At 62.8% G+C, this 68,748-nt stretch overlaps 1 protein-coding gene across 9 annotated transcripts; it reads right to left on the reverse strand.

Annotated features, from left to right (window-relative positions):
* Positions 1–3,356: 3,356 nt before the first annotated feature.
* Osbpl5 (oxysterol binding protein like 5) lies at positions 3,357–59,686 on the reverse strand. 9 transcript variants are annotated; one of them, XM_046444898.2, is made up of 26 exons: positions 58,279–58,345; positions 55,624–55,812; positions 55,208–55,312; positions 31,344–31,500; positions 29,621–29,734; positions 29,229–29,311; positions 24,496–24,576; positions 24,157–24,258; positions 22,498–22,701; positions 21,536–21,620; positions 20,422–20,550; positions 19,386–19,560; positions 18,914–19,112; positions 16,248–16,432; positions 15,854–15,935; positions 14,984–15,082; positions 14,540–14,636; positions 13,194–13,292; positions 8,574–8,671; positions 8,140–8,229; positions 7,909–8,045; positions 7,314–7,499; positions 6,916–7,042; positions 6,053–6,185; positions 5,366–5,468; positions 3,357–4,509 (listed from the first exon to the last, which is right to left on the reverse strand). In XM_046444898.2, exons 4-26 carry the CDS (start codon positions 31,477–31,479, stop codon positions 4,374–4,376), a joined length of 2,880 nt encoding a protein of 959 aa, XP_046300854.1. In that variant the 5' UTR covers positions 31,480–31,500; positions 55,208–55,312; positions 55,624–55,812; positions 58,279–58,345; the 3' UTR covers positions 3,357–4,373. The 9 variants fall into 9 exon arrangements, with proteins under 9 accessions (XP_046300854.1, XP_046300857.1, XP_046300862.1 ...); XM_046444901.2 differs by lacking the exon at positions 55,624–55,812 and having other exon boundaries at positions 58,279–58,336; XM_046444906.2 differs by lacking the exons at positions 55,208–55,312; positions 55,624–55,812; positions 58,279–58,345 and adding an exon at positions 59,563–59,686 and having other exon boundaries at positions 5,366–5,440.
* Between the last annotated feature and the right edge of the window lie 9,062 nt (positions 59,687–68,748).

Consider the following 68,748-nt stretch of genomic DNA (forward strand, 5'->3'; position numbering starts at 1 on the left):
CGCCGTCACCCCATGGGTGCCTGGACGTGTTCCACCCTAGACCTCAAATCACCCACTTCTCCAGGGAGCCTTGTTCTTCCCAGTAGGAAACAGTATCGAGAGGCCGTACTCCGGAGGCCGGATCTGGGCTTTTAAATGTTTCCCACATTTTCTGTTGGTGGATCGTACCTGAACCTAGTGGTGGGGGTTGTCATGGTCGGGGGGTTCCTCCTCGCCTCCGGGGTGCGAGTGGGGCTGGGATCACTGCTCTGCAGGCTCACCTGCTGCCCTCGGGGTCACCTCCTGGGAATGGCCAAGGCCTTTCTCTGCACGCACGTGGGGCTGGAGACGCAGGCCAGGGCTCTGGTGCTCTCGGAAGCCCTCACCCAGCCATGTCCTCCGCTCCTGGACGGCTCCCTCCAGACCTTTCTTGTAGAAGGTTTTCCTGGGCATGGGTCTCACCTCTCAGCCTTCCTCGGGCCTCCTCGGTGTGTGGCTCCCTCTGCAACTCGGGAGAGTTGAGGTGGCCCCGGGCATCTCATCTCGCATCAGTAGGTCCAGATTTATGTTGCTTGTTGGAGAAATGAACACGGGACACGTGAGACTTGGTGGACTCACTGCTGGGGACAAGGCTGAAGCAGCTCTGGGGTAGCTGCTGCCCACCTGGCTAGTCGCTGGGTTGGTTCCTCTGCCCTCTGGCCGGCCAGCTCTGGGCCCTGCCCCTTAGCCACTTCCTGAGAAGAGGCCCCTGGACCGAGAGTACTTCTTTACCGGCCCTGGTGCCCACACATTTGGAGCAGTCCCTGCCCTCTGTTCTGGTGGCTGGAGAGGCCCCAGGCATCCCTGTGCGCAGCACTGGACAGATGCCACCTGGCTGGTCACACTGACCTAGCAGTTCACGGCTTCTCCCCATGCGTGGCCTGCCTGGGCCCTTTCTCGTCCAAGAGGATTAACTTGTTGCCCCCTTCCTAGGGAGTGGGAGGGGCACCCCGACCTTCACTCCTCTCCAGGTGCACCCCAAGTTCAGCCCTGGAGAGGGCACTGCTCCCCCAGTCCTACTCAGCAGGTGCAAAGGAAGCATCCCTGGGGTCTTCCTCCTGGGCCAGCACAAAGTCACCAGCAGAGGCAGGGGACCTGCTTCAGCTCAGGTGGCCCATCAGCAACCCTGCCCTGTCCCTCCTCTCCCCATTCCCGCAATATGCTCTGGGCTCCAGGCCGGGCAGCGTGCAGGGCGAGGGAGGAGCGGGTGCTGATAGGGTCGTGGAGATCAGGAACGGGTCCTCCTTCCTGGTGATGACGATTAAACAACACCCGAGAAATGCCAAGGCAAGCGTAGAAAGCAAGTTTTATTTAAGAAAAGACACAGGGACAGCAGGACACAGGACTTCTCTGGAGAGAAGGGGGCCCAGAGCTGGGTGCCCGGGGGAGTGGGGTGCATCTTCCTCTTTGTGGACCTCAGAACCCCCTCCTTCTCTTTCTTCTCCCTGTACCTGCCTAAGGGCAGGAAGGAGCAGGAACAGGGCGGGAGTGAGGTCCTGGAGGTCAGCTGTTAGCCACCCCTTGTCTTCCCTGGATGACCAGCCCTCACCTCTCAACCCCCAGCATTCAGGACCTACACTGACTGCCAGGCCTTCACCACCGACTCAGTTTGTTGGAAGGTGACATCTCCTGTCCCCTCAGGCAGGTGGGGCTGCAGGCAGGTTGGTGTGGGGGTCAGTACACTGGGCTCATTTGATAAGATTATTCTCTTAATCTCGTGTTCCCACCATCTGTCCCCTGACAGTGGGGGCCTCAGTCACACCCCAGAGTCCCGGGCCTCTGCCCGCTCAGGCTGCGGTGTCTACGCAGCCCCTTCTAGCCCTAGTTGCCAAGGCAGGCTTGGGCAGAGAGGGCTGGTCACTCAGGAAGGGAGTGGAGCTCATCCCGGACACCTGGGTCATTTACACTGGTGCAGGTTGGTCCCCCGTGCAGCTGGAGGCACTAACAGCCTCCTGGGAGCCCTTCCTGATGACCCCTAGCCAGGCGCGGATTTTACTGTTGCGCTTTTCCCTGGAGAAACCGACTTCACATTGGTCTTTAAAACCACAGGACAGATGCCACCTGGCTGGTCACACTGCTTCCCGTGAAAACCCCCTGAGACCCCGCTACTGAGACAGCAGCTCAACCCACATCTTGGAAACCCTGTGGGGGCCAATCCCTGAAAGGTACCGTGCCAGCTCTGGGTCCAAAGTGAGATTGCGGCCACCTCTGCCCTCACACACTTGGTCCTACTACACACAGGAACTGGCCTGTCACCCAGTGTTCTCCTGGTGCGCTGGCCTGTTCCGTGGCCTGTCAGCAGCAGAGTGGCTGTGTCTCTCTGTGATCTCACCACCATCGTGGGCGGTAAACCCCAAATCTTCACCAATTCTTTGTGGTTGGATCCCACGGTGCCTGAATCCCGCTTTGATGTATGATTATAATGCACTAATTAAAAAAATAATAAAAGAGAGGCCAGTGGAGGAGGAAGGGGTGAGGGAGGAGGAGGGAAGGAGACTGGTCACACTGTGGCATGCTCGTGCAACTCCTCACAGTGCATCCACTGTTCTCTGTAAGTGTGAGGCACCAATGAGAGCCATACAAGAATAAGGCACAAGTAGAGTCCCCCTTGGGCACAGGCCCCATGGCTGTCAGTGGGCCCAGGGTGCAGGAGGGATGGCGAGGGGGTCAGGACTTGTCTGCACCGGGAACAGGGGTCCAGGGCAGAACACTCCCACCAGAGGCACCTGCCTGAGCTCCTGTCTGTGGCCTGCTCTGGAGCACCGTCCTCTGGGGGCTCCTGGGGAGGCGGGGGTGGCTGCTTCTTCCTTGCCCCTGCTCTCTCCTGGGACACCAGGACTAAGGTAGAGAGGCACCCTTAGGTCCCCTCTCACGGTGCTGCCCATGACCTTCATCCCTCTGGTCTCTTGGGACCTCTGTGTGCAGCCCTTCCCTGGAGGTGGTGTGGGGTCAGGGTTGGGGCCCATTCTCTTTCAGGGTCCTCCAGCACAGGGCGGTCCCGCATCTCTGCCTTGGTGGTTAAGGACAGGGACGGTTGAACCAGAGCAGGGCTAGGGGCAGCGGTCAGCAGCCTGGCCAGGGCTCCCCTTTGTGAGGCCCCAGGGCACAAGCCCCACCAATGTCCCCTCCCTCATCTGCCCAGTCCTGGGCCTCCCTGAGTCCCCTCCTGTACCCTCAGCAGGCTCACTGGGTGGGTGCAGGACCCGGCCACCTCACCTGAATCCCTCCCTGTGATGTGAGCTCTGCACCCCACCCCAGACAGCCCCACGCTGGTTTTGAATCTCTTCCCAGAGGACCCCCTCACTTCCTGAAGCCCCCCCCCCAAGAAGAGAACCCGCAACATGTGTTCCATTTATTTCAAGGCATGGAGCATAGACAGGTCCCCGACTTGGGGAGAGGGGACGAGACAAGAACGAGGTACAAAACTTGGACATGAAGGGTCAGCTACAGCTGAGATGGCACCCACAGAGTAGTTTAAGGCTCCAGATGTAAATATGTGCAGATGCTCACACACGCACACGCGCACACGCACACAGAGCGCCATGGACACAGGAACTGGGGCCAGACGCCACAGGCTCACGGCTGCGCGGCCGCCTGACGTATTGCAGTTACACATTATTAAAGAAGTGTGAAGGAAGGGGAGACTGTGTGGGCCGGGCAGCCTGGCCAGAGCCTCCCTGGCCTCCGGCTCCCTCCTGCTCACTCTCTCCCTGGCCTCCGGCTCCCTCCTGCTCGCCCGCGGGCAGCTGGCTCCAGTGGGCTCATCTGGCTGTCGGTGGGGAGGGTCCAGTACCTACCTGTCCTGGCCTTCCACCAAACAGCACAGTGGCAGAACAACTGCCCCAAGTGTCCTTGCCCGGGGAGCCCCGGCCTGTCCCAGAGCCTCCTGGGGTCCCTCAGGGCAACCCAGCAACGAGAGCAGAGTCTCTGGAAGTGCGTCGGGCCCATGCGCCAGGGACTCCTGGGGTCTCCCCGCTTTCTCCTTGAAACCTCACTCACCGCTGCCAGCGGGTAGCTGTCCACAGCCGGGGCAGGCCCTCCCGCCCCGAATCCACTGGTGCCCTGTGGCAAGTGGGGCCTGGACTGGGAATGACGAGGTGCGTGTCACACAATGGAAGCTGCATTTGGCTTTAGCGTTAAGGCCGCCCTGGGCGGAGGGCCCTGCAGGAGAGGCCAGTGCCCCCAGAGGGCCTGCACACCTGGGCCACAGCCCCTGCTCCCTCCCTCCTGCCGTGGGCCTCTGCCACAGTGGCGAGCTGGCCAGGCCTTTCTGCCTCCGCGGGGCTGGCGTAAAGTGCTGGGTGCCTGGGAGGGAGGCTCAGGCGGGGGGGGGGGTCTGCTGCCCCGGGGGGCCCTTATTTGAGGATGTAGTTGATGAAGAGCTGACAAGCCAGGAAGACGCAGAGCAGGAACCAGGTGCGGGGGCTCTGCAGAAGGCCGGGGGCCGGCTGCCCAGCCTGCACCACGGAGCTCAGCATGGCCGACAGGTGCCTGCAACACAGGGAGGGAGGTGGGCTGGGGCCGGCGTGGCCGCCCTGTCTGACAGTTCCGGGGCCTCTAGCCTGCAAGACCTCACGGTCTCCCCGGACAGCGCCCTGGCCGGGTCTGTGTCGGGCCCTGTTGGTCCCGTCTCTGACAACACAGGAGCTGATGCCCTGGCGGACAGGCCTTACTCACGGCCCTGGGACACTCACTGTCCCATGTCCCACTTCTGAAATATTTCTGCCCTCTGTGTCCTGTCCCTGGTAGGTCTCAGGAGCCAGAGAGGAGCCACAAGGACAGCAGAGCCCAAACGCTCTCCGGGTGCCTGAGGGGCTCAGCCTCCTGCCTTACCCACTGTTCCAGGTGTTTTGCCATCAACTCCATTTTATAGAGGTGGGGGCTGAGGTGTGACAGCGCAGGGTCCCCAGCCAGGGAGTCCCTCAACCCAGACTGGAGCCCGGCATGATGTGGATACTGTTCTGCTCCACCTGTGGTGGCCCAGATGGTGCCCACCCACCAGGGACACAGAGTGTGGCTCTTGGGCCCTCCTTGCCTGCTCACCTGCCCAGCTGCACCTGAGGGTGCCAAGGAGGGGCTACTACCTATACTCCCTCCCCTGAGCTGCCATCTGCCTCCACAAACCGTGGGGTCCACCCTGGGGCTACTCAGATTTAGACCTCGGCCCTCAAAATCTCTGGCCCGGTTTCTGTCTAAACTGTGAACTCATCCCGTTCAGACCCACTGTCTGCAGGGCCCTCTCACTGGCTCCCAAGCCCAGCTCCCGCATGGAGCCGTGTGCCTCCGGCCTGTGCAGCCGGCCTCCCCCCCCCCCTTGCCCTGGCTGGGGGCCGGCCGCCTGGCCTACCTGTGCAGCTCCTCCTGGGCCTCCCGGATGGACAGCATGGCCTCCCGCAGTGCCTGCAGCTGCTGCGCCTCCCTCCTGCACCGAGGACATGGGCTGTCATCAGCTGCACACCCCAGGCACAGGCAGACACAGGAAGGAAGGGAGGAGCCAGGTGAGTGGGGATGTCCCGCCAGCCGGCTCGGGCCCTGCCCACAGTTGGAAATCCAGCAGGAGCAGGCAGGCAGGGGCTGGAGGGTGTTGGAGAACTCCTCAGGCTCAGCTGGCCTCTGACAAGCCTGGGAGACAAGTGGCCCAGGGCACAGCGGCAGGGACAAAGTTGGGGACACACAGCTCACCCCGTGACAGCCAGTGACCAGAGCCTGAGGGGGCAGGGCAGGGCGGGGCCAGAACACTGCCTGGCCTCCCCTTCATGGCCCTGGCCTCGGCCTGCTGCCCCTCCTTCCCTCAGTCCTGGCTACACCCCTCATTAGCCCCCGGGGCTGCCCACCCCTCGGACTCGGAGAGGGCAGAGTCTGCTGGGAGGGCTCCCAGGACAGGCACCGGCTTCCGGCTGGGGTTGGCCACACTCAGGGAAGGTTCTTCTCTGGCCTTTGTCAGGGAGCAGGGGACCTGAGCTGGGGCCAGTCCTCCTCCCCTGCCCTCCCAGCCAGCTCAGGCCGGGCGGGGGCCAGGCCACGGCAGGCTCACCGGGAGCAGAGTCGCAGTCCTCATCCGAGATCTCTGGGCAGGACTCGGGTGTGGAGCCGCTGCTCTCCGTCACCTGGCTGTGGCCAGACGGCTGGTCACTGGCCTTGCGGAGTCGCCGGTCTGGGCCAGACCTCTGCAGGAAAATGGAGCCAATGAAGCTGGGAGCCACCTACCACGCTCACACTGATCCCTCGAGGAGCCGTGGCCCGTGTGTGCCAGGGCCGGGCTGGAGGAGGTGGCACACAGAGAGCCAATCCCATGGCTTTGGAGTCGGACAGAGTGCTTCGGACCTTGCCACCATGACTGGGCAGCCACGGCCTCTCCCCTCTCAATGGTAACACAGAGCAGCTGACCCCTCTGCAGGGACACCAGCCGGTCAGCTGGCTCTGCACATGCTGGGCACATGGTGCACGTGGACCAGGCGCTACGTGGCAAAGGCATCCAGGAGGACTCCAGGTGTCCCCAAGACATGTCTGTACCAGGGCCCTGGTACCTTCCCTCCCGTCCTTCCAGCCCCCAGACATGCCCAGACGCCGGCTCCTCCTCCTGCCTGGGCAGTCCCTGGGCTGCCCTGAGCCTTTCCCTGGAACATGGAACGTGACAACGTGCTTCCTAACGTGGTGTGGACTTGGGTCAGGATGGGGCGGGAGCGGCAGCCCTGCACAGCCCCGGCAGATCCATTCACGTGGGGTCCCACACTGGGCAGGCAGGAGTCCAGGGTCCAGGTCGGGGGGCCCACTGTGCAGCAGTGCGTGGGAAGGGGGTGGAAGGTGGCGGAGGGAGCAGGCCCGGGGGGGGGGGAGATGTGGGCAGCCGCACAAGCACCTGAGGATGTGCCTGCACCGGGCCCTGGGGATGCCAACCTCACGCCCTGACTCCGGGCTGCCCAGGAAGGAGGTCTTGTGAGCCCCGGTCTCCCGTTGCAGGGTGTGCAGAATCCCGTCCTGCTCAAACTGGGTGACGTCCTTCAGGGGATTCCAGGGGCTGTGGCTGGGGGGCCAGAGGACATCTGTTGGCAGAGGCCCTCTGGGAGAGGGTTCTGTCCTGGCCCAGCCCTCAGCCTCCCCAGGGTGGACAGAGCCCCCAGAGGGCCGGTGGGCCCTGTGTGGCCCTCCCTCCCTGTCACTTGCCCCTCCAGGGGGAGGGTTGTCGGAGGGGGAGGAGCCAGGAGCCCCTGCAGCCTGGCACCAGGGTGAGGGTGGTCGGTTGGGCCAGCCCCGCGGCCAGGCCCCAGGCCCCAGGTCCCGCCTGCTGTGCTCACTTCTCGTATCGGTAGCGCCACTTGTGGGTGAGCGGGTCCAGGTGGAACAGCTGTGGGGTCCAGGGCGTGAGGCCCTGCTGGTGCTCGCGGGTGCGCTGCCGCTGGGCCTCCTCCAGCACACACTTCTCCTGGGTGGCCCTGTGCTGGTCTCCCTCGTGGATGGCCCTGGTGACGTGCTGCCAGAGCCTGTGGGGAGGGACCCGCCCTGAGCTGGGGGCCTGGGCAGCCCTGTCCCCTCAGCAGTGTGGGCGCAGGCCCTCTGTGCTGGGCGGAGCTCAGGGCGACCTCTGACAGCTCTAACGGCAGGTGCTGCTGCCCACAGGAGCCCACGCTGCGTCTCCCTGTGAGAAGCTTCTCCCAAGCCTGGCTCCACCTCCCACCTGCAGGGGCCTCCCTGTGGAGCTGACGGTCACCTGCCAGCCGTGATGGGGACCCCTCCCTCCAGCTGTCCCTGCCAGGACACATGGTCTGCCACAAGGGGTCTGCTCTGGGGTCTGCCTCCCTGCCAGGCCTCGAGGGGCACGAGGACCTGCCTGCCTGCCCGGCCACGCGAGGCTTTGGTCAGTGGGGTCCTGTGGGGCCAGGCGGGTCTCACCTCTCAGACTCCATCTCCATCTGCTCCTCAAACAGCACCGTGTGTCGCTTCAGGCTCTGCCTGCGGACCTCCCTGCTGGGGGTCCAGAAGAGCTCCGCGCTCCCGCTGCCCTCCTCCTGGATGAACACGTCTCGGTCCTGCCCCAGGTAGCCAGGCAGGGTCAGCGCTGCTGGCCTGGGCCGTGACCACCCCGAGACCCGGCCAGGCTTGCCCCGAGGGGCGTCCCCTCACCCAGTGTCCAGTGAGATGTGCCAGGACATTCTCTCCCGACCTGATCTTCCCCGAGATTTGGTTGATGCTGGTGCTGCCCCCAAAGAAAGGCTGCAGAGGCACAAGGGACAGGGGACACCTGGTGAGCAAGGGGGCCAGGCCAGAGGCACATCCTCCTGGGGGCACAGAGCAGTCACCTGTGATCATAGCTAGGCCAAGGCTGAGCCTGAGCCCCAGGACGCAGGGTCTGTCCTGGCTGACTGGCTCTGCTGTGTGATCTGCAGCGGGTCCCTTCCCCTCTCTGGGCCCTGTCTGTCCTGTGGTATGTAAAGAGCTGCTCCCCCCGTTCTCTGGTTTGGAAAGCTGTCCCTGGGTGCAAGGAGGGGCTCCCCAAAGCCTCACTCCCTTCACGGCCCCAGCTCTGGGCCATGACTCCCAAAGGCTTTGCCCTCTACCTTGAGCTTGAAGTCCAGCTGGGCTTGGAGGTCGTTCTTCTCACACGCGATGGTCACTGACCCTCCCAGCTCCAGGGTCATGGTACCGTATAGGATGCCTGAAAGGTAGCGGTGTCAGGGGGGAGACCAGCAGCACTGAGTCCCAGAAGGCCAGTGTTGGACCCCAGGAGGCCGAGAAGGGAGGATGGGTGGGCAGCGCCATCGTGGGGAGGCGCGCCTGTCTCTCAGGAACTGTCCTCGAGGAAGGGGACCCAAGACAGGTGTCTCGGACTCTGCGCCAACGCGGGTCCCTGAGGACAGGCATTTCCTGGCTCACAGCTGTGTCCCTGGACAGCACCTGGTGTGTTAAAACAATCAGCACATCTTTTTTGGAAGAAGGAGTCTTCCATTTCTGGCCACATGGAGAACTTACATCTAATTAAAGAAGTGCCACCACTGCCACTAAAAAAAAAAAAAAAAGGGTTTTTTATCCCCCTCCCCAACAAAAACACTCAGAAATGTGGGATAAAATACGTTTTACAAATGAAAACCAAATCAAGACCAGACCATTCGCAGCCAGGCACAGTGGCCACCTGTCAACCCAGCCACTCGGGAGGCTGAGGCAGGTAGGTCTCAAGTTCAAGGTCATTGTGAGCAACTTAATGAGAACCTGTCTCAGAACAAAAATAAGGTCTCGGGGTGCAGCATTCCATCCCCTGGACCACAAAACAAAGAGCAGAAATAGACCCCCACGTTGGCTTGTTAGAAAGCCCAGAGATGATGGCCTAGCCACTCACATGAAAAAGAGGTGGGCGTGGACAGTGACAGTGGGACAGCACCATGGAGGCAGTAATGCCACCGGTCGGGGCACTTAAAATGACTAAGGAAGTGTTTTACATTGTATGCATTTCGCTAAAATAAAAAAACCTTAAAAACCCAGACCTGACTTCCAGTGTGGTCTCTAGATATCACTTCCTACTGGGAGGAACGGGCTCCTTGGAGAATTGGCCCATGTGAGTTCTAGGGGGGACACGTCCAGGTGCCCATGGGAGAAGGAAAGGGCCCTTGCGGAACTCTAGCGTAGTGGGGGACCCAGGAGCCCACTCGGCCCCCTGCGGCCCTGGATGGGGCCTCGGGAGCACAAGAGGCAAAGCAGCTGGGTGTCCTGAAATGACCACCTTCGGGGGTGTCCCCCAAAGGGCACTTATTCTGAAAAGAGGAAAACCTGGCATTATCCTAAAGCACAACCGACCTTCTGGCTGACCCCCCGCAGCCCGAGGCCGCTTCTCGTAGGGAGGCTGCCGTGATCAAGTGAAAGGTGACAGGCATGGCCTCCCGCACAGCCTTGTGGACGAGCGGATCCACCAGGCGAATGGCAGACAGAGCCACCAGACACTGTGCGCCTGCCACATAGAGTCCCTGCCAGGGCCTTGCTGCTGAGTGGGCGCATCTACAGCGCCCCGGTGCCCAGGTCCTAGGAAGTGCTCGGAGCAGGACAGCGAGACACCCAGGCTGCCTGATAACCATCTCGCCCCTTCCACAGAGGCCTCGCCTGCGGGAGGGAGGTGGGGAGACAGGAAGCAGGCCCCAGGGAGCACAGAGCTGAGCCAACAACACCCGGGCGTGCGCACATGTGTGTTCACCAACGCTCCCACATCTCGACGTGTGTGCACACAGAATTCTCGTATCTGACAGCTGGGGAGCTGGACACCCATGTGGGTGACGGAGGGACCTGGTTTGTGTTGTTTTGGGGTGATGATGGTTAGAGGGGTCTCTCATCTTAGAGACACCCGATTACGTGACGTGAGGATTGGGGTAGCCCTCAGATCAGCTGGGGAGGGGGTGTGCAGATTCCAAGGACGTGAGGTTGGTGGCCTGCTGGGCTGTGGGTCTGTGGGGCCCCTGGACTTTCATATATGTTTGAGTTTCCATAAGGAAAAGAAGGGAAGGGGAGGGCAGGGTAGGAGGAGGAGGAGGGAGGGAGGGAGGGGGAGGGGGAGAGGGAGGAGGAGGGGGAGGGGGAGGAGGGGAGGAGGGGGAAGAGGAGGAGGAGGGGGAAAGAGGGGGAGGAGGGGGAGGAGAAGGAGGAGGGGGAGAAGAAGGAGGAGGGGGGAGGAGGGGGGAGGAGAAGGAGGAGGAGGAGGGGGAGGATGAGGGGAGGCAGAGGGGGAGGAGGAGGAGAGGAGGGGGAGGCGGAGGGAGAGGAGAAGGAGAGGGAGGAGGAGGAGGGGGAGGATGAGGGGGAGGGGAGGGGGAGGATGAGAAGAAGAGGGAGGAGGAGGAGGGGTAGGAGGAGGAGGAGAAGGAGAGGGAGGGGAGAAGGAGGGGAGGGGGAGGGGAGGAGGAGGGGGAGGATGGGGAGGAGGAGGGGTAGGATGAGGGGGAGGAGAGGAGGAGGAGAAGGAGGGGGAGGAGAAGGAGGGGGAGGATGAGGGGAGGGGAGGGGGAGGAGGAGAGGAGGGGGAGGAGGAGGAGGGGGAGGAGGAGGGGAGGGGGAGGGGGAGTGGAGGAGGAGGGGGAGGATGAAGGGAAGGGGGATGGGGAGGAGGAGAAGGAGAGGGAGGAGGGGGAGGGGGATAAGAGGGAGAGGAGAAGGAGGGAGAGGAGGAGGAGGGGGAGATTGAGGGGGAGGGGGAGGAGGAGAAGGAGAGGGAAGAGGATGAGGGGGAGGGGGAGGAGAGGGAGGGGAGGAGCAGGGGGAGGAGGGGGAGGAGGAGGAGGGGAGGAGGAGGAGGAGAGGAGGGGGAGGAGGAGGAGGGGGAGGAGGAGGAGGGGGAGGAGGAGGGGAAGGGGAGGAGGAGGGGGAGGAGGAGGAGAGGGAGGAGGGGGAGGAGAAGGGGGAGGAGGAGGAGGGGGAGGAGGAGGAGAGGGAGGAGGGGGAGGAGGAGAAGGGGGAGGAGGAGGAGGGGGAGGAGGAGGAGGGGGAGGAGGAGAAGGAGAGGGAGGAGGAGGAGGGGTAGGATGAGGGGGAGGGGAGGAGAAGGAGGAGAAGGAGGAGGAGGAGGGGAGGAGGAGGAGGGGGAGGAGGAGGGGGAGGAGGAGGAGGAGGAGGGGAGGAGGGGGAGGGGAGGAGAAGGAGGAGGGGGAGGGGGAGGGGGAGGGGGAGGAGGAGCAGCACTGCCGGCCTGGGCCTTGGGTCCCAGCTTCTCTATGGACAGTGGTCAGCGCCTGGCCAGAGCAGCAGGCAGAGTTGGCTCCCAGGCATTTCCACACAGCAGGCTCCCTCATAGGCGGCCCTCAGCAAAAGGGGTGCATGGAGGCCCCCCAGGCCCAGGAGGGTCAAGAACCATCTGCCTGGGCCTGAGCTCTAGGGGTTACAAGCAAACACAAAGCCCTGTGGGCTTGGAGGGTGAGTCTGGGCTTCTGACCACGCTCCCCGTGGCCCAGACAACCTACCACGGCCAGCCAGGGGCTCCTACCTGGGCCAGCGGGAGCCAGCCGGGAGCACGGGGTTCCCACCCTGGGCCTCGCTCCCCAGGGGCTGACCAGTCACCAGCTGCACAGTGTTGACTGAGCACCCTCAGGGCACCACTGGGGCAAACCCCCGGAACGCCACGGTTTCCAGACAGACAGACAGACAGCCGGTCTCAGCACTGGAGGACCCACAAGAGGACAAGGCCCACGGGACAGGAAAGAAGAACAGGCAGGTCAGAGGGAGCCAGCAGACTTCAGCGCAAAAAAACCAAGTCACGAAACCAGACAAAAGCACAAGGAGGTGCAGAGCCAGAGATGAAGGGACGTCAGGAAGAGGGTCCTCCAGGGGCACCCAGGTGGGACGCCGCAGAGACCCGGGGACACGGGGCACAGCCAGGGATGGCGGACCTACGTGCTGCTGGACTCCAGAAGGAGAGGGGACAGCTCAGACGTGTGGCAGGTTAGAAGAGCAATGGCTGAAATGTCCAGGCTTGCCCAACGCCCCACACAGACGAAACCCTCAGCTGCAGACGCAGAGCCACAGGCCACAAGGACCCGGGAGGAAAGGCTGGCACGCGGCCTGGAGGAGCAAGCTGGCCCAGAAGCCCGCGAGCTGTGGGGTGGCACCACGTGTCACGAGGGAAAGGGGAGGCGGGGTGTGAGGTCCGTGGGTGGGTCCATCGCGTCCGGGGAGGTGGCTGTGGTTGGGGCTGCTGTCACCGTAGCACCATGGGGGCCAAGACCCATGATGTGCTCCGCAGAGAGACCCCCGCGGACACCATGGACGCTGGTGAAGACGATGTGTCCCTATTGGCTGGTCAACTGCCACGGACCTCCCACACAAAAGCCGGGGGTTAACTCGGGGACCCGTGTGTCCAGGCATGGGTCTGTCCCTGCCTCTGCCTGGATTCCCTGTGAACCTGAACCACTGCTAAACACCATCCATTAAGTAAAAAAGGAAACAGACCTCGGCAGCAGGGCGATGGCGGAGACCAGACGGGCCCGAGAGCCAGAGAGTGAAGCAGATGGGAGGGGGACGGGCCCAGCACCCCGCAGGGCACCCAGAGGCCAAGGGGAGAGGGCCAGCGCTCCCCAAGTCACGGCCCGTGCCTACCAGCAATGGCTGGGGTGGGGGGACAGGAATGTCTTTAGCCAAATGGAAGGGCCCAGCACAGTGGTGTCCCTGGGGGCCAGGCTGGGACATCGGAGGGTGGCATGGCCTCTTACCTCTGCAGTGGGCATAGGGCATGGTGAGGGTGTAGTCCTCTGCTCGGTCCAGGAAGGTGAGCGTGGCCTTGCCGTCCAGCAGAGCCGACAGTGAGTTCCCTGCAGAGACAGGGCAGGGGGACCCGTAAGTGCAGACACTCTTGTGGCTCTGAGCTCCCTTTCAAAGGGTCTGAGAGTTCCCAGGCCCTCCAGCTGTGTGACTGTGGGTGAGTCGCTTAGCCTCTCTGATCCTCAGGTCCTGTAAAAGCCCTATTCAGGTCACACCCCCTGCCTGTCCTGAGAAGCCACTCAACTTGCTGCTTGTGAACAGTTTTCTTCAGCCATGGAACCAGCGGTTCTCGGGGAGGCTGTGGACCTGGGATTCTAGACACCCAGGAGAAAGGGTGCCCCCTCCAGCTCTGGGCCGGTAGCTGCGGCCACTGCTGAGCCAGGGGCCCAGGGTGGAAAAGGGAGAAGTGGAGTCTGCGGACAGGGGGCCCTGGTGAATGGGGTGCCAGCGGGTCAGCACAGGGCAGTGCTGCCCATGCACTGTGCCCCAGGTCCAGAGCAGCGGAGCCACGGATTGGCAGGATGTGGGGACACCTGTCCCAGGTGGTGGCTCACGGCCCCGAGGGCTGCCTTTTCAGCTTTATCTCATTTAAACGTATCTACTCACCCACAAGATTGACCTCTTCTATTTCTAATTTGTTCTGACTAGTGCACGTGACAGTAGCGTGCATGGGACACACTGTGCACTAACGGAGTGCCACTTCCCCGTCCTCTGGCTGTGCGTGGTGCCGTCACAGCAGTCGCGTGGTCACACAAGTATACAGGGTGACAATGTCTGTCTCTACCGTCTTCCCATCCCCCAGCCCCTGCCCTCCCACCCCCTGCACAATCCCCAGAGCCTTCGTCCTTCCCTGCCCACCCCCACATGGCCAGCATCTGGTCATCAGAGAACCTCTGGCCTTGGGTTTGGGGACTGCCTACTCCACCTACAGGACTGTCTATTCCATCTTATTTGTGCAGTGCTGGGAGTGGCGCACGGCCTCGTGCATGCCAGGCAAGTGCTACCCCGAGTCACACCTCCAGCTCCAATTTTACTCAAGTTGTGTGGCCACGTGTGGCCAGTGGCTACGGGGCTGGGCGCTCAGCCCTGGGCCTCGCCATCCATGCGGCTTCTCCCCTCGTCCTCGTGGCTTCCCTGCAAGAGTCGCCCCATCTCAGCTGGGGGCGGGCTCCTGGCCAGGTCTCAGCACTTTTGCCACATGTGGTCCCTGACCTTGAGGGTGTGCACGGCCACCATGTGAGACCTGGTCCTGCCCCATGTCCCTCGGGCCCAGGAGCCCCGGGGGAGCCCCGCTCACCGTAGAACTTGGACCTGGTGACGATGCTGCCGCTGATGCAGAACCCGTCCTTCCTGTTGCTGACGTGGAAGGCCGTCACGGGCGGGTGGTGGGACACCTGCAGGCAGAGGCAGCTCTGGACCGGCCCTGGAGGGGACCCAGGGCAGCCCGGGGGCTTTCTCGGGGTCCCGGGGAGGGGGCGTGAGTCACAGGGCCTAGGAGCAGACTCAAATCCCTGAGTCACCCCGAGTGTCCCATGGGACCAGGACGCTCGGTCCCCGACTCCCCAGGAGACACTTTGCTGTCACAGGCACGGGGCTCTGTCTGCACCTTCTCCGACAACCCGTGGGCAGCATCCGGCTCCAGAGCCCTTGGGATTGGTAGGAGGGGGGACACCGGGACCCGCACGCAGGGCCCACCCTGCACTCCCCAGCGCCCAGGCTCCCTGCCCAGAGGGGGCCTTGCCTGCTCTGCTATGTAGAAGGTGCAGCTGCGCGTCTGTGGGTGGATCCAGCAGCAGCGGAACATCTCGCCCAGCACGGGGTTGTAGGGCTTCTTGATTCCCTGCAGGACGAGGCCGTGTTGGGGAGAGGCTGGAGGGCTCCACGCAGGGCTGGCCACGCGGACCGGGGGACAGTGTGGGGGCTGCCCACGACTCTCAAAGGGGCCTGGCCTGCCGCCAGCAACAGGGAACAGCACCCCATGGTGCTGGGGGACACTCCTTCCTGTGTTGTGCATTCTGTGGGGACAGCCTCGGGGTGTCCTGTCCACTCCTCAGCTCAGCTCAGTGGGGGCCTCAGGACCCCGAATTGAGTCACTCCGCCTGGACCTGGGTGCAGAGCCTGAATAGCCCCCTCAAAGCTGAGCGTGGGGGGCACGGGGGGCAGGGAGACCCGGCTCCAAGCCAGCCTGCTGTGGGGGTCCGAGTTGGTCCCTTCCCCTCTCCGGGCCTCAGTGTCTCCATCTGTGCAATGAAAAGTGGAACTAGAGTCTCAGAGTCCAGCGTGTGACCTGGAGTGGCAGGGCGCAGCCACTGCACCAGGCAGCTCGGCCAGTCCTGGCTGCGGTTCTGAGATGATCCCGTGGCTAGAACTTCTGGACACACTGGGTCTGCTGGTACCAGTGCCCGGTGGCACCTCCAGCACCCGAGGCTAGCTCCCTGGGGTGGGAAGGGTCCAGTGTGGGTCCTTCAGGGGATGGGCACCGACTTGGGACTTGGTCTGAGCAGCACTGGGGCTCTCTGTGGGGACTCAGGCCCCGTCCTCCAACTTGGACCTCAGCCACGGGGGCAGCCGGACGTCCAGGCCGGGGGACCCGGGACTCAGTGAGGCTCACCTTGGGCTTCTTGTAGAAGCCTGACAGGTACCAGCGCAGCACCAGCTTCATGCGGCCGTAGGCGTTGTCCTCCCGGGCAGCCCTGCCATGGGGAGGCGGGGCTCTGAGTCTGCCCAGGGTCCCTGGCCACCCCCTCCCCTGACCACACAATCGGCCATCCCAACTCCGTCCACTGAGCTACCGCAGGCCACCTGGACCCTGATGCGCTGGACCCGCCACCATGCCAGGCAGCCCTGACCTGGGGAATCCCCCCTGGAAGTGACCAGAAGCACCGGCTCCACCCCACGCTGGGCCTCAGAGAGAACTGCTGGCCCTGGTAGCGTCCAGGGCGCCCTGTGGGCCCCTGCGCCTGGGCCCCTCCCGCCCCCTGGGCCACTCCCCTGCCGCAGCGCACCTGGAGAGCAGGTCTGCGTGGCAGTAGTGGTCGGAGAGTTTGCTGAGGAAGGAGCGGGGCTCCAGCACGAAGGTGGGCAGCACCACGCGGGACAGGTCCATGCCCGGCCGCAGTTGCCGCAGCAGCACCCATATGAGACCCTTGTTCTCCTCCGACACTGTCTCCACCTGGGGCTCCTCATCCAGCTGCAGCAAAGGGCCTGGGGTCAGCTCTGTGCGCCTCAGGGAGGGAGGGCGCGGGGTGGTGGGAGACACCGTCCCCGGCTGAGTAGGTGTGGGGGCTGCACCTGTCCACCACTGGTGTGGACGCCCAGCCTGGTCCTGCAGCCTCCAGAGCCCAGCCCTGAAGCCCTGACCCTTCCCTTCCCGACGCGGCCACCCTGCCTGGAGGGTACAGCTGCCCGCGAAGGCTGCTCTCGTCCCTCACCGCTGGGCCGCTGCCCCACCTGGCAGACCTGGGCCCTCCCCTGAGTCCAGGTGGGGCCTGGCCAGACGGGGCTGTTGGAACTTCGGTGACCGTCCCACACGAGGGAGGAGCTCACGGTCTGGCAGGGAGGCTTTGGCCCCTCGGACCCTCGGCTGCCCTGTGAGGCAGGTGCCCTTCCACTTACAAAAAGTATTTTAAAGTTACTGAGAAGTTCTGGCCCCTTTACGGAGGACGCTTGGCCCAGCGCAGAGCTGCGGTGCACAGCGGGCTCTCGCCGCGGAGCCCGACTCGCGAGGCAGCGCCTCCCGGGACCCAGTCGTCACAGGCCACACATCCGTCCACGCCCTATCCTGCCCACGGTTTCTCCCAGTGGCACCCCGTCCAGCTGGGGCCTGCCCAGTCCACTCTGGAGGGCGGAGCGGCTGCCTTCCCAGCTCCCCAGGGCTCCTCCCTGCAGGCCCCCTCCCCACTTGGCCGTGGGTGCTTCCCCGTCACTCTCCTGCTCCCGGGCACAGGCAGGTGCCCAGCCGCGCACCCCCATAGGAAGGCCGTGGCGAACGCGATTTCACAGGACACGACGTCAGACGAGGCCGCTCTGCCCACGGTGGAGCAAGACCAGAACGAGACCACGCTGTCTGCACGTGGAGTGCCCCTGGGACCCGGGTCAAGCATGGGGTCTACCAAGGCGGCAGGTCCCTGGAAGGGGCGACACTGGCCTTGCACTTAGTGGTTCCTGAGAGGGTCTGGGGGGACAAGCAGGCCTGGCCCCTCCGTGCTCTCTCTCTTCCTGACTCTGCATGTGATCCCCCATGAGGCCATCCACCAGGTGACACCGTCACAAGGGCCCTCAGCAAAGGCCAAATCACGGCTGCCCAATTCCAGATTGCCAGTCTCCAAACTATGAACTAAATAAAGTTCTTTTCTCTCTAAAGCACCCAACCTCAGGTGTTTTGTTATAGCAACAGGGAAGGGCCAATCAGAGACACTGTCCTGAACAGCAACGAGGACCCCGATCCCTTTGCCTGCTACGCCAGGGGCTACGCTACCTACCACAGCCTCAGCCTTGCTACTTTCTTTCCACCTGGACGGGAATGGCTGTAGAGGTCCCGTCCTGACAGCACCCGGTCCTCAGCAAAGCTTGGCTTCTTCAACCCACCCCCATTGCCCATTCCAGGCCTGGATCCTGTGCGTCCTTCCTCTGGGCTCCCACTTACTGAGGCACACCACCATGCCCACGGCATCTCGCTGTGGCAATTCAAGCAGTCCAGCTCTGTCCTCCATAGGAGCACTCCTGTGGGTGCTGACAGTGCTCCTGCTTGGGCTCCTGCACTCATGGCCCCTGTGCCTGGAATGCCACTCTCCCTCTTGTTATTCAGGTCTTCAAAGAAACCCCATGACCACCCACCCTCCAAGGCACTCTCTACCCCATTATAAGCCTTGTTCCCATTTACTCTCCTGAGTCCTCCGTGGCTGTGTGAGTTAGTCAGTTTCCTGTTACTATGACAAACACCTAGGATAATCAACTTGTAAAGAAATAAGGTTTATTTGGGTTCACAGTTTGGGAGATTTTGCCCTTGTTGGCCCTGCTGCTTTTGGACCTGTGACGAGGGGGTACGCCATGGCAGAAGTGCGTGGTTGATCCAGCTGCTCACAGGAAGCGAAAGAGAAAGAGATGGATCCCACCATCCCCTTTGGGGACACTCCCCGCAATGACCTAAAGTCCTCCCTCTGGGCCCCACCTGATAGGAATTCTCCCACCTCCAAAAAGCACCAAGCTGGGGGCCAAGCCTTCAGCACCTGGGCTTTGGGGACACCCCAGTCCTAACCACAGCAGTGGGTTTGTGGCCCGTTTCCGGCTGCCATGAACTTGGGCTGCGGGGCAGCCCAGGGCCACCTGGCCCGTGACCGTCTCCCCAGGGCAGGGAAGCGGCCGGAGTGGCACGTCCAGGTACACACAGAGCCCTCATCCTGCTCATCACCCAGCGGATGTTGAGGGTCCCTCCAGAGCCCCTGTCCTCTCACACGGTGCCTTCCAGCCCGGGCTGCTCCTTGGGGGCAGGAAACTCTGCCGCGTCCCTAGGTCCACACACCAGCAGGGCCGGCCGGGAGGGAGGGCCTCTCAGGAGAGGGAGTGTCCCCCCAGGGAAGGAGCACGGCGGACCCGTCCTGGACCCTGCGGGTCTCTCCACCCCCACCCACCTGGCACTGCCCCCTGCCGCAGGGAGGAGGGCGGCTCTCACCTCCCCAGGCCCCTCCGGGGCCTGCTCCACGTAGGTGGTCCCCCTGTGGGGCTCCCCGGGGCTCTCAGACTGGTCGCTGCCACTCCCGTTGGTCTTGCGGCTGGGGTCCTGGGTCTCTGCCCCCGAGTCCTCGGCGTTCTCTGACTTGTCCGAGAAGGCATCCTGCTCCAGGGGGCTCCCCAGGGACGGGCCACTCAGCCTGGATGGGGTGCAGGGTGGCGCCTGGTCACAGGCCAGCCCCAGCCTGCACACCCCTCCGCGTGCGGCCTCATGCACACTCCTGCGACGGCCTCCACCCCGCTCCCCGCTGGACCCCGGAGCCCCCATCCCACAATGAAGGGGCTGAGCCTCTGGGGACCAGCAGGGACAGGGCCTCCCCCTCCGTGGACTCCATGTGCCGTGGGAGGTCTGCTTCCTCCCCTGCCCCCTCCTAGGGGACCCCGCCAACCCCTGCCCGCCCCACCCTGCTCACGGGAACAGGTCCTGGTCTGGGTGGACGGCGGCTGAGCCCGGCAGTCCGGACAGCGAGGATGGCGACGCGTCGGGCGAGGACCCCGGCTCGCTGTTGTGGCCCTGCTTGCAGGCGCTCAGCCGTAGCAGGCTGGAGCAACGCAGGGCCAGCTCCAGGGCGTCCAGCCAGCAGCGCCCTGGGGACACAGTGGGCCGCTGCCCTCACCAAGGGGTCCAGCCTGCTCCCCTCTGGGAACCTCCCGTGGCCCCCCGACCCCCACCAGGAGACCACCTTCCTCCCATCCCTCTGTCCTGCCTCCCACAGGGACCTCGGTCTGGGGCCTGTGGTGGGGGACGGAGGGGACGGACACCAGGAGTCCATGTGGCCCTGGGCCTTCTGAGTAGGCCTCAAGGAGCTCTTCGGAGAACCTCAACGGCCGTGCCCTTCCGTGCACTCATGTCGCAGGCAGGGGCTAAGGCCAGGATGGGAGGGACCCAGGTGACGGCCCAGAGCTGGCCTTGTGCCCAGAGGGTCCATCTGCAGGTGTGCCCGGGTGGAGTGGGATGAGGGCCCCCGCCAGGAGCTGCAGGTCCGGGTGCCCTGGGGCTCCTGCTGGTGGGAACATGGGCAGGAGGGTGGAGGTGGGCAGGACCTTGCTGTGGAGGACCACTGCCCAGGCCACAGGGACGAAGCTGTGCACAGCAGAGGGTGGGAAGGGGCTCTTGCTCATTGTCTGCTGCCTTCCTGGCAGAGGGTGGCTCAGATCCCCAAGTGTTAACATCTCTGGGACATGCGTCCACCCAGGTGGCACCCGGTGTCCTGGTGTGAACACTGAGAGCGGCCCTTCCGCTCACAAGAGCATCTGGGGTGGCCTATAAATGACGGCTCCAAGCACCGTGACAATCGGGGGCCCGTGGGACCAGGCGGGGTGGGGAGTGGTCACTCTGGAGGGACCTGGCATTGCTCTTGGAGACTCGTTCCCTGACTGATGCTCATGGACCCTGCTCGGGCCGGGCATCCCTGGGGCCAGTCTGGGAAACTCAGGGGAGGGACCCACCAGGATGGTGGCTCCTGGTTCTCTGGAGCTGCTCTTCTTGCCAGGGGACATCTGGGGTGCTTCTGGGGTTCACTGCAGGCTGGGTTGGAACAGAGCCCCCCCAGCCTGGTGAGCAATCATGGAGCAGGCCTGGGGTGGGGGGAGGGGGTGCATTGGACAAGAGCGGGGGAGGTCCCAGCCGCCGACTCGGGGCGGGGCCTGAACACGCCTTCAGGGCTGCCACCGGGGACTCGATACCCCAGACGCGATGCCCACACAAGGCCTCCTCTGGCTCCTCCAGAAGGCCACCCTAACACCCACAGGGGCTGGGGACACTCCTCCTCCCCATTGTGGCCCCTCTGCCAATCAGGGCCTTGGCACCGTCTTCCCTGGTCTCCTTGTCTGATGGCTCACTGCCCACCTCCCCATCAGAGCTGCAGGTGCATGAGGCACAGGCTACCCTGTCCACCCCAGGGCCCAGGTGGGATCCCACAATGATCTCATACTGAAGGGACTTGGGACAGCTGGGGAACGTAGATGTGGCACTGACCACCAGGGGGCGATGTGGCACTGGCGTGGAGGACACTGCCCACAGTCAAGACTGAGGGGCTGGACCCAGAGGGCTATGGCTTCTAGGCTGTGGCTGCAGGGGCCAGCCCTGAGGGCGAAGATGGGTGGCCACCCCCATCAGAGGGTGGTCACTGCAGGAAATAATCACTAGTTCGGGGCACCTGAAGGAGACGGTGTGGAGTCGGGAGCTCACACGCCTGTCTGGGCTCAGGCGCTGTCTTGCCGGGGGCTGCCTGTGCGACGTGGAAGATGACAGTAGGACCTACGGTCCATGTTGCCCTCAGGGTGTGGAGCTTAGTGACTGCCATGTGCTCTAATGAGGTCCCTGGAGTCTCATAACATTGAGGTGACAAGTATGAGTCACACTGTACCCATGGGGACACTGAGGCTCGGAGAGGTACCACGTGAGCCAGGCCTGTCTGGTGCCAAGCCTGGGCCTGCCCCATGACTTCGCCTCTTGTTGGGGGATAGTGGAGGCCTGAACCGTGTTCACCTACACCTGGCTTACACCCGACAAGGGCCCCTCCTCGGGCAGGCACCCAGGAGACAGGCAGAGGGGACTCACCGTCCGACTCCGAGGCGGCCCTGAAGATCAGGTAGCTGCTGGGGAGGGGCTGTGTGATGGAGCCCACACTCTCACCTTTGGGGCCCTGGAGAGGCAGAGACCTGCAGGGTCAGGCATCTGGCCAGGAAGACCTGGCAGGCAGCGAGAGAGACGGATGGGCGGGGATTCTCGCCCTCGCTCTCCAGCTGTGAGCTTCCTGAGTTAGGGTCAGAATCCTGCAAAACCAGGATGCCCAGCTGAATCCGAATCTCAGAGAAATAATGAAGAGCTTTGAAGAGCTCTGTAGGGTAAGTCCAGCCCACGGAACATGTGGGATGTTCTTATTAAGACGGTTTCAATGTACGATATTTTGACTTTATGGTAGTGGGCAAGCATGCTCATATAGCCACTGTGTCCCACACTCAGAACGGTAGTTAACCCACGGGACACTCAGCAGGCTGGGTGCTGGGGTGTCTCCCCCAACGGTAGGCTGCTGCGTGTTCTGAGCGCAGGCAGGTGAGCTGAGCCATGGTGACTGGGAGTCCGCTGTGTTAAGCACAGTGTAAACCTGCGGCGTTTCCAACTTACGATGGGTCATCTGGGTGTGACCTCATCCCAAGTTGAGGAGTCTTCACTAAAAACTGGTTCCTCCAAAATGCAAACACTACTGGGCGTTCTGGGTTTCCCCAGGCAGCCTGGCCCTGCTGATCCTGGGTTGGGCAGCCCCGTTACGAGGCTGAGGTCTGGGCTGGAGGGGTCTTCACGCTGCTCTGTTACCACTCCCCGAGGCCACCAAGGGTTCTGCGGGGAAGGCCATGGCCATATCTGGTCCCCCAGCCCTGCATGCGGCTCAGAGAAGTTATGAGATCTGCTGGAGGCCTCTGTAGCTGGCCGTGGTGTCCCACTGTGGCCCCGGGAGGCGCCTCCTGACCCTATGGTGCCACTCTCCCCTGGCCAGGGTGTCCCCTCCCGCCCAGCAGTACCTTCACGGCCCACACTGACTGGTCCAGTGGGTGGAAGAGCTTGAAGCAGAAGCCGTCCTTCTTGGAGGGGCGCTCGATGAGCTCACAGCAGTGCAGCAGCACGGTGCCCACCCACTGGCCCACCTTGGGCGTCTTGTAGATGAGCAGCACCCCAGGCTTCAGCACGCACCACAGCTTGGTCCAGCTCTTCAGGGTCCCTCGGATCTGTAAGGAGGGGCTCTGTGGTCACTTCTGCCCACTGAGGCTGCCCCCCCTGGGCATCTCGGTGGCTTCATGGGGGCTGTCTGCGTGTTCTGAGCGCAGGGCTGGCCCCCACTCCTGGGGGTGCCCACCACGTGCCCTGGCAGGGCTGGGGCAGCACGGCTGAAGCTGGGCATGAAGCTGCCGGAGCCCTGGGACTCAGAGCAGAGCTCAGGTTGCCCTGGGGTGTGGCAGGTCCCCTCCAGTTTCTCAAAGGGGAACTTAAGTGATGGCAGACTCAAAGAAATCTAGAGAAACCCGGGACAGATTCGCTGGTGAGGTTCATGGAGGTCAAGTTCAAGGACAAGGAGGTCCCAGGGTCTTGGGGGAACTAGCAGATTGGTGACTTGGAATTCTGAGCTTGGTAACCCAGTTGTCTTCTCTTTTCTCTTTCTAACTCGGCCTTCGCACCACATCTCCTGGAGAGCGGTGATTTGGATCACGTCTGACTCTCGTGGCCGGGTAGCCCTGGGAACTGCTTGTGCAGGGGTGCAGGTCACGATGGCTCAGTTGCTAGGGTGATGCCGGCCTAAGGACACTCTGTACAAAGCCTTAGAGTGATCAGTCGAGGCCTTGAGTTCAGACACCAACCCCCAGGAACAGAGGATTCTGAGCCTAACAAGATGACCCTAATGTCCGCCTGTCCTGCGTCCTTCAGTGGGCCTGCTTGGCTGAAACCTTCCCACAACCTTCTGATGAGCTGGCTCGGGGTCAGTCAGACTCGGTCAGAGCCTGGCCGCCACCTGGCCCCGCTGTTCCCTCTATGCGTGTCTGTCTGTTCTTCACCCAGTCGCCCCTGATTTCTGAATTAACGGCTGGTCGGGGCAATACCTAGCTTCCATCCTGCCTGTGGGTGGGCGCGGCACACCTGTCTCCCTTGCTCCCAGGGGCTGCATGGGGTCTCTGACCCTCACTGTGTGGAGAGGGAAGTGCAGGCTCAGGGCTGAGTGCCCTGGGGAGGTCTGAGCCCGGGCGCTCTCCTGGGAGGCCAGGGTGATGGTCCCTCCCCAGGACTCTGAGGCCTCGGCCAGCAGACCAGGGCCCCCCCTCTGTCGGGTGCCATGGAGAGAGTGCGGATGGAGCAGGCTGGAGTAGGGGCCTGGCCCAGTGACTGGTGTCCTCACAGGAAGAGGGGCAGACACAGAGGGTCGGCCTGTGAACACGGAGGCAGGGAGTAGGCTGATGTGGTCACAAGTCGAGGACGCTTGGAGCTAGAAGGAGCAGGAAGGACCCTCCCCCAGGACCCGGAGGGCCTGGCGGGCACCTTGATTTTGGACTTTTTCTTTCAGAACTGTGAGGAAATAGATTTCTATTGCTTTAAACCAGATGTGGCAGCCCCAGGACACCACACATGCTGACGGTCTCCCGAGTGGCCACAGCCTTCCCACCACCCCCGCGAGCTCCCGCTGGGCCGCCCACCTTGAGGCTGTCGGCCATGATGACCACGCTGGGGTCTGTGAGGGCACTGAACAGCTGCTTCGTCGCCCGCTTCTTCTCCTTTCGGTAGGTCTCCTTCTGCGCCTGAGCCGGGAGCACCAGTGGGCGGTCACGGGGGATGGTCCCCTGCTGGCCAGTTCTTCCCACTGTCCAGTCTGGGGCCAGGAGAAGGCCACGCAGAAAAAGGAGAGCAGGTCGGGCATGGGGTGGTGGGGTGCAGGTGCTCCTCCCCTCAGCAGACGGGGAGCCTCTCCCAGCCTCGGGGGCCTCCCTTTGAAGGGCCAGCTGAGAGGCCTCGCCCCTCCCAGGGCCCGGGCCCACCTTGAGGGTCTCTTTCCTGGAGGCCCTGGATGTCGGGGACACACACTCCTTGTCAGACCCATTGCACAGTCTGTTCTCTGCCTGAAAGAGAGACACTTGGGAGTGGGGGGGCTTTGGGGTGCAGCTGTGGAGGGCTGGGGTGGGCAGGGGCAGGACACAGAGGTTGGAGAAAAGTGCTTCCTGCCCCCACGGCCCAGCACCCTCCATCTGGCCCGCCAGCACTTCTGGGGGTCCGTGGGAGGTAGAACAAGCTGACCCTGGTGAGCCCTTCCCGGGCACCTGCGCTGAATTCACGGCAAGGAGGAGATGGGATCCACCACCTGGGCACACGCGGGGACATGGGGGCCAGTCAGAGGCTGAAGAAACACCCGGGCCATCAGGGGCAGGTTTTGGGGAAGGGGCAGCCAGGAGACCCCTGAGCCAGATGGCCAGGCGCCAAGGGTGGGGTTTGCAGAGGGGAGTGTGGTGGCAGCTGTGAGCTGGGGGACAAGCTCTCGGGCTCATCCATCCACAGGAAGAGCAGCCCCTTTCCTGTCCCCGTGGTGCACAGGACATCTGCTCCTCGGCCATTGCCATGGCCCTTCCTCTGGTCAGGGCTGACATGTGCAGGGCGGCCATGCCCATTCTCTGGAAGCTGCTGTGTGGAGGGCCAACGCCCAGGTCTTGCCCATGGCCACAGGCGGGGCCCAGCCCAGGCCACAGCTGGCTTGCTGGCCGAGAGCAGCAATCCCGATCTTGGGGCTGGAAGGGGCCATAGTCCCTCTGCAGATAGGGAAGCTGAGGTCTGGTAGGGAAGGTGGACGCAGGCTTGGGAAAGGCTGACTCCTACCTGTCACCTGTCACTGTGCACCTGCACGAGAACAGGTTCCACAACTGCAAGTGGTTAAGAAAAAAACCAAATGAATATTATTTTGTGAGACATGAAAGTTCCCTGAAATTCAAACTTCATGTCCACAGTTTTCCTGGCCCACAGCCAGGTCACGCAGCTCCACGCCCGCGGCGGCCTCCTGGACAGCAGTGTGGAGTGCTGCAGTAGGACCCCAAGCAGGGAAGCCCGAGAGCCCCGCTGTCCATCTTTCTAGGAGAACCTGCTGCCCTGCTGGGTGCCTGGGGGTGCTAGGGAGCACCCTCTGGAGCTTCTAGGGCAAGCGAATTGTCCACTGTGGAGAGAGTCTCCATTCAGGCAGGAAGGGTGGGCCCTCGCCCTGGCCTGCTCAGAATAGCAGGGAGATGGAGCAGGTCACAGGGTACAGAGCGGAGGCTTTGTCCACTCAGACATGCCAGGCCCCAGTCCGCTGCTCTGTCTGTGCCATTGTCTCCCTTGTCTGTGATGGGTATGTCCAAATGTCCCCAGCAGATGCTGAAACTGGATAGTACCAAAGACTGCGTGTGCTGTGTTTCCCTCTACATCTGTACCCATGATAATGTTTAACTTAGGAGTCAGGCACAGTAAGAGACTAACAATCTCTAAAAATAAATCAGAACCCTTATAATAACATACTGGAATGAAAGTTATGTGAATGTGGCCTCTCTGTGTCAGATAACAGCTACTAAGTGACTGACGGGCAGGTAGTATATACAGCATGGATACACTGGCCAAAGAATGATTTACATGCCAGGCAGGATGGAGCAGGATGGTGGGAGATTTTGTCACTGTACTCAGAAGACTGCAAAGTTAAAACAAATGAATTGTTTATTTCTAGAATTTGCCATTTAGTATTTTTAGATTATAGTTGATCATGGGTAACTGAAAACATGGAAAACAAACTAATCTCCAAACCTAATCTCCACCGACCCACGAGGCAGGACCCATTTCATCCCACTTGGTGGACAGGAAGCCAAGAAGGGGGAGGTGAGGCAGCACCCAAGCCTGGGGGGCCAGTAAGGGACGGGGTGGACTTGAATCGTCCAATGGCCACCTGGACAGCACTGTGCCAGGCTTGCCTTAGGCACTGGGTTTAGGAACACTATGATTGTTTGGCTCTTTGAGAGAGGGGCAGCCACCCACACGTGGACGAGGCTGCCAGGGCAGGGGGTGGAGAGGGGTGGGGTGCCCGGCTTTGTGACCATGAGTGTTAAATACAGCAGCTCAGGCCGCTGTTATTATCTGTGTTCTGCAGAGGAGGAGACTGGCACAGAGAGATTCAGAAACCTGCCCAAGGTCACAGTTGAGAAGGGCCCAGCTGGGATTGAACCCCAGCAGTCTTACTCCAGGGCTGCACCCACTTAGCCAAGAGAACATTCCAGATCATGGGAGAAAGGGAGGCAGGAGGGGTTCCTGGGGGCTCTGCCCTGGAAGCAGCGTTTGAGTTAAGGATGTATGCAGACCTTGGCCAGGTGACAGGCCTCTGGAGGGCCCAGGCTGATGGACGAGAGCCTGTTTCTGCTCCGAGGAGTCTTCTGAGCCAGGTCTGGGCGTGGTGCCCTCGGCTGACTTAGCACATGTTGTTCCCCACCTGGGGATGCCCTTCCCTGTTGCCCCTGAGTCACCTGCACACAGGACCTCAGCTCTAAGTGACCTGCTGGCATCAGCTCCTGGTGACACATAGTGCCCCAAACCTGCCCAGGATGTTGGCAGCTTCGTCACGTGGCCATTTCTGTGGTCAGTTGTTTTTGTCCAGAGTGCCCACCGCGGGGACAGTTGCATCTCACAGTGGCTCAGCACTGGCAGCTGGGGGCTCAGCAAGTCCCCAAATAAAGGAATGAATGCTGATTGGTTTAAATTAGAACCGATGATCTATGACCTGTTGACACTCCCCTGCCACCCAGCTTTCTATCACGGGGCTGAAGGCAGTTGTGCTCGGTTTAGGCAATGGGAAGGGGGAGGGCAGGGGTGGCGCTGCCCCACCTCCCTGCCGGGCAAAGGGACTCAGGCTGTGCTGCAGCTCCTGCTGAGCTCTGCAGAGAGGGATGCCCACTCCTCCTTATTGTGGGCTGTGCTGGGCACCCTGACCTCAGGCCAGGGCCCTTTGGTCACTCCGTGTGCCACTGACAGTCAGGCCTGGTGCAATAACAGGGCGCCCTGAGAAAGGAGAAATGCTACTCAGAACCAGGAACCTCATAGTCCGGATGGAACCTTGCAACCTACAAAAGCGACTTAAATTACAATTTAGAACAATGCACAGCGCGGGGCCTCGGGTCAGAGTGCATCAAAAGCTCTCGACCCTACAGCCAAAAGACAAACAACCCCATCAAAAGACAGGCGGAGGACTAGCAGAGACCTTCCTCCAAAGAGCATGCGCAAGCTGGTCAATGAGCCCAGAGACACCGGGCATCAGGATGCCCCAGGGAACGCAACCCGGACACAACGAGACACCACTGGGCACCTCACCAGGATGCCATCAAGTGTGTTTTAAGGAAACAGAATAGAAAATCTGAAGTGTTGGCTGGTGAGCGTGGGAGGGTGGCCCTGCATACTGCTGGAGGGGGCAGTGCACCTGTCCCTCGAAAGTTAAGGCTGGGGTTCTTAGAATTCATACTGCTACAGAGTTCCTCGTGACCCAGCAATTCCACTCTTAGTTCGCACTCCAAAGCATTGAGACTGGTACTCACAGAATACCTGGCCACGTACGTCACTAGCAGCTCCGCGCATTACGGCTAACAAGAGGAAGCAACCCAGTGCCCATCGCCTGAGGGCAGACAGGCGGAGCGCCCATCCTACAGGGCACTTGAAAAGGAAGGGCATCCGGACAGCTGCACCACCTGGGCAGCCTGCAGCATGAGGGAAGCACCAGCCACAGAGGCCGCACCGCAGGGCCCACTTCCACGAGGCCCAAGGACCGTCCCATCCACGTCAGGGAGGAGGAGAGGGCAGGGGCTGCGGGTGGGACTCAGCGTCGAATGGGCAGAGTCCCAGTTTGGGGAGATGAGCAAGTTCTAGCGGTGGAGTGGTGACAACTGCACGGCAGGGGAGTGTGCCTGCGCCCCTGGACTGTGCACCGAGACTTGGTTGTGAGGGGAAATCTTACGCCATGTCTCCTTTGCCACTGATCAAAGTTTTGAATAGCCAAGAAACACCAGTGAGCGCACGGCCACGTGTCAGGGGCGGGCGGGCGTGGGCTCAGGGAGAGTGCAGGTTGGCCTGCTGTTCCCAGGCTGACACAGGGGCCCACCGGGACATCATTAACCGCAGTGTGACAGGCGAGAAGGGGCTCCCAGAGGAGCCAGGCCCTCACTGAAGGTCACACCAGTCCCTGAGGCCAGCACAGGTGAAGGACGGTCTCTGACTCCATGGCCCAACCCATCGTCAGGACCAAGAACCGCCGGAGCTCCTTGAGCCCTTTGGGAGAAGGAGGGGTGTGCTGGCACCAGTCCCCTCTGCCCCTGGACAGAGGTCCTGCCAGCTAGAGCTTGCAGGGAGCATGCGTGGACGCCTCTGGTACTCATGCCCGCAGAGAGAAGGGCCAGGCTGGGGCCCTGCATGCACCTCACACGCGGCACAGAGGGGCTCGGCCACCTCTCACGGGCATTTTCTGGAACCCCGGCAGCTCACATCCCTTCTCAGGCAGCGTGTGTTATGCCAAGAAGGTGGCATGACCAAGAAGGAGGCATGAACAAGAAGGTGGCGTGACCAAGAAGGTGGCGTGAACAAGAAGGAGGCGTGACCAAGAGCTGTGCAGCCTGGGATTTGCGTCCCATTCCCTGGCCTGGACAGGGGTTGGCAGGCTCAGCCAGCACCCTGCTGTCCCTGAGCAGGCGCCCTACCCTGGGTCCTCCCACTGCTGGGCTCTTACCGGTGGCACCTTGGCGGTAGAGCCCAAGGTGGGGGGCTCTTCATCTCTTGGCAGTGACAGGCCATTAGGCTCCATGTCCTTCCCTGCAAAGGAGCAGAGGGTGAGGAGGGGAACGGGGGCCAGGCTCCCAGGGGTGCAGGGGGACCCCGGCCGGCTGGGAGGGGCAGGGAGCCAGCTGAGGTAGCGTGGCTGCAGGACTCTGCTCCAGGGGTGCAGGGAATCCAGCAGGTGTCCGCCCCGGGAGGACCAGGGGTTCTGATCTGGCCTCTGTGACCACAGGGAGGAAGCGGGGAGGGGCTGGCGGAACCCGGGGCCCTGGGCCTGGTGTGGTGGTGACTTCGGGTCTCTGTGGCCCTCAGTCCTCAGGGGAACAGCACGGTATCCAGGCTCACAGGAAGGCTGGGTCCAGGGTGCTGGCCATGTGTCCCTCTGAAGGATGCCACTGGCCCCAGTGCTGGAACTGAGGGAGGTGGTGGGACAGCGTCCTGGGTCCCTGTGCAGCTGGGCTGAGGGGGAGGAGGAGGCCCTTGGGTCTGGGTTGGCCCTGGGGAGGTGGCCCAGCCCTGGCTCCCTGCTGTGACACTCTTTCTGAGACCTTGATTACGGGCAGGAGGAAGGCGGGGTGGCTGCAGAGGAGGCCCGAAGCCGTGGGCCTTGGGGCTGGGGTGCGGCTCCTCCTGCCAAAGGCAGCGAGGAGGGGAGTGGAGGGGAGAGGCAGACACCCCCGAACCAGGGAAGCCCAGGACTCTGCAGACCCCTTCCCCGGGGTCCTGGGAAGGGCAGGGTGGGACTGGGAGCCTTTCTCTCCAGAAAACAATGACCCAGGGAAGTGGTTCTGCCCCAACGTCCTGGTGCAGTGCCCACTCAAGGTCGTACAATGTCCCTGTCCCTGAGGATGGCACTCCTGGGGCTTCCGCCCACACAGCACCCATGCCCCGACTGAAGCGGGGTCAGCAGGGGTCCTCTCCGCTTTCAGGGTCCCCTCAGCAGATGCTCCGGACTGCTGCCTTGGGCCACCTGCAGTGTGTGCTGTGTCCTGGGCTGGGAGGACGCAGGGGCTCTTGGAGCACCCAAGAGGGGAGTGCCCCCAGCAGGCCAAGGCTGGCCCTGGCTCCTGCTCCCAGCCTGTCCACGTCACTGCCTTGCCCTGCCTTGCCCCTGGGACCTGTTGCCCCTCTGTTCCTGGGTCCCCCCCAGCCTGGGCCCTGCCCTGCCTGGGCAGTGACTCTGAGGACCAAGTCCCCAGAGACTGACGGCCAGCCGGAGCCTCCCTCCCCGTGCAGGCCAGTGGACATGGCTGCGGTCAGTGCTGGCATCCAGCTCCCTGGCCTCCCCGGGGCTTCCTCAAGGCCCCCCTGCTCTGGGCCTTGGCCTCCCCGTCCCCATCTGTCAGCTGAGAGGGGACGAGGCAGTCCCCAGCCCCAAGGCTCCACACCTCCTCCCTGCCCAGCCACAGAAGGTGGAGGTGGGGTCCATCTGGAGAGTCCTTCCAGGGCAGGCACAGTCAGCTTCTGGCCCCCGGGGCTCCAGAGGGAAGGGCTGGGCTCTCTGGGCTCAGCAGTCACAATGGGGCAGCAGGACTCAGCTGAGACCCCACTGGGTGGGGCCGAGTGGAGGAGCAGGTGGGGCTGGGCTGTGGGGAAGGCAGCAGCAGGGTGCCCGCTCCCTGGTGCGCAGGGCTTCACCCTCAAGCTGCACAGCAGCACAGCAGAACTGAATTGTCCCCTGGCCAGCGCACAGGGCCCTGGCCGCTGGGCATGGGCACCAATGTTGTCCCCATTGTACAGATGAGTAAACTGAGCTCGAGAGACCCAGTAGCTGGCCTGGGGTCAGCCAGCCAGGACAGCAGGGAGGACCCAGGCTGCCTGTCCCCGAAGCCGATGTTTGGGACGAGTGCACCTCCCTGGCCCCAGAAGGCCTCTGGGGGCCCTCTCTGTCTTCAGACCCAAAGGGCTTTGCCTGCCCCCAGAGGTCACACCAGGGAGCCACCTGGCCGGCCAGCTTATGCGCTACAAACCCTTTGTCCCCCCTGGGGTGTGAGCAGAGCGGGCTGCTGCCCTCGACAGCTGCGAGGGCGTGGGGCCTCTGCCACATGCGCCCACAGCTGGCACCTACCTGGGCTGACTGGGCTGAGCTCATTCTCACCGCCCAGGAGCAGGGTCCGCGTGAGCTTCCGGGGGTCGGTCTTGTGCGGGGTGGAGGCCGGCGGACACAGTGAGAAGCGGCGCCGGAGAAAGGCCTCCTCCTTCATGGCGTGGGTGCTGGGGGGCTTCTGGAAGGAAGGGGGGGGGAGGACACGCAGCTGTGACTCGTGCTGATACCAGGGGCAGCGCCAGGGCTGGACGGCCTGGTGCCAGACACCTCTCCTCCTGCCGGGGTGGAGCCAAGTGAGGGGGTGACCCCTCACACTCGGGAACCCCAGGGGGCCGCCCTGAGGAGGATGAGGAGGGCTCGAAGGTGGGCAGGGGTGGGCAGCAGGGAAGGCCACTCGGGCAGATGGCTTTGTCCAAGGCTGGCTCTTCCAGGGCCACTGCTCGTCCCACATGGACAGACGTCTTTGAGAACTCCCAAGCCCCTGGTCTGCAGGACTCTGACCACAGCCAAGTGAACCCAGGTGGGCCATGGACACATGCTGGGCCACCAGACTGGCCCTTTGGTGATGGTACTCTATGGCAGAGAGATGGCCACCCGTCACCCAGGCCAAGAGCTGGTCTCTCCACAGAGAGGACGAGGAAGGCCAGGCCGGGGCGCTGCCGCCGCCTGCAAAGCACTTGAACAGGGAGACGAGGCCCAGTGTGCTCAGAGGTGGCCTCATGGACTCACAGCAGCCCAGGGGGCCACATTCCTGCCTACAGCATGGCTGAAACAATCCCTGGGTCCCAACAGCAGGAGCATTTGTGGGGTCAGGACACCAGGGGCCTCTGCCTGGGCCTCCCCTGCCCTCCAGCGAGTCTGCGCTGGGTTGGTTCAGGAGGGGCTCAGGTCTCGTCTCCTCTGGACCAAGGCCAGCTGTGGGCAAGAAAAGGCAGTGTCCTTCCTGTGCCCTCACAGCCCTGCACCTGAGTAGAGAGAACAACTGGCCAAGGTCATCCCTTCCCAGGCACGTACCATTGACGGCACCAAACCCACAAGTCTCAGCGCAGTTTACAGATGAGGAAACCTCAGCTCTGCAAGTGGAGTGTCGTCCTGCAGTTCCGCCAGGGGCGGCGTTGGCAGGGCGGACACTCAGGCTCCTGCTCCTGCGTCTGTTCACTCCCCAGGAACCCCAGCTGACCCTTTCCCTCCCTGCCCAACTGCATGGGAACAGGACTGCATTCTCTCTGGCTGGCCACAGGCTCTGCTTTCTCCCACGGGCCTGACCCCAGATGCACAAAGCCCTTCCTGCTAGACTTGGGGATCAGGTGGGGCTTCAGGGGTAGGCAGGGTGGCCCAGCATATCACTGGTGCCAGGATTTCTGTCACAGCCTGCTGGACTCACAGCAGCCCAGGTGGCCCCTACCCAGGGGTCAGAGTGAGGGGCTCTGAGGCAGCACCTTCCTAACCCCATCATGTCACCTGGCACCTGGCACAGCCCCTCACCTTTGCCATTTCAGACAGGGAAACTGACTTCAGTGAGAGTAGGGTTTTGGCCCAGGATCACACAGCTAATAACATCCATCTACCCTCCCATCCATCCATTCATCCATCCACCCTCCTATCTATCCATCCATCCTCCTTCCCATCCATCCATCCATCCATCCACCCACCCTCCCATCCATCCATCCACCCACCCTCCTATCCATCCACCCATCCACCCATCTATCCATCCATGTATCCCTCCCCCTCCCTCCCTGAATCTTCCCATCCAGCCATCTGGCCAGCATGGTTCCCCTTCCTTCCCACTCACCCCACAATAGACACAGCAGGTGGAGTTTGAGCGACTGACCTCTGATATGACCCACCCCCCAACCCTGCAGCTCAGTCGTGCCCCAGGGACTAGCCGCTCTACTGCTGACCCCTGCAGGCCAGTGCCAGGGCCCTCAAATCCCCTCTGCCTGCCCAGCCGGGAGGCGGCACCGGCTTATGTTCTGGGTCTGTAGGACTCCCCAGAAGACCCAGCTCCCAGCCTTCCTCACAGCCTGCCGTCACAGTGCTGGCGGCCTAAGGCCACTGTCACACACTACCTGGGGGAGGGGTGTTCGTCTCAAGGGCAAGCCCGGGTCACTCAGAACACATGCCGTCCCGTGCCCTGTCCCCAGCTCCCGCCTCTCACCCACTCTGCTCCAGCCACACTGGGGCCCTTGACATGCTAGAAAACACCGAGCCCACTGCTGCTGAGGCCTCCGCCCTGGCCTCCTGCCCACAGTGCCCCTCGCCCACCTCTCCAGGGCCAGGCCCTGGGCGGCTGCACAGCACATTCTCTGTACGGCCCCGGGGGCTCTGGCCGCTCCCCGCCCCTTCTTTACCCTTTGTTAAGGCTCGGGTGCCTGTGTGCCCCACCATCTGATGCCAGCCCCCGGGGCAGGAACACAGGCAGGCGCCTCCTGAGCCAGGAGCTGGGGGGGGTGTGGGTGGTGGCCTGCGAGGGCTCCCTGTAAAGGTGCCTTCCACACCCAGCCCTCCCAATCGCGGGCTCAGGGGTGGGTCCTCGAGAGGTAACCAGGGGTGGTCCTGGGGCTGACGTCCACCGTAACCTGGGGAGCTCCCTGTTCGCAGCTGGTGGAAAGAATTAGTGTTTGCAGAGCCCCTGCCGTGGTCCAGAATGAGGTCCTGCCCTCTCGGTGCTGTGTGGAGGCCGGGGTTGACCAGAGGGCCTGCAGACCCCGGGGCTGCCAGCCAGGGACTGAGGGGCCAGGCTGGGCCGACCACTGCCCTTCACACGGAAGTCCCATGGGAGCCCACCCATGTGGGGAGGGAGGAGAAAAGGGTGACAGAAGGGCAGGCGAGGAGGAGGGAGGACGAAGAGTCAATGCCAGGTGTGGCCACAGCAGCCCGGGAGCCCCAAGGCTGGGCAACCTCAGAGCTGCACTGCCCACCCCTGTCCAGTGCTGCCCACTGAGAAGCCCCCAGGGAGCCCCAGCCCAGGCTCTGGCTGCTGAGGGCTCCAGGAGGTCTCTCTCTGGGCCTGGCATCTGCCTGTCCAAGACCACCCAGGGCTGATGTGTGAGCGGCCTCCACTGTCCTCTGTGACCACGGCGGGCCTGTGCCCAGGGCCAGCAATGCACCACCCCGTGTCCCAGTCACTCCACGCCCTCATGATCCTAAAGTCCAGGTGCAGGAGGGACTCGGCAGGGCCTGAGGGGAAGAGCCCCAGGGCAAGGACAGCGAGTGGACGTGCCTCACATGCGCAGGCCAGAGGCGGAGGCCGAGGGTGGTGCTGGAATGAAAGACATGTTTCTGCCGGGTGGGGCCTTGCCCAGGCCCCCAGGCCCCTGAGGAGGGCTTACACGAAGTCTGGGCCAGGAGGTAGCCACCGGGCCGTGGCTAGGGAAGGGGCAGAGGATGGATGGGCCACACTGCCCAGCTCTGGCCCAGGTCCGGGGTGAGGGGGTCTGCAGGCAGCGGGCAGGCCAAGGGCTAGGCTGAAGCCACCTGAGCCCTTCTTTGCTCAGGTCCAAACCAGCCACCTCCAGAGTGTGAGGCCAGGGCGTGGCCAGCTGCTGCCCCTGGAGGCACACACATCTGACCACGGAGACCCCTCCTGTTCCCTCCCTGGGTCCAGGGCTCACTGCCACAGCCATCAGCAAGCAGCACAGGACGCTGGGAACCACCGTCCAGCTCCTGCCTCGGAGCACCTGGCTTTATCAGCCTTGGGGAGACCTGGGGGTGGGCGGGTGGCTTCCCGTCCAGTGTGCGCCAGGCCACTTCCTTGGCCTGCAAGACTCCCGGGAGCAGGGCTGCCACCAACCCTCGTCCCCTGCTGGTCCACGAGGCCTGGCCAGCCTGGCCACCTCTCTGTCTTTATTTGTCCCTAGTTGGACCTGGCTGGAGGGAGGGGCAGGCAGCCTGGAAGAGGTGGCTCTGGGCACAGGCTGAGGCCATGGGCGCTGGCTTTTGGCCACATCTGTGGATCTCTTCCAGAGGTTTACTGGGAAACGGGGGTGGCGTGGGGTGCTCCTGAGACCCAGAGGGCAGGGGCTGAGCATCAGGCAGGGCCGCGTGGGGGCTGGGAGGCCGGGGGGCATGCCGGGGACCCTGGGACTCAGAGGTGGAGGGTGGGCATGTGGGCTCGGAGCCCTGCTAGGACGGGGGAGTGGGGAGGAGGGAGGGCCCCACGCAGCCCTTCCCCCAAGGACCCTGCCCCAGGGCGCCTCTCCGCCAGGTCCCTGAGCTGTACCCGGCTCTTCTGGGGCCACCCCTTCCCCAGGCTCCACCTCGGGGCAGCCTCCTGGTCACTTTTCTTGCCCTGCAGGACCCAGGTGGGCTGGGCTTCCACGGGGGGGGGGTGCACCCCTGCTGATTTGGCCACTGAAGCCCCTGTGTCCCCAGCAGGCTGGGCCCAGGTGGGGACAGCAGGGCATTCCCAGAGTGGAGCAGCCCGTGGCTGGGAGTGGGCCTGGGAGAGGCCGGAGCTGGGCGGGCAGCAGGAGGGCAGAGGTCCGTCCCTCCCTGACCCTCCCCCGCCAGGCAGGGCAGGGACGCACGCACCTCGGAGCCCCCGCATCCTGCTCCCCGTGGCCCCCAACCCCTACCCGCTGTCTGGGTGTCCAGGTGGTGTCTGTGTGGGTCTCTTCCAGAGGTTCACTGGGACGCGGGGGTGGCCCTGCCCGGCAGCAGGGGCCTGGACACCCAGACCTGCAGCCCACCCACGCCTGGAGCCACTGCCTGGCCCCCCTTCCCAAGGCCGCAGGCTCCCTTTCCTGCTGCCCGCTGAGGCTCCAGGGCCAGCTGGGAGCTGCGGGGGGAAGGCGGAGAGCCCGGCCGGGTCCTCCGTCTCTGGTCCCCCACCCCCGGGGGGGGGCAGCAGCGGGCTGCTCAGACTCTCCCACCTGGCAGAGGCCTCTCCTCAGGAGGCCATGTGGCCCGCCCAGGGCAGCCAGGGCTGGGTGGGGGGGGACAGGACGAGTTCTGCCCGCCCCCCTGAGGACAGTGGCCTCTGGGAGCCAGGACAGGCTCTGTGCTCCCACGCTGAGCCCAGCTGGCGGGCAGCAAGGTCAGGAAACTGGAACGGAGCCCCCTTCCAGCTGGCCACCCCCACTGCCCTCCACGCTTCCAGAGACCCTCCCTGTCCCTCCCAGGCAGACGGCCACCTTCAGGCAGAACCAAGGGATTCCTGTGAGGAAAGGTCACTGGTGCCCGTCAGGGCTGCCCAGGGGGCTGGGGCACTGTGACTGGAGGCCAGGCTGGCCAAGCCTCCGTGAGGGCCGACCAGCCTCTGCTCTCTGGGAACCGTGGAGCCCCGACTCACCTCCATCCCATGGGCACATGCTCAAGGGCAGGGGACGCTCGAGGCAAACCCCTCCCTGTGGTCCTGCAGAGGCCGGGGACCACGGCGGGGGGCAAGGGCCCAGCCTAACAGCTGTGTGACCCCAGCTGGACACATTTGTCTCTTAGTCCCCAGGGTCGCTCTCGGCGGGAGATCCATGCCCATAGCAGCCGGGTGGGAGCTGCCCCGGCACCCACAGCCTGAGGAGTGGCCTGCGCCCCGCTGGCTCGGGGAGGAAAGCAGGCTCACTAGTGGGGCCAGAAAAGCACGTGGTTGCAGGAGGCCTCCATCATGGAGCCTGCCCCAACACTTTTGCCTGAACTCCATGGACACTCATTGAAGGCTGTGGGGGGGACACTCTGAATCACACAGGGTCAGGGTCAGGGATGAAGCAACATGAGCCTACATATTGGCTCTCTCATACCTGATGAAGGTTCTAGGGAAGGACAGACGCCCTCAGTTAAAGGACAGTAGTTATCAGTTAAAGGGAAGCAGCCACCAGCCAACAGAGAGTAGTCACAACATTCTCACCACACCCAAACCCTGCTGAGGTCCCAAGGCCACGTGCACCGAGGGGATCCCAGTACCTGAACCACCCCAGGGACACCACCACACTCCTTGGCCCAGCAACAGTTGCCCCTCCTGGGAGCAGACACCAACAGGAGGTACACATGTGCCAGGCCAAGTCCAGGCTAGACTGCCTGCCTGGGGCTCAAACCGGGCCAAGCCAGCAGCCCCGGGGAGCCGCAGCCCCTTCAGAGCACCTTGGTATGCACCCAGATGTCGGGCTGGGCCCCAGGGGGCACCGGAACGGCTCTTCCAGCCCAGATGCTGGGCTGACGGGCCTGGTATGGCCAGCTGGTCTGGGCAAGGTGGGGGCTCACCAGCACATTTCCCAGAGGCAGGAGCAGAGACCCCCGAGGGCACCACTGGTCTGCACCCCACGCTCAAGCCCTGCCCGGGCCCTGGAGGGAGTACACCTGAAGACAGCCCGGGGGGCTGAGAGGAAGAAGGAGGGTCGAGGGGCCGGAAGCGGCCAGATATGGCCAAGGGGGGCCTGAGCCCTGGGAGGGCAGGAAGTGGCCGGCCTGCTCAGGAACAGCGTGGGCCACGCCCGGGAGTCCTCCAGCCCGACTCAGCAGAGTCACGTGCCTGGGGGCCTGGCCCTGGCACATGTCCACCCGGCCTCCTGACCAGATCAGCACACCCTCTTGCAGCTCCTCCGCCCGCCGGGCACACCCAACCCGCTCACCACTTCCTTTGCAGAAGGAGTCCCAGACAGGAGGCCCGGGTGGAGGTGGTCCCCGAGGCAGGCCTGACCTCACCACGTCACACAGGCCCTGACCACTCCTCCAGCTGCAGCCTGGGGGTGGCCCTCCAGGTGTGGAGCTGGCTGGAGGCGACAGGGGGGTGGGCGAGCGAGGTCACTCAGCACAGCCAGCAGGGGGGCCCCAGGGCCCTGCCACCGCGGCAGAGCAACACCTCAGCTGAAGGGGCGCAGACTGGGGTGCAGCTGGCCACCGCTTCCAGAGGACAGCCTCCCCACACCTCGGGCCAGCTCTGCCCCTGAGGCCCCGGGTGTGCCCATGAGCGGGGCCAGGCCCCCAACAAGTCCTGCCCCGGGGAGGCCTTGCTGCCTGAGGAGAGCCCTCCTGGGCAATGTCCGGTCCCCTCTCCCCGTACCCCCTGCTGGCCTGTGGCGGGTGCTTCTGTGCTGGGTGACAGCCCAGGACACTGTTAAAGGCTCTTCCCCACAGCGCCTGGCAGGCTGCGGGGTGGCCGCCCTGCTATTGGAGGGACACTCGTCTCGAATCCTGCCCACGCTGCCCAGCCTGGCAGTGAGCCACCCAGGGCTCCCTCTGCAGGGAGGACTGAGGGCCCCAGAGTGGCCAGGCCTCCAGCAGCCTCGCAGAGGCTGAGCCCCCAGAGGAGGGAGGGTGGTTCTAGGGGAGCCCTGCCCCCAGCCTGCGGGCCAGCTCTGCATCTCGGGAAGGGGCAGGCCGCAGGAGCTGGGGTGGGCCACCTGGGCGCAGGGCCACCCAGGAGGGGACAGTCACTTGGGAGCTTAACCGCAGTGGGCTCAGGTAGGGCGGGGCTTGCGAAGCAGGAGCCAGCGGCCAGCCAGGGAGGCCAGCCAGGAAGCGCGGCCCAGGCCCAGTGGCCAGTCCTTTCCCCCGAGAGGCCCTCAGAGGCCCCGGGCACAGGGGAGTCTGAGCTCAGAGGCCCTGGGTATGTGGGGCCTCCAGGGCAGGGCCTGGCCGTGGGCCTCCCTCGTGATACAGGGGGCACTGAGGGCCAGAAAGGCCAGGACCCCTGAGGCGGGGGTAGGGGCTCCCCCTGTCCCCTTGAGCCCCCATCAGTCAGGCCAGCGCCCAGAGAGGACACCGACTGCCCACACCTCCTTGGGACCTGGGGCAGCTGGGCAGGCCCGCATGTCCAGGGTCTGGCCACCCTCGGGCTGTGGCCAGGGCAGGCTGGTCCAGTGCCTGGGGGCTGCGGGAGGCCTGGGGCCAAGTGTCTGTTGGAGACAGACACCCAGAGCCACCTCTTCCCAGCCCCACCCACAGGGTCGGGGTCACACACTGCAGAGCAGAAGACCCGGGGCCTGGCACACGGGGCCCTGGGAGCACTGGGGAGGACTCCTCCCAGGACCTATAGAGAGGCCCCAAGACGAAAAGTGACAGTGACCACAGAGACCTCAGAGGGTCACTACAGCTTCACACCAGCCCCTTCCAAGCACTGTCCTCCATAAACTGCCTAGTCCTCACCCACCGTGGCAGGGGTTGCTGTAATCATCCTGTCTAATGGCAGAGGGCACTGAGGCACAGAGAGGGTAAGCAACCCACCCAAGGTAACACAGCTGCCGGGCGGGGGAGGTGGGACTTGTTCCTGGTATCAGGTGGTATTATGGTTAATTTTGGGTCAACTTGACTGGGGCCTGGGATGCCCAGAGAGTTGGTTAAACATTATCCTGGGTGTTTCTGTGAAGGGGTTTTGGAACATATTTATTTAATGTTTAAATCAGTAAATTGAGAAAAGAGGACTGCTCTCCCTGAGGTGGTGGGCCTTGCCCTGATTAGTCGCAGGTCTGCATAGAACAGGCAGGCCAGCCCTGCGCGGGGTGGGGGCCTTCCTGTCTGGTGGCCTGGGGCGAGGACACCATCCCTCTTCCTGTCACTGGGCCTGGACGGAGGCTTCAGCTCTCAGGCTCCAGCTTGCCCAGGGCAGACTGGGGACTCTGAGCCAGTTCCCTACCGTACTCTCTGCCCACCCTGCTGTCCTGTTCTCTGGGGACCTAATACCCTGGCCACTGGGCTGGCCTCCCTGGACGGTGAGTAGGGACGCGCATGGGCATAAGCTGAGCTGAACACGTGAGCTCCGACCCAGAGCCAGAGTCCGTAGGAGGAACTCGCAGGCACAGGCCACGGGGCCTGCAGGCTCTTGCCCTGCGCCTCTGGGCTCCGCATCATGGCGCCTGAGCTGGCTGGGGTCAGGGTGGAGTGTCCTCTCTACCCAGCCACCCAATTCCCCTCTCCAGGGAAGAGGTTCTAGATCTGGGGAGCAGAGGCCCCACCCCACCCTGGATGGCACAGCACAGTGGCCCAGAGCTGCCCCTGTGCCAAGGAGAGGGGGTAGAGCCGGAGCTGCTGTTGTCTCTCCTGGCCCAGGGGCCGTCTGCTCCCCGAGGCCCACCTGGGGTGGCTTGGGGCCAAGCTGCCCTCATGCAAATCCACGTGGAGGAGGACGGGCCCCAGACCCCTTCCTGCCCTGCACGGCCCCCTTGGTTGCACTCAGAGTGGGACATCCACAAGGACCCGGATCATTCTTGGGCAGCACTGGGTGGACACGGGCTGGGGGTGCGGGCTCTGTTGGCCTTGGGCCGAAGCTCTCTCCTTCCTGGCTGTGCCACATCCAGACTCACAAATCGACAGCTCTCTGCCCGGCACCGAGGCTGTCCCCTGCACGGGTGAACCCTTACCGAGGGAGCTGGCAGGTGTGGACAGGCTGACTGCCCCCTCCTCTTCCTCCCCCGTGTCCAGGGGCTGGGAGGACCCTGAGTCTTGAGAGAAATAAATACCAAGAGCCCAAGTGTCCCACCTTCCTGCTGTCTGTCCACCACAATGCAGTAACCGACACACCAGGGCTGAGTCACCCGGTCACATGGCGGCTTAGGGAGGGAGGTGGCACTTAGCCCTGGCACCACCCCTCCGTGGAGAGCTGCACGCTGCCACAGGGGCACCAGGCCCAGCACCGCCCAGAGACGCTAGCTGGGCTGTGGGTCTGTCCAGCTGGGAGGCCCCACCTGCTGCCACCCCACTCACCGCTCAGCGTCCAGCTGATAGACGGGGAGACTGAGGCACGGGGGGAGAACCACCCCACAGCCCAGGGCCACAGTGATCACCAGGAGCCGCTGCGTCCCTCGCCCTGGGCTGGCCTGTCTTCCCAGTCACCCACTGCCCTCTTCCTCCAGCAGGTCACATTGTGTGCCCTACCTGAGGCCAGCCAGGACGGCAGCCAGGGTGATTCTGACAGGCCTGTCCTCCCAGCACAGGCAGGGCGTCCCCACCCCCAGGTGGGACGGCTCCACCCACACTGAGCACCGTGGAGAGGAGGGGCGCCTCTCACCCGTACCCTGGGTCCCGTGCACAGTGGGTGGACGCCCCTCACCTGCATCCTGGGTCCTGTGAACAGTGGATGGACGCCCCTCACCTGCATCCTGGGTCCCACGCACAGTGAATGGACGCCCCTCGCCTGCACCCTGAGTCCTGTGCACAGTAGGTAGACGTCCCTCACCTGCACCCTGGGTCCCACACACAGTGGGTGGACACCCCTCACCTGCACCCTGAGTCCTGTGCACAGTGAGTGGACGTCCCTTGCCTGCACCCTGAGTCCTGTGCACAGTAGGTAGACGTCCCTCACCTGCACCCTGGGTTCCACACATAGTAGGTGGACACCCCTCACCTGCACCCCCGCCCCTGTGCACAGAGGCTCAGCCCTGGGCTTGGCCTGATGTGAGCCAAACCACGAGTGCCCACTGAGTGCTGTGTGCAGAACTCCCCCCTGGCCAGGCGCTGCCTGGTCCCCATCTCAGCTGCAGAGGAAGGGTCACCTGAACTCTCTCTGAGGGGGCTGACAGGGTCTCAGGGCCTAGGCCCCTCCCGCAGCCTCTGGCGCCTGGCCATGCTCACCACTGACCATCCAGGCAGGGACAGCTACTGGGCTGAGCAGGAGAGAGGGGACAGGTGTGTGCTAGAGCCAACCTCTGGGCCTATCTGGGACGGCCAGCTGTGACAGTCCTGGTGGCCCGCCAGCCTGCGGGCGGCTCAGGGCTGTGGCCTCGGGGGCCCTCCCCGTGGTGTGGGGAGCTGGCTCACCGCCAGAAGTCACCGTGAGCCTGGAGTGAAAGCCGCCTGCCAGGCGGGCGAGGCCAGACCCTGCTGTGCTCTTCTTGCCACCTGCCTGGAGCCTGGAGGTGACAGCTCAGGGGGCAGTGATGACACCCAGCCCCCCGGCTCACTGCGGGGAGAACCCTGAGGACCCCCCCCTTGGAGGGTTTTCTCCTGGCCTCTTCCTGCCGGGCTGAGGCCCTCAGCCTGACCCCAGCCTGACCCAGCTTCCCCGGGGAGGGCTGCTGGGCTCAGACCTGGAGGTCCCCGAAGGCCTGGGTAGTGGTGGCACTGGTGGGAGGTGGTGCAGCTTGCAGGACGCGGGGCCGGGTGGGAGGTCCCCAGCCCCGGGCACCCAGGAGGCCTTCCTGGGGGAGGCTGCTCAGAACACCAGCTGGAAAGTAGGCTCCAGTGAGGATGTGGCAGGGCCACCCTCGTGTCACCATGCCTTGGCTCCTCCTGAGGGCACCTGACACCTACGCCTTGGTCCCTGTGGTTAGGGTGGCACGGAGGGCACCTGTGTCTCCCGCGTGGCTCAGCCTTGGCTCTCCTGCAGCAGGCCACCTCCTGCCATTGAGGAGCTGTAGTGACCGCCTTCCTCTCGTCCACAGGCCTGCTCCAGCCACCCCGGGCCGTCCTGCCTGGCTGCCTCCTCCTCCTCCCCAGAGGCCCACGTGCGGGGCCACAGGTTCCCTCCTGGCGAAGCCGCGGGGCTCCAGGGGGGCATCCAGAGCCAGGGGCCTCACACGGGGCAGGCTGTGCTGGCTAGCGGGCACTGCTGAGCACGCACCAAGTCCCATTGCCCCCTCACGCCCCCCCAGGACACACCCCGGGGCCCTTCAGGCCTCCACCATGTGTCCCCAGGGACAGGCCAGGGCCCCCTCCATCCACTCTCAGGCAGATGCCCTGGAGGGGCCGCAAGGCCAGTGGGATGAGAGCCCCGAGGGACGCGAGGCCCTGGCCATAGGCTGAGTCAGGGACAGAGGTCCAGAGACCCCTCGCCAGCCCTGGCCCCTTGGTCCCCCCAGGCCATCAGAGCTGAGAAAGGTCCCTGGGGACAGGTAAGAAGCGGAGCTTGTCCTCCAAGCCTAAAGCGGGTGTGTCGCCGACACACTGGTCACACTCTGAGATGATGAGTCAGGCAAGCACTGCCCCACCTCGTGAGCAGCCCTGAGATGACACAGAGCACCTGGCGGCTGTGGCTGGGGACAGCAAGGGCCCTGGCAGCACCGCGTCCTCTGATCCAGACTGGCCGTAGGACTTGCCATGAGACTGGTCATGTCGGGCGGTTACCTCTCCTGGCCCCTGACTCTGGGGACGCCACCTGGTGCCCTATCCAGGTCCCCAGCCGTCCTCACATGCCTCGCCCACAGGGCAGAAGGCAGCCCTCCTCTGGCCACAAGCAAGAGTCCCCCTCCTGTCACCAGTAGGCAGGAGAGGTGGCCCGTGGGGGCGGTGGCTCCCAAGGCTCTGGTGTGTTCCACAAGAGGGCTGCATCTCTTTCCTGGAACAACCCCAACAAATGGCCACAAGCTGGGCGGCTTACAACGACACGGTCTTACTCTCTCGTGTTCTGGATCCTCCTGATCCAAAGCCACGGCTTCAGCAGGTCACACTCCTCCAAGGACTCAAGGGAAAGTCCTCCCTGCCTCTTCCAGCTTCTGGGGCTCCAGGTGTCCCTGGCTTGTGGCCACATCTTAGGCCACATGTGTCTCTGCCTCGAATCTCTCTCCCTCCTGTGTAAGTTGCTGGACTTAGAGTCACACCTAGAACGCCTGCCAGATCCAGGTGACTCACAAGACCCTTCGTCACAACCGTAAAGAGGGGACTGCTTTCTCCTGCAGGCCCCTGAGCTCACCCGCATCAGCACCCTCCCGGCCGTGAACCCACAGCCCCATCCGTCCACCTGGGGGTCCAGATCTGCTTCTGGGCCCCTTCTCTCTGCGGGGGCGGTGCCCAGCATGGAGTTGCACAGGAAGGGGTGGGCCCTGGGGACTGCCTTCCTGAGGACACTGCCCAGACCCCACACTCAGGTCCCAGCCCGAGGCCCGGCATTCAGAGCAGCACGTGCATTTTACGGATGAGAAGCTGGAGCAAGACCAGCAGGACGGGGCCGTCGTGGGCCAAGCCTGGGGCAGAACCAGGCCTGCTGACCTTCCGGGCAGTCCAGCAAAGGGCCCTGGGGTTCCATCTGACCCCTGGGCTGTCACAGGGGAAGGACGAGCCACCCCTGGGTGTTCCCCAGGAGGCTGGTGGGCTGAGAGTAAGGGGTGTCCTGTACGTTCACCCTGGGCCGGCAGGCCAATGCCCTCCGAGCCCAGTCGGCAGGGGCCATTCCACCAGCAAGGACAGCGTTCCCTTCAAGGGAACCGCCCACCCGCCCAGCTCAGGCCAAGACCAAGCTAGCGGCCTTGGCCCCCGCAGCCTGGAGAACCCGGCCATTGTGCCTATCCCATGTGCCCACCTCACCAGACACTGGGAGTGAGACTGAGACCCCGACCTACAGCCCGCAGGGAGCCCCCAGACTGGTGTGGGTGCAGCAGGTCCGGCACACTGCATGTCACTGCCGCCTGCGGTGGTCAGCCCTGTGGGAGAACTTCCTAGTACCTAGACCTTGGAGGGGACAGGGTTTGCTTGGGGGAGGTGGGGGAGGAAGGGGAGAAAAGGGTCTTGCTAGTGGTTTCCTCTACTGGACATGGGGGACCCCAGAGAGAGCACGCAGGTGGGACTCCGGCCTAAGAGGAAGTGGGGCCTAGGCACAGTGGCCCCTCTGTCCATGGTACAGCTGCTGGACCCAGGATAGTATATTTGGGGACCCGGCTGTCCTTGTCCCTCTTGGCCCTGAGTTTCCACTGCACTTTCAACAGGGCTGGAAGCCGCTCCTGAGGGGCTGGGGAGAGGGCAGCGCTGGGCCGGGGCCTGGGGCCCGAGTGAACCTTGGTAAGTCCTGTTCTAGAAAGTCTGCACAGAGAGACAGAGACCGCAGGCGCCTTGGCGGCCAGGAGCCCCTGTGCAGCGGAGCCTGCACCTCCACCCCACGCCCTCCTGCCACACCCGGTCGATGCATGGGGGACACAGACAGGCACCTGCTGAGGGCAGAGGGACACTAGCAGCTGCTGCGGAGCCACAGCCCCCCAGGACTTAGTACAGAGTATCATAAGCCCCCAGGCGGCCCCGACTGCGCCCAGGGCCTGCTCATCACCCCACAGCCCAGCTTCATGTTCCCAAAGGCAAACCCAGGGCCTGCGTGTGACGAGTTCCATTCTTTGACGTGGCTCCAGAGTGAGCAGATAGGATAGGAGCCCAGGACAGTGGCTTTCACAGGGACCACGTCCATGTGTCACCAGCTGTGTGACTCACTCAGTCCTGAGTCGGCCAGGCTGGGCAGGTCCTGGCTGGCCAAGCCTCGGTAACCTCTGTACGGGCCTTGTGTGCGAAGTGCTGAGCTGGACAGGGGTCTCCAGGGCACAGGGAGACCCTGGCAGAAACCCCAGGGAGAGGTGTCCTTGGATAAGTGCCCCAGAGGGCCTGGCGTGGGGCTGGGCACGGCTCCTCCCCTGCTGGGCGGCCCGACTCGATCCACACAAGTCCGACAAGGTGCAGGGCTGGCCACAGTGATGGGGCGGCTGTGTGCAGGGGCAGCCTGGGCGCCATGCTGCGGACACACGGCCCTGAGCTGGCCCAGCCAGGAAGGTGGGTGGCGCAGGCCGCGCACGGCCACTGAAGGGTAAGGGGTCTGGGGGCAGGCGGGTGGGCACCAGTGCGGATCTCAGGGCGCGGTATTGACGATACTTGCTCTGCAGGTCATGGCCTCCGTCTCGCCTGGGTCACCTCCACAGGTGCACGTCACTGCTACTGTTGGATGTACCCAGCAGAGCCATTGGCAGGCCCGCGTGGGTAAGAGGTGGGGGACCAGAACTGTGGGGATGAGAGGAGCCGCGGCCCCTGGGTGCAGCGGGGAGGTGGGGTCCCTGCAGGGCCCCTCTGTAGGAGCCAGCCTCCCTTACCTACCCAGGGACCGCAGCCTGTACGCCCACCGTCCCAGCACCTCACCCAGCTGCCCTCAGTTCCCAGGACTGGCCAGACTCAGGCCAGGGCCACTTCCCAGTGGAGGCCAGGAATGTGGCAGAGCCAGAGTCCCTCAGGTGGGGCAGGAGGTGCCCCAGGCTACCCCTTCCTGTCTCAGTCCCCAGCATTCTGCTTGACCCTCCCTGGGCCACAGCACTGCAGCTGCCCTAAGGAGCCAGCGGCCCTGCAGGCCCTGGGGACAGGTCACCAGGGAGCAGCTGTCAGCTCCCCTGCCAGGTACTCGCAGTCCCCCAGGCTGTACACGCCCATCTTACAAACCCGGGATGGAGCCCTGTGCTGCCCGGACTGACCACAGGTCCCCAGAGCCCTGGCCCGCTCCAGCAGGGCCCCCATCTGCCCCTCGATGGTCAAAATGACCCCAGGAGCCAGGCAACCTGGGGCACAAGGGCCAGCTGTGGTGACTGCGATGTGCTTGGTGCACAGAGGCCTGACACGTGCAGTCCAAGGGCCCTGTGTCCCCTCCTCCCCGACTGCCCACCCTCCCGCACACACACACACACACCATGCACGTGCACAGAGGACACGCCAGCACACATGTGCCCACGCAGAGCCCACACACACACGTGTTGCAGGGACACACAGGCTGCAAGTATGCAAACAGATGTGCAGGTGCAGAACCATTTAAAAACACGCGTGCACAAGCAGACACACGGACACACGGGTACATACGCTTGGCAAGTCACGGGCGCCCCAGGCCTGTCCCTCAGCCCATCTCCCCTTCATGGGCATCTTCCTCCTGAGAGGGCTCTCCCTGGGGCCTGGGACTGCAGTTGGCTCCCGGCAGCACTGAGGAGTCTCTGGGGGGTGGTGACCCAGGCGCCCAGGTGGGCACATCTAGGTCAGCCATTTCACAGGAGGCCAGGGTGGAAGTCTCGCCCACCAAAGCTGAGTCCCGGGCCCATGCCCAGGGGCTGGCCAGGAGCACTCGCTGGACAGACTTTCCTCCAGGGAGGAGCAGGTGCCTCCCCTCCCGGGCAGCTCCCCAGCCAGGCGCTGCCTCGTGTCCAGCTCCCCACCCGGTAGGTGAGGAGCAGCCTGAGGCTCCTCGCTTTTCTGGGGCAGCAAGGCCTTACCTGTGAATCCAGGTGGCCCCTCCCTGCCCACCCCCGTGCCCAGGGCTGGGAGGACGGAGTGCCCGCCGCAGTGGTGTCACCCCAAGTCCAAGTCCACAGAGTCCCCTTCTCTCCACCAGGTCCGGCTCTCAGCCCACCTCCATGGGAGTCACAAAGCGCTGGACCACCGTCCTAGAGGCCCCCTCGTGGGGGTAGATGGGTCAGGTGCATCCCCCAAAGATAGGTCCTGGCCCCAGGACCCGCGGCCATGCCTGTCTTTGGGTCTTTATTTTCATTTCTGATGGAGCTAAGGACGGAACCCAGGCTCATGCTCCACCAGTGCAGCTGTCCCTGGAAAGGGTCTCTGCAGATGCACTGACCTAAGGCAAGGTGACATGGCCTAAGGTGGCCCCAGATCCATAAGACAAGGTGACACGGCCTAAAGGGGCCCCGGATCCATAAGGCAAGGTGACGTGGCCTAAGGTGGCCCCAGATCCAACGCGGGGTTCTTACAAGAGAGAAAGAGGCAGACGCAGAGGAGAGTGACGTGAACTTGTGGCAGAGACTGGAGAGTTGTGGCCACGGGCCAGGATCACCGGGGCCGGAGCTGGAGGAGGCCGCAGGACCCTCCCGGGAACCTCTGGAGCGAGCCTTCCCCGCAGCACCTTGACTGCAGGCCCCCGGCCCTGGGGCGAGGAACGGATCACACACACGTGGTCACTTGCTGTGGCTGCCCAGGACACAGAGGCACCGGGTTGGGGCTGAGAGGGAGAAGGGCCTGACAGAGGAGAGGGGACGGCCCTCTCCAGCCCTCAGGACGTGGCGGAAGGACCTGCTGCCACGGGCACTGACGAGGCTGTGGGTGCCATCCTCCACGCAGCCCCACCAAGCCGACCTGGCCACCCCACTCAGCCCAGCCACACTCTGTGCCCTGCCTGGGCATGGACACCACCCACGTCCTGTCCCACTCAGAAAAGCCAGGGGCGGAAGGTGGCGCGTCCCCTTTAAATCTCGCTCTCACCCCCCATGCCCCTGCTGCAGAGGCCACCACTGTACAGCTGTAGGGAAAACACGCGACCCTCAGAGGAAGGTCAGTGACGTGGCAGACGCCAGCCTGTCCCCTGGGAGGGTCTCCAGGTGACTTGGCAATGCTGGGCTGGGCACCTGGGTGGCCCCAAGTGGAGGCCACCTTCTCCCAGGCCCTGTGTGCAGGGTCTCTGTCCCGGACAGCTGCCCTCCCCACGCTGCCTCAGCCACACTGGACAAGTTGTGCATATCACCTGTGCCTCCTGGCCACGCGGCTGCTCAGGGCAGCCTCACCAGACAGTTCCAGGGAGACCAGGGCCCTGTGCTGTGTCTCCAGCTCCTGCCCGTGTGGAGGGACAACACTGGTCCCTACTGTGCCTGGGCCTGCTCCCCTCTCCAGCAGAAGTGGGGTGGCCTCGGCAAAGCCCACGGCAGAGGAGCTGCTCTGGGCAGGGCTGCCCTGCAGAGCCTCGGCCGGTCCTGCCCGCCCTGATCTGAGCACCGCGGCCCAGCTGTGGTCAGGGGCGGTGCTGGCTGGGCAGTGTCCCTCAGCACCTGCTACTTACCACAAGACATGCTGACCTGCAGCTTCAGCAATGACTTAAACCTCCTTAAGGTAAAAATGCACATTGATGAAAACAAGTGACCCACCGTCACACAGGCCCTAGGAGCTGCTTGGGACTGGCCCATGGCCTCACCAGGTCAAGCCACCGAGCCTGGGGCAAGAGGTCTCAGCTGCAGCCCTGCTGGCCTTCCAGACCACAGGCTGTCCAGGCGCTGCGGCCCCTCCGTCCCCATTCCCTGATGGTCTCACAGCCGTGCCTTCCAAGGGCCCGTCTGAGTCTGGCCGGATGAAACCTCCCTCTCGAATCTCCCACTAGCTCCCACTCCTTCCCCTTGTGGCCCTGCTGTCGCGGCAGGGTACAAGGTCTCCAAGCCCTGGTCCCATGCCTGAAAACGGCAGGTGCTGGCCTCCCTGAGTGCCCCCAGGGAGGGCTGGGTGCCGAACACACGCGTCCACAGCCACAGGAATCCACACGGGGTTTTCATCAAGAACACAGAGCTCACGAAGCAGCCAAGGTAAATGTAGCAGCCTCGCCGCCCTCCAACCCCCGGCCTCCGTGCCCACTCACGCCTGCTTTGCACACGCTTCAGTCAGCCGTAGGGTTGCAAAGAGCTGTCGCCTCACAGGCTTGGAGTGACTTCCTGGCATGGAAGTCACTGATTCTTAGCAGGACTGGCCGTCTTGTCTGTAAAAAGGCCCGTGGCCCAGAGAAGTGGCTCCCGAGGGACTCCTGGGGGTAGTCCAGCTCTGGCAGGCTGGCCAGGGCCTGGGCCACTCAGGCCCATGACGCCAGCACCCTCACACACAGGGCTGAGTCCCCGGGAATGACGGATGGCCACTGGTAGGACAGGTGCCTACCCGAGACAAATAGCACCGGAGATCACAAAGAAACCGAAACGCAGACGCGGTTTTAAATGACGAATGGTGAGTGCGTGTGGGGTTGGGGGGGGGTCGGGCCATTCACTAAACTGCAATCTAAACCAAATGCAGGCACAGGCTGCTGGGGTCACAACCCCAGGCCCCGAAAGCTCCAAGTGACCCGGGTGGACAGGCCTCCAGTGTGGACCAACGCCCACCAGAGCCCTTTGGAAGATGCCTCCATTTTCCTTCTCTGTGAGGGATCCTCAGCAGGACCGACAGAGGCTCCATGGTGAAGTCAGATGAAGTGGGTCCCAGCTGGGAGCTCCCGGCTTCCTCTCCAACTCCAGGGCTCTCTGCAGTACTCGCGTGTTCCCGGGGTGGCAGGGGCTCCTGTGCCACACCTCCTGGGCCACGGACACTGAGGAGCACCCTGAGGGCCTGGTGAGGGAGGGGCAGGGAGGTCCACCTCCCACTCCATAGCACAGGTGGGAGGTCTGGCCTAGGGGCAGGGAAGGCACCTGGGAAGGCCATGCCACTGAAGCCCAAGGCCACTGAAGCCCAAGGCCACTGAAGCCCAAGGCGGCTGGGCGTGCTCCACCCCCCTGCGAGGAAACCTTTCTAGAAAGCCCTCCATCAGGGTGCTGGCTGGACACCAGAGGGCCAAGGTGGTGGACACTCACTGCCCTCGCCCTGCCCCAGGCTGCAGATCCGGGAGGCTAGAGTGCAGACAGGGCCTCCTGAGGTGGGAACGGCCCCAGGAGGGGTGTGATGGCCATGCGTGCAGGGTGACCTTCCTGAGGGACTTCTACCTGGGAAGGCCGGAGGCACCTCTGTGGGTGCCCTGCTCATCAAGGTCCGGAGGACAGAGGGCCTCCAGACTCAACCCCGGGCTGGCCGAGCCAGGGCTCCCGGGCAGGCACCAGACAGTGAGGACGGGAACCGGTGAGGTCAGCATGTTTCCAGGCACTCCCGGGCAGGACAGTCTCCGACCAGGACGCAGAGGCCACGCAAACCATTCCGGCCACCTAGAGCCGCTGTGCCGTGGCCCTGCAGGCCCCTTGGCCAGACCCACCCTCCTCGACTTCTGGGTCTTAGGGTCAGGCCAACTTCTGGGTTTTTGATTAACAGAACGTGTTGGTCACTGAGAGGGACCTTTTGAGGACACTGGCAAACATCTTTGGGGGCAGCTTAGCCTCCTGCAGGCCTGTTCTGAAGGCAGAGGGGGAGGGAGAAAAGCCCTCCCTCTGATGGGGTGAGAGAGCTGGGATCTCCCCTTAGGACCCTGAAGGCCAGGAGAGTCAGGGAGGGACCCAGGAGGGACCTGGCCACACTCTGATGGGCACCTGCTGGGCCCATTTTCTGGGCCCACGCCCCTCCATAGGTGCCCCAGGAGCCTGACCACAGGATAGTTCCAGAGACAGACGGAAACAAATTGAAGGACTTCCCCAGGATGGGGACGGACTGACGGGTGTGAGGGAGCACGGAAACCAGCCGGAACGGTCTCCTGACTGCCTGGCAGAAGCTAGAGGAGGCTGTGGGCTACTGTCTTGCTGCTTCCCCGGTGCTGCAGATGACTGGCCCGAGGAGGGTCGTGACCAGAGCGACACTGAAATGCAGCCAGAGGCTGCTGGGACGGGCTATGACCCAGCCGCAGAGGGTAAGGCATGAGCACACGCCACGGAGCCTGCCCGTGCAAACCGGGAGCGGCTCCCTGGAGGACAGGGCACAGGGCTGTGGCCTAGGGACGGTGCCCAGCTTTCCCTCCACGCCGACACTCTTAGAACAGACCTGGGCATGAACGCCTGGCCCACGGCCCTCGATGCAGCCCACTGGTCAGATCAGTGAGGCGGGACTAGCTGTCGTGGGCGATTCCTGTGTCTAAGTCTCACAATATTTAACTACTAATCAAAATTCCCATTCAGGAGAGCACAGGGCGCCCGGGGGCTGGGAGCCCCAGGCCTCTCTACACCCGGGTAGGCCTGGCTCTTGCTGGGTCCCCCCAGCACCCCTAGGAGCCTGGCACAGCAGAGGCCCATTTCACAGAGGAGGAAACCGAGGTCCAGAACTTAAAGGTCTTGCCCAGGGCCACCCAGGTGGGGACGACGCCTGGCTCTCTGACTGTCCATGTCCTATCCCCATGACAAGGCTCCCAAGGTCAGACGCTCGCTCTGCTCACCCCGCGGAGCCTGCAGGGAGGAGCCCCCGCCTGGCACAGGCGGGAGGTGTGGAGCACCTGCTTGGGGCGTTTGTAGCCCAGCGTGTACGGCCCTGTGGCTGGCGACCCAGCCACCCACTGCCTCTGCAAAACAAGGTGACCAAGGCCAGCAAGGAGAAGCTGCGGCTGGCGGACCAGCGCAGGAAGAAAAGAGGGCCACGGCCTTTGTTAGGCAGGAGCAGCTTCACCAGGCCCAGGCGGAAGGAGTCAGGCCAGCGGCTGGAGACCCTGGCCCATGAGAGGAGGGGAAGGGGCTGCAAAGGGTGAGGTCGCACTCAAGCAGGCTCATGCTGAAGAGCGGTGACAGCCCAGGAGCCCCCCAGGAAGACAGGACGTGGCCTGGGACCAAGTTCCCTGGAGACCTTGTGTTCTCTGCACACCTGTCCGTGCCAAGCCCCCTGGTGACAGTCAGTGCCCTGGATGGAGAGAGGAAAGACTTTCCAGGCCAGGGAGGGCATCTGCAGACCTCAGTGTGGGTGGTGGGCAGCCCTGGCTGCTGGCCCTGTGCTCCAGGTAGGCTCAACAGTGAGCCCAGGCTGCGGGAGTCCCACGAGAGCAAGCAGCCTGCAGCCCTGCCGAGCAGGGACAAGAGGGTGGCCCTGCCTCTGCCTGCTGGGGGGAGTGGCACACCACCCCCTCTTGCCAGGTAGCATTGGCTGAGGGCAGACAGCCACTATGGGGGGGATCCAGGTGGTTGAGAGCCAGTTGGGGTGCCTGGGAGGCAAGGGCAGTGAAGGCGGGGACCCCAACAGCTGCCATCACACATACCTGGACCACGGGGGCCATGTGCCCCTCAGATGTGTTCAAGAGGGACACTTAGGAGCCTCCACAAGCACTTGCCCACCGTCCAGGAAGGATGACAGGGGCCATTTGAGCAGGACCTGCTACCAGGCCCTGTCCCCAAGTGGCCGGGCCCTCAGGTTGCACAGGGCTGACGCCTTTCATTCCTAGCTCAAGGCCTCGTCTGCACACCTCAAATGCTCCCAGCCTGTGTGGCCAGGCACCCCGTGTCCTCCCAGCAACTCTGCCCTTTGGGGACCTGCCATCCCACGCGCTGCTATTCAGAGGCAGAATCTAGGCCTCGCTTCGGTGGGGGCCACACGCCCCCGCAGGAGCCAGGCCCAAAGTGGAAACGCTGTGTGGTGTTGCGGCAGGAAAGCCGCTGCTTCTTCCTCTGCCCCAAGGAGATCAGAGGACCCCAGAGGCAGCAGGCCCAGGGCTGACCGCCCACGGCGGGGCCTGCTTCTGTGTCTGTCCCTGTCCTTTTCTTTCTGGCCCTAGGACTACAGGGGAGCGGGGCTGGTCATGTGGGGGAGTGGGGCAGTGGTTCCAGCAGCAGGTCATCTGTTGCCCCAGGATCTGCACCCGGAGGTCACGAGGGCACAGCAAAGTGCTCTGCGACACTCAGGAAACCGGCTTCCAGAGCGGAGGGGGGGGTGGGGGGCAAGACCCCCAACCACGGTCTCGCAGCTTTCAAACTTCTTGAAACAAGTGGAAACTTTTCCTTGCATAAAAGTAGACACAGATCTTCAAGACACAAAATGGTCTGGGGAGCAGGGGTGGGTGGGGAGCCCTCTGCACCACGCGGCTTCAGGCAATGCACGCTCTGGAGGCCGCGCTGTCCCCAAGCTCCCGCCTGGTGATGCTAGTGTGCAGGAGCCCCAGGACCTGCTGCTAGGGACCCTCAAAGACCAGGAGCTGAGGCTGGCGAGAGGCAGCACAATGACCCTGGGTTCTCAGAGCCATTCTCTCTCCCCTCAAGCAGGAGCCGGCACGCTGTGAGCTAGGGCTGCCCGGCCCCCAGCGCACCAGGCTGGGTTGGTGCTAGGGCTGGCACTGATGCTCTTGGAGCCAAGATGGCCACATGTGTAGTGAGAGCCTCAGAGGCCCTGCCCTCACAGCACCAGCCCAAGGTGGGGTTGCCGAAAGGAGTGCAGGGGGGAAGGGTCAGGGGCGCCAGGGTCAGGGGCGCCAGGATCAGGGGCACCAGGGTCAGGGGTGCCAGGGGCAGGAGGTTGAAACCTAGGGACCCAGGCTCTATGGGCCAGGTTTCACCCAGGAGACAGGCAAAGGTCAGCGAGGCCTGGGGTGTTCTGGGGCCTCTGGGGGCTCTCACTACACATGGGGCCCATCTTGGAGTTCCAATGCCAGCCCTAGCACACCTGCCCCCAGCCCCTGGCCTGGGGCTAATGACTAACCAGGCTCCTGACCAGCAAGGGGCTGGCTGCTGGGGAGGGGAGCAGCCCCACTCTCTGGATCTGTTCCACCTGGGGACACATGCTACAATCCTGACTCTACAGGTGACCACACACAGGCTTGAGACCAGGTACAGGTAACCACTTCCCACAGAATGGCTGCCCTTCGTGGCTCAGGGTCCACCCATAGAGGAGGCAGCTCAGGACAGCCTGGACACATGCCAAGTTCAAGAGAAGAGGAGGCCTGGGGAGGCGGAAGGAGGGTCTCCCAGAAGAAGCAGGGTCCACCTGGGGTTCTTCCCCCAGGGAGGGCCAGGGGATGGCAGGTGGGGTGACCCAGGACCGTGGCCAGGGAGGTGATGCTGGAGCTTGGAAACCCTTGCTGGGGGCTCTTAGGGCAGTGCCAGCCACACATGGAACGGCCGAGCTTACCCAGTGCTTGGGACCCCACAGGCTGGCTTGAGCCTGACGTTGAGACAGGGAAGGGCGGCTTGGATGTAAAGGACCTGGGCTGGCCAGCACCTGGGTGAAGCAGCCCTGCACTGTCCCCCAGGGCTTCCAGTCCAGTGACCCCGGACGCATCAGTGGCTCTGGCCCTAGCCAGCCCCTCCTGGACCCCACGGCCCTAGGGCCTGGACAGGGAACTGGATGGGCTGCCTCCATGGCTGGGTTGGTGGCTGGAGGAGGGGCAAGGGAAGCCAGTGGCCACCTGGCTGCCGTGGCTCAGCAGCAGAGACCTGGGGGTCCTCTCCAGGAAGAGGGCCTCATGCCCCGACGCTGGCCTGCCCCCACTGGCCTGAAACCTACTGGAGTTGGAGGGCTTCCTGACACGACCAGGGGTGGGGTTCACCCTATAAACTGGAGACCAAGTCTTCTCACCCCGGTTCTGCAGCCACTGGTCAGCCCCAAGGCTCCCCACCCTCTGGCCTCCTGGGGAAGCTGGCCACCCACCTATAATGGGAAGGAGGAGCGCTGTGGCACGAGGCCCCTGCAGCAGGTAGCCCAGCTTTAAGTAGCCCCCAACTCCTGGCGCTGCATTCACCCCAACAGAAACCCTACGCTATTGGACCCAAATATTTACCCCAATAGTTGGGCATGGAAAGTCCTGCTAGAGCCACCAGGCTCCCCTAGCAACCCCCTTCCCTTCCCCCAACCTTTCCCCAGCCCCCATGTGCCATATTCACCCCAAGAGGCAGCACATCAATCCCGCCACTGCAGGCTGCAGGCTGGAGAACCAGGTGGGCAGGAAGAGGCAGCCCGTCACTGCTGGGAGGACAGGGAGGCCAGGCCTGGGAGCAAGGGGCCGAAGCATTTGCTCTCAGCCTGAGAGATGCATCAAGGGCCTCTGGGTATTCTAGATCATTCTGTGTTGGCTTACAAGGCTCATGTCCTGAGCAGTAGGGACCTTGTCTTACTATCTCAATGACCTGAATGACCTTGGTAAGGCTGTGATGGCCAGGCCCACCCCAGCCTCTCTCAATGGTCACTGGGCCCCACCCCCGACCCCCACAGGCCTGTGACCCAGTGGCAGGGATTCTTTCTCTGGTCCCCTGGGGCAGCTCCAGTCTGACCCTCATCTTGGTCCTGCAACATTCTTTACCTTGGAGGGCAGGTTCTCCAGCTAGCACAGTGGACAAAGAAGTCCAAACTGGAGTCGCTGTTTTATCCTGTAGGACCTCTCATCCAAGCCTGGCCCTGGAGATCGGGCCAGCCTCTCAGCTGGGACGCGCACACGGGGCAACTCCACACTCACGCACAGGGCCTGGGGCCCAGGCTCCACACTGCGATGCTAAGAGAACACCACAACCAAGTCCAAATCGTTGCGCTCCCCCCAGCCACCCCAGGCCCTTTCCTATCTGCTCATGCATCTCTCCAAATGAGCAGCAGGGCTACCCTGCGGCGGCCCACACCACCTGCCAACCCTGCGCGCTCCTAAGCAGCCCAGTGGCCTCACACTCAGGGTCTCAGGTCCTTTCCCTTGAGCTGCAGGTTGAATATATCCCGCGGCTGCCACCCAGAGCAATGCTCTTCCTATGTGGCAGACTTGGACTGCACGGGGACATCCCAGGGCAGGCAGCATGCCTGTTGGCCGTCGGGGGCAGTGACACTGTCCTACACCATGACACATGACGTGCTCACCTGGGCCTGCCAACCCTGAGCCCACGGCAGGTCTGCACTGGACAGTACCCTTACCGCTGGAATCACCGGATCTGGTCTGCAGCACACACCCTGGGCTCAGCCCCTCTGCAGCACCCTGTCCCCTGTCCCTCCTCAGCACTGTAATCTCACAGGCTTCCCTGGGAGAACCACTGTATCTCGGCTGCGGGGTGGGGCACCGCCACCACCTGCAGTGGGCCTCCACCTGTGCCATGTGTGAGTGCGGCACTTGCGTGCACCCCGAGCCAAAGAATGTGGGGAGGGCGACTCCCCAAAACACAGCTGCCAGAGACACACAACAGCCTTCAAACCACCGGCCTTCAAAACACACAGCCCTTCCACTGTCCCCAGGCTCAGCCCTTGGGGTCATCCCTGGAGCTCAGAGGGGTTCCCAGAAGCCTGCATTTGAGGAGAGAAACTGACCCAGGAGTTCTCTGCATGGTGAATCAGTCGGTGGGGGTAGGGCGTGGCATTCAGTATCTGTAAAAACGCCAAAAGCAGGGCTTTGAAGGACTCAGTGGGCCCCTGGCCCACTCTGGGCTAGCCAGACCACTGGGCCCAGGAGGAGCCCATGTTTGCTATCCAGGATCACTGCTGCGTTCAACCGTGGTATAGCAGCCTCCCTGAGACAAGGCCCAGGACTGCAGGCGGGAGCACCTGCTCCAAGCTTTGTCACCTTCCAAAACAGCCTGGTGAGACCAACCAGACAGACACGCAGCAGTAGCCTCCCTGGCTCCCGCCAGCCTGCCCCACGCACGTGCAGGCAGACAATGGATCTGCAGGTCCAGAGCCTGAAGCCTGGAGGGGACCAGCCCAATGACACCCCCTGGTCCCCAGGTCTCCCCTGACCTGCAAAGCCCCACCCTATTCTTCCTGTTCTTTTCCAGTCCTGTCAAATTCAAGGGTGAACAAGGGCCTGTATCAACAAGGAAGTGGGGGTGAAGATGTAGCACAGACAGACACTCTGCTGCTCATCCTCAGAGAGGCAGGTGTCTGCTCCATCTACGACCTGAATCCACCGGGGTGCACACAGACCTAAGACAGTAATGTCCATCCCAAAGGCCATGACCCCTTCTCCAGGACCTGATGCCCCTACCCCTGCTCCTGGCCTGCAAAAGGTGTTCTGAAGGGTAGTGGGCAAAAGGGCAGACACATAAATTATATCTTAGGTAGACAGAGAGTAACTAGTTGTAAGACCCCGACAGCAAAGGAAGAGAAATGTAACTAGTGACCCCAGCAAGGCAGGCCAGCTCTGCCCTATTGGGTGAGAGGTGGAGAAGTCCATCTCTCCCTGGGGAAGGGCCTGTCCTTCACCCCAGGAGCACTAAAAATTCTAACTCCAGCTTCTGACAGAAAACAGCTGTCTGGGCTGGGGGCGGGGTCACCTGGGAAGCCGGCTGGGACCTGCAGTTGGGAGGAGCCCTGGCCCAGCCCCCCCCCTGGCTGCTCCACCCTCCTCCCACCCCAGAATCCTCAAGTGCCCAAGAGGCCCGGGAGCCTCAGCCCCCGCAGAGTGTCTGCCCTCGGCTCTCTCCCTGTCTTTAGAGGCTCGGGGCCTGGAGAGGAGGCAGTGGTGGGCAGCGGCCTAAGGCAGGGGTCCTGGCTGCAGCTCACAGTCCAGGCTGCCCCTCGTTCTGTGGACCCAAACACAGTCCCCCTGGGAACAAGCCTGGAGCTGGGATGCCACACACCTGATCCCAGACCAGGATCCGGACACCTCCTGGTTGGTTTGGCTGCGCTGGGGACACAGCCCCTCCACCCCCAAGGTCTGCAGCCGTCCAGTCCTTCCCTGCCACCCTCCCGCCCTGTCTTGGCCCCTTTAAGCCCCGCCAAGTGGGGAGCCAGGCGGGGCGCAGCCGCTCCCACACGGGCGGCGCCCGCCGCCAGACGCTCCCGCACACCGGCTCCCCGCGCCACGCCGGCGAGGCTCCCGGCGCTGGCGCCCGTCAGAGTCCGCGCGGCTGCGCCCGCCCGGGGTCCCCGGGTCTGCGGCGCGGGGCTCCCCGACCACCCGCGGGGCCCGCTGGGCGCTGGGGCCTGCTCGGCGCGGCTCGCCCTTCCCGGCCCCTCCCGGCCCCGCCCGGCGCCGCGCTCCTACCGTGCGGGCTGCGCTCGGTGCTCCGGGCCGGGCCGGCCGGGCGCGGGGCTCAGCTGGCGGCGCGGCCCGGCTGCAGGAAATGCCAGAGGACTGATCCAACCGCGCGAGGCGGAGCGAGGGAGCGGCGGAGGGAGGAGGCGGGAGGGAGGGCGCGGCGGCCGCAAAACCCGGCGGATCCGCGCTGGAGCGGCGCCCTGGGGACCCCGGCGTCCGCCCGCGCCGCCACCAGCGCTCGGCCTTTCCGCGCCCTTCCGGCGGGAGCTCTGGGCCCCAGCTCACCTGCGGCCCGGGTGGCGGCGCCGCGCCCAAGGCTTGGCGGGGTGGGTGAGCCGGGTCAGTCTGGTGGGGTTCTCACGTTTAGGGGCTTAGGAGAAGCCCAAGGTCACAAATGTAGGCGCACCCCACCCCACACTCCCCAGAGCTGTGGATTCCTTCGCTCCATTCCTGAGCCCAAGTAACTGTCACCCCTGCCAACCGCTAGAAGCCACCAGAGCACGGGAGGACCCACTGTCCTGCATTCCTGTTCAAAGGGACCCTTCTGTCAGACTCCAGGTTTCCAACTGATTAACTGGTCGCTTCAGAAACTGACACCCGTGTACTAAGTCCTGTTTCCCCCTCACTTCTCTTTGCCCCCTTAGATCTTTCTAGACCCCTCCAATTGTCTTACGTGTAAGACTTACTCCAATTGCTCTAAATGACTTTCAGAGCTGAGTGCAGGTGACCTCCCAGTCCCTCCCCTGAAGGCCTAAAGTGGATGTGAGCTCCTGGTTGGTGCCAAGGTGTCCCCAGTGTGGCCCCCTGCCAGGTCCTTTCCCTACTATCAGTCCCAAAGGGCCCAGCCACACTGGGAGCTGAGCACATCTCCTCTGCACCCCCAGATGCAGGTGGGACATGGGAGGGCATGGAGCCTGTCCCAGACGGAACCTCAGAAGGGACTAAACGGACCCTGGGAAGTCTCAGCCTCCTCCCGGTCTGTGCATTGCCATGGATACATCCAGGGTGCCCCTAAGACTGGTGATCATGGGGTGCTGAAGGACCCCTGGCCAGGCTCTAGAGGGAGAGCCTGGGGTGCCCAGCTCCTTCCAGGCCCTGGAGTTGGAGTGAGCCCTCATGGGGAGGGGCATGCAGGGGCTCAGCCCCCAATGGCAGTCCCTTCCCCCCTAGCCTGGCCACGCCCACCCTGTTAGACCTGGGGTGGGGTGGGGTGGGGTGTGGGTAAGGAGGCAGCGCTCTGCTGCACCAGCTGGCTTACCCCAGAATCAGCCCTGCCTGACCCATAGTCACCTTTCGAGGCCTTCCGACGCAGAACTGTTTGGATAAGATGCTCAGAGCCATGGTGGGACCTGCTCCATGTGGCCAGTAGCCTCTGCTCTTCAGGCAGGGGTGAGGAGGGTGGACGAGACCAGTGGGTCTGCTTTGAAGTCTCTGCACAAAGCTGGGTGTGGCCACCAGAGCCTGGTGACTTGCTGGTTGCCTGGGCGGGTCCTTGGGGAATCCAGGGAGAAAACAAGCTCTGTTCCCGGGGCAGAGGTCTCAGGGGCCTACACAGGGAAAGTTGTGAATCCATGCGGGCTATAAGGGCCACATTTTGTGAAAGGACACTCCTGAGGGCAGAGGTCAAAGGGCACTTGTGGAGCCTGGGAAGGGCCCTGAGGATGACGGCAGGGTGGGGGCTGGGGAATGGAGTCAGGACCAGGTTTGAACTCTTCACTGGATTGAGTCTGACAGCAACCAGACAGGCCCACGGGAAATGAGGAGCATGTCACCTGCCAGGCTCAGTGACAGGTGTCAGGTGTCCTTCAGGGTCCACAGCTGCTGCTGGGCTCTCCCCAGAAGCCCCATTCCTGCTTGCCTGGTTTTGGAGCGGCAGCGAGGTGGCTAGAGGAAGGTCCGAATCCTGCTGCCGCCGGCGGAAAACAGCTCCATCACTGGGCAGTGAGTTGCTCCTTCCGGGCCTCAGCTTCCTCACCTGTCAAATGGACACAGCGTGTGGATGATGGAGGCCCATGCAGGAAAGGAGAGCAAAAACCCTCAGAGGTGGGCAGAGCAGGGGGCTAACGGTGCCAGCCTTGGGCATACTGGCACTGCCTCGGAGCTGTTGGGCCTCAGGCAGGTTTGTGCAACTCTGTGTGCCTCACTTTCTGCCTCTGTAAATGCTGAGGAGAGGAATCCCCACCGGCCAGGTGCTCTGAGTGCCCAGCAGTGCCAGGAGACTTCTAAGGCACTCGCCCTGGGTAAGCACCCTGGGAAGGGATGGTCGGACCGCCCCGCCCATGGTGCTGAACTGACTCTAGTTCATGCAGTTGCGTTTGTGATCAGCAAGATTTTATAATGCTTTTGCAAACATGGAGGCTTTTACTCCGAGTGAGCAGAGAACAATTTAAAATAAGTACTGTTTCAAGCCAAGTCTCTGAACAGTGGCCCTCAGCCGGGGCGGCTTTGCCTCCTGACTCGAGGTGGCATTCGGCCATGTCTGCAGGCAGTGTTGGCTGGGTGCTGCTGGCATCAAGGGGGCAGGGGCCAGGGACTCTGCTCAACCCCCGTAATGCACAAGAGCCCCCAGGCCAGAGCCATGGGCTCCAGGTGCTGGTGGTGCTGAGTGGAGCACTGCCCAGGAAGCCCTTGCACTTGGCCCGGCTTCTTCTTCATTCGGTGGGGGTTATAGGAGCCCCCGAGACCTCCTGCTGAGAGGGCCCCATCCTGCCTGGGTTCTGTGTATCTCACCAGCTCTCGGGTGCCTCCCAGGGGTGAAAGGAGCCACGTGGGCACTTCCCAGCAGACACTCCGGACACCCGGAGAGGTGGTTCAGCCACAGTCAGCTCCGTTCTGCAGATGGGAAGCCAGGCCCAGCAAGGGAGGCCATCCAGCCCTGGCAGGGAATAAGGAGTGTCTGCCCTGAACCAGCCTCTGTTGTGCTACGCAGTTAGTGAAGAAGACCCACAGGCTCATAGGACCTGGTGGAGCCCCTGCCCCTTCCTTTGCACTGGCTCCGTCCCCAAGAGGGGCTTGGGTGGCCAGGCCAGGTTGGAAAATGCCTGGGCCCATTTCAGAGAAGGTGCCTGTAGAGAGCCTTCCTTGGGGTTCTGTCCCCTGCAGGGGCCAGCAGGGCCTGGGTGTGGCCCACTGGACCCTGAGCCACTTGGGGGGAGTTCGCTCCTTGGCTTGCTAGTGCTTCCCAGGCCATCGGAGGCGGCAATGACATCTCCCCAGCCATAACATCTCTAGATGAGGAAACGGAGGCCTATATCGTGGGGGTGCCGCTGGACTGAGGCAGGTCCTGGATTCCTATTGGGACACTGGTCCTGTCACTCTGGGCACTAGTGGGATGTCCAGAGGTGAGGCTAAGCTCAGCAGTCCTCCCTGAGGGCACATTCGTCCTCCAGTTTGGGCTTCAGAGTGTCCCTGCTCTGGGACTCTCCCCTCGGAGTCTCATTTCCTTACCTGGGCAGAGGGGCAATGTCCCCACAGGTCGGGGGGCCTAGGGAAATCTGGAGCTCATAGTGACATGGGAACAATGAGCGTGTGACGGACCTCCAGGTGCCTGGCACCGCGTCCTCCCGCTCACACGTGTGACCCGCTTCATCCTCCCCTTGAGCTCTGGGCCATGAGCTCTGGGCCAAGGAGCCAGGCAGCGGCTGAGGCGGGCCTGGAAGGCGGCCTGGTGCCCAGGCGGCTCCTCTCCGCCCTCTGCTGTGGCTCGGCCGCAGCCTCTCCAGCTCACCAGAGCCGCCTTTGGCCACAGGCCCTGGGGGGAGCCCAGCCCCTTCCTCCCCTGGACCCCACAGTGGCAGGGGAGGGACATGCTGGGAGGAGCAGGGAGGCCTGTGTCCTCAAATGTGTTCCACGTCCTCTCCCAAGGGAGACCCTCTGCTGGCATCCTCCTGGGCTGTCACATACCAGGTGTGAGGTGAGGGGAGCGGTGGCCCCTGGCAGTTCCCTGGGAAACCTGGGGGATTGGCACAGACTCTCCCCCTCCCTGCCTGATGCTGCCCAGGGCCAGGGCTCCAGACAGGCCTGCAGCCTGGGTGGTTCCCTCTGCTCTCCACCGCACACCCTGTCTTCCAGGAAGACCCATCTAAAGCCCTGGTTTAGGCAGCGTCTGATGTGTGCCGTTTCCCAATGCTCTGGGCCTCAGCTCCGGACCCCACCTGAGAAGGCGAGAAGGGTCTATTTATAGGGACTCACTGGGAGGCTGCGAGGCCCTGCGGGATCCCTCTTGCTGCCGAGGTGCATTGGCTATGCTGGAAATGCCCGCACAGTTACAGGCCCTGTCCTTGGAGGTGATGACCACGGACAGGGGCCTCTGCCTGCGGCCCTTCTTTGAAGAAATGCCTAGAGGTCCCGTTCCCAAGTGCCGGCCAGTAGCCACCCTGGGCAGGACTGGCTCCTCTGGGGAGCTGTTGGTAGCAGGCTCTGGTTCTGACAGGTGCTGGGCCCCCAGGAGTTGTGCTGGCCTGTCCACTGCCCTTTAGTGGTCTCTTCTGGGGCAGGGGTGGCATTCCGCTTGAAAGCTGAGTTCCAGAAGTTGAGTGGCCCACCGTCAGGGCTGAGTCTGTCGCAGTGGCGGGGAGTGTGCTGGAGGAGCACCCAGTGGGGCGGGTGCCTCAGGGTCCGGGGAGCTTCGGCAGCCCTCTGAGAAGCGAGATGGCATCCTCCCTGTGGAGGAGCGGACACAGCTGGGGCACCCCATGGGCTTGGTGACAGCCAGGCAGGGCCGCAGGCCTGAGGAGGAGGAAGCAGACCAGGGACACCCAGCCAGGGACATCTCGGTGGGAGGTGGCATCCTGTCCGAGGCTGTCCACTTGGGCTGCTCCTGGCCTCTTCTCCCTTCTCCTCCTCGAGTTTCCTCATGGCTGTCATGTGTGATATCTCAGTAGATTTTAACACAGAAGCGGGTGCGAGACCCCAGGGGGCTCTATTAAGCCAGCCATGACAGGGACCCAAGAATGTCAGCCAGTGTCACTCTTTTCGTGGAATACTTTTGTTTTGGAAAACACATTTTGTTTTTGTGAGTAATGTATCATTTATATTAACAACACAATGGGTTTATCCTTTTTAAGTAAATATTTTTAAAACTTGAAGTGAATGTTGATAGATGTAACCTATAGAAACAAATGTTCTTTGTGGACCTCAGTGATTTTTTTTAAGAGTATAAAGGAGATGAGTTTGGTGGGCACATCTGCAACCCCAGCTACTTGGGAGGCTGAGGCAGGGTGATTGCAAATCAGAGGCCAGCCTGGGCAACTTAGTGAGGTGCTACCTCAAGATGAAATTTAAGAAGGGCTGGGGAGGTAGTTTTGTGGTACAAAGCTTGCACAAAGCCCTGGGTCCAATCTCTAGCACCACACACACAGAAATAAGTAAGTCAATAAGTAAAGAAATGAAGGAACATGAGACCAATGGGTTGAAAACCTCATGTGTAAAGAATGCTGAAGGCAGAGTAAAAAGACTCCATTATGTTGTGCTTGGGCTTTGGGGTCAGAACATGTGTGAATGAGGTGTTGTCATCCTCAACTCTTCCTCTATGACCATCACCACCATCATGATTACCATCACCACCATCATCATCACCACCATTACCACCATCACCTCACCATCACCTCACCATCACCACCATCACTATCACCACCACCACCACCATTATCACTATCACCACCACCACCACCACCATCACTGTCACCACCACCATCACCATCACCACCATCACCACCACCATCACCATCACCACCATCACCACCTGCCGCAGTCTGGCTGGGCACACAATCACGAGCCACCACACAGCTTGTAGATTCAAACAGCAACTCTTTATTCCCGAACTCACACCAGCCGTCTACAATCACGTTCTGGGGAAATCCACGTTCTCTTCCCAAATCCACGTTCTCTGCCCAAATCCACCTCCACTGGGCTTCTATCTCCAAAATATACTGTCTGAATCCCGTGAGAACTGAAGGGGAACTCAGGCAGCAGGATACACCCTATTCCCAGCAGGAATAATCTTAAACCTTAAACCTGGAACCTAAACCGGGAACGCCCTAATCCGCCTTGGTCCTTGAGCAAGGTCACGTACATTCAATGTCACTGCAACATGGGGTACGCTGGCAAGGAAATTGTCATACCTACTTGGCTAATGGCTCCCAGCAACCACCACCATCACCATCATCACCATCACCATCACCACCTCACCATCTCCATCACCATCACCACCATCATGATCACCATCACCACCATCATCATCACCACCATTACCACCATCACCTCACCATCACCATCATCACTATCACCACCACCACCACCACCATCACTATCACCACCATCACCACCACCATCATCACTATCACCACCATCATCACCACCACCACCATCACCATCACCACCACCATCATCACCACCATCACCATCACCACCATCATCACCACCATCACCATCACCATCACCATCATCATCACCACCACCATCATTATAACCATCATTACCACCATCATCACTGTCACCAAAATCATTATATCACCACCACCACCACCACCATTGCCATCACCACCACCACCACCATCATTATAACCATCATTACCACCATCACCAAATCATTATATCACCGTCACCAAAATCATTATATCACCACCACCATCACCACCACCATCACCACCATCATCATCACCACCACCACCATCACCATCACCACCATCACCACCATCACCATCACCACCACCACCACCACCACCATCACCATCACCACAACCTTTACCACCACCATCGCTATCACCACCACCATCACCACCATCACCATCACCATCATCACCATCACCATCACCATTACCACCATCATCATAACCATTACCACCATCATCATCACTATCACCAAAACCAACACCATCACCATCACTGTTACCACCACCATCATCTCCATATTTACCATCACCATTATCATCACCATCCAGATCATCATCACTGTCACCATCACCACCACCACCGTCATCATTTCTACCACAACTACCGCTGTCACTACAATACCACCACCATTTAATCATCCCTGTGACCACTACCAATATCTGTTCACTCTCCCACCTGCCTTTGGTTAAAGCCTTTGGTGTGTGCCCGATCCTGCACCAGGGCTTTAAGTCCTTGCCACAGAGCGCTACCTGGGAGGCGGTATTGCCCAGTCTATGGGAGGCTGCAGGCTTCTCGCAGTTCAGTGAAGGCCTGGGAAAGCTCTGCACACCACCTATTAGGCCCACAGTCTGTTCTCTCTGGTGTGGAAGTCACTCCAGCCTGTTTCACTCCCATCTGTCTGTTGCTAGTTGGGGTGTGACTAGTGAGAACAGTCCTACTGCTGAGCACCCACTGAGTCCCAGGCATGGGCTGGCTGCATGCTGCTGCTTCCCTGGCCTTCCTGCCCTGGAAGCAGGCACTTAGCATTGCTCCCACCTTGGGCCAGGTGAGCCCTGTGGGAAGCATTGCCCAGTGCCAGGTACGAAGTGGCCCTGGTGAACGCTGGCCCATCACCTCAGTCACCAGAGCGTGGCCCAAGGTGCTGGGATTGCGGCTTGCATGGGGCAGGCAGGCCTGTGGGAGGTGGTGACCTGGCAGGGCAGGGTGGGCAGCTCGAGGGGGCGTGGTCTCCCTGCTGCGCACCCCCTCCCTCCCTGGGCCAGCGCCCTGGCCCACCAAGCTTCCTCCCCACCATCGGCTATTTAGAGGCCGCTGTGAGGCACCAGGTGGTGTTCCAGGTGTGGGCGCCCAGCTGTCAATGTGACCACAGGCTAAGCCTGCAGGTCACTCAGGGTCTCTGCAGGAGACACAGGAAAGAGTCGGAACGCAGCCCCCTGTGCTGTGAGAGAGCTGGTCTGGAGGGGGTGAGGAGGGGCAGGGAGGCTGGGGGGCTCTCTGGGAGGTGGCTAGGGAGGACTCTCTGAGGGTCTGACACTGAGTGGGACCTGAGCTCCCTGTGACCCCGGCCGGCCGGGGGAGCACAGCTACCCAGGAGGGGGAGGCTCAGGGAACAGCCAGAGGCCAGCGTGACAGAGGCGGGCAGGAGGCAGGAGGCAGGAGGTGAGGCCAGGAGGCGCAGGGGCTGTCACAGAGAGGTTCCTGTGTCACATGTGGATTTGGATTTGATTTTACTGTGACGGAAATCACCTGGGGGTTTCTAAGAAGGAATCATGGCCTCCTAGAGGAGCAAGAATGGAGGCAGGGAGTCCTGAGGAAGGATCCGGTGCTGCCCAGCCTCATTTTAGGAGACTTGAAGGGGGCGGGGCAGGAGAAGGGTCTGTTTGGGTGTGTTTTGGGGTGGACAAAGCTGACCTCCACCCACACCTGAGTCCGTGAGGAGGGAGGGAGGGAGGTTTCCAGTCAAACCTGTGGAGGCCGCAGGGCCCAGGACAGGAGGCAGGGCTACCTGGATCTGGCCTGAACGGCATTCTTTTGTCTGTGGGGCCTCCGTTGCCCCCACCTCCAATGGTAATGCCATCCCAACCCTGGGGGCTTGCTGAGGCCCCCTAGGAACGGGTGGGACACGCTTTCTGTTTCAAAGTTCTGTTTCAAAGTTGGACATCATCTGCCATGTGGTCACGTGGTATGTGGCCCTGGGAGTTGCTGCATCCACCCCACCCCCAGCAGGTATCACCCATGCCTTCAGCAAGGCAGGTGCTTCAGAAGGGAAGGCAAACCGCCCACCTCGATCCCCCAGGCACATAGATGCAAAAGTCCTCAGCAAACCCTCGGCGAATCAAAGCCAGCCATGTGGACCAAGGGGGACTGGCCCCGAGCAGGTGGGATCTGCGGCAGGAAAGCCAGGCCGGCTCAACATTGGGCGCTTGACGTCATTTACCCAAGAACAGACTGAAACCACCGCTCATCGTGATGGATGCACAAAAACACTGACAAAATCCAACATCGAGGCGGGATCACAACCCTCTGGAAACCAGTACCGTCAAGGAGACTTCCTAAACAGGAAGGGCGTCCACGGAACACCCCACAGCTGCAGACAAGAGCCCAGACGCCAAGCTTTCTCCCTCTCACTGTCACCCCTGCTGCCCCACTGCACTCTGGGTCCTCGATGTCTCAGTGGGACCAGCGGAGGGTGAAGGAGGCCAGGGAGGGGAAGGAAGGAATAACCTCCCTGACTGCAGAGACCCAGCACCCGGCAAGCATGTGGGCAAGGTAAAAGCTGCAGAAGCTGCATGAGCTGGGCAATGCTCAAGGTCACTTGTATTTAGGCACTGGCAACAGACACTGGAAATTAGAATGAAAAACCCAGGAATAATATGTTAAAGTAGCATCAAAGTAGAGGAGATACTTGGGTTTAATCTGACAAAATAGCTAAAGCGTCCATTTGCTTAAAATGCAAATGTGGAGGTCAATTGAGCCCTTGATAAATGGAGGGCTAGATGGATTCACGCATGGGAGCTCCGTAATGTCAAGATGTCGATTTTCCCCACACGGATCCATATGTTCAATGCAGTCCCCAGCCAACACCCCAGCAGGCTTCGGGGATGGAAAGGACAAGCTAATTCTGAATCCACACAGAAAGGCTAAGTGACCAGAGCGGCAAGCGAGTGGGATTTTGAAAAGGAATGGGGCTGGACAGCCCCGGCACTTGACTCCGGTCCCTCCAGGAGCTGCAGGGGCAAGGTGGGGCAGAACTGGCGTTGGCAGAGAGCAGGCCCGCAGGTGGAGGGACCGAACAGAGTCCAGGAACCTGACAAAGATGCGGAGATCCAGACGGCAATGGGGTTGGGGAGAGGACAGCCCGTTCAGCAGTGGAGCCACAGTCCAGCCCCACCCAACCAGCCAACCATGGACAGCACTGACCCACAGGGGCTGGGGAGGGCCGGGGCGGCTGCCCGCTGAGTCCCGGGCAGGCCTTGGGTGTGGGCACGTCCTACGGCTTGATGTGACGGCCCCTGGCCTGTGAAACTCACGTGACACACGGAAAGGGTGAACTCAGGACAGAACATGCAGAGGACTGCATGTCAATGGGACCAGGAAAGGACTGTGAGTGACAGCAGCCACCTGAAGACGCCCACGTGGGCTGTGTACCCATGCAGAGGATGTGCAGAAGGCCCGGTGTGTGCTGGTCAGCCTGGCCCTCTCCAGAGCTGCCTGCGGTCCTGTAGTCATGGAGCCGGGTCATCAGGGTGGCCTGGGGCCCCAGGCCCTTGGAAGCTGTGGCTCTGGGACAGGCAAAGGGCCCACAGACACTGGTCATCAGGTGAGGGTAGTGGGAGCCCAGCCAGGCCAACTCAGAGGCAGGAGGCTGCCGTATAGAAAGCCACTGTGCTGCAGGCCTCTGCTGGCCGCTGTGGGGCCCACAGGATGGCAGAGGCTGACGGGCATGGCCAGTGGGCACCCTGAGCGTCCAGAAGGGTGATGACCGCAGTGCTGTCCTGGGTCGAGTGAGAGGCCCATACTGCAGGAGGAGCTTGGACCAGGTGTCGACCTTGGATCAATCTGGCGCTCAGGTGACCCTAGCGG

Source organism: Marmota monax, unplaced genomic scaffold, assembly GCF_021218885.2.
Source record: "Marmota monax isolate L192 unplaced genomic scaffold, Marmota_monax_Labrador192_F-V1.1 WCK01_AAM20220418_F8-fsc00038, whole genome shotgun sequence".
Lineage (NCBI taxonomy): Eukaryota > Metazoa > Chordata > Mammalia > Rodentia > Sciuridae > Marmota > Marmota monax.

Coding starts and splice junctions, on each gene's coding strand:
- Osbpl5 (XM_046444897.2), bottom strand. CDS start 59,613: ATGGCTCTGAGCATCTTATCCAAACAGTTCTGCGTCGGAAGGCCTCGA. Junction 19,561..20,421: donor AACCAGGAGCCACCATCCTG/GTGGGTCCCTCC, acceptor CTGTGTCCCCAG/GGCGCTGCTGGCTGGACGCC. Junction 15,083..15,853: donor GCTTCTACAAGAAGCCCAAG/GTGAGCCTCACT, acceptor CTCGTCCTGCAG/GGAATCAAGAAGCCCTACAA.